This window comes from Piliocolobus tephrosceles, chromosome 18, assembly GCF_002776525.5.
Source record: "Piliocolobus tephrosceles isolate RC106 chromosome 18, ASM277652v3, whole genome shotgun sequence".
NCBI lineage: Eukaryota > Metazoa > Chordata > Mammalia > Primates > Cercopithecidae > Piliocolobus > Piliocolobus tephrosceles.
This window is the reverse complement of record NC_045451.1, coordinates 20,140,880-20,212,968: the sequence shown is the minus strand read 5'-3', so window position 1 is coordinate 20,212,968 and position 72,089 is coordinate 20,140,880. Positions and strand designations below refer to the sequence as shown.

The window sequence follows — 72,089 nt, the reverse complement described above, 5'->3', positions numbered from 1 at the left end:
TGAGGAGGATGACCAAATCCAGAATTAGGTAGGGGGAGGGAGATCATGGAAGGCCCTGGAAGAAGTGACACTAACCAGAGTCTTACAGAAAGGCCACAGGGAGCACGGAACGGAGCAGGAGGAAGTGCTAGTCCAGGCAGGGAGTAGTAGCAAGAGGTGAAGTTGGAGAGACGGGAGCCATAGCACAGCATACAGGACAAGGAGTTTGGATTTTATTCTAAAAGACATAGTGGCCTTAAAAAACAACCACCAAAAAAAAAAAAAAAACAAAAAAAAAACAGGGAAGAAACAGGATCAGATCTGCACTTCAGAAACCTCAGTGTTGAGAGGGACAAGACTCCAAGTAGAAAAGCTATGGTGAATTGAGAACTATTCAGGAGTGAATTAAGATGACTTGGCGATTTACTGGACATGCAGCTGGAGCAAGGAGGGAAGAGGCAGTGGTGACATCTGGTAGCCAGCCTGGGAGATGGGCTTGTCAGGAGAGTCACCCATGGAAGTGGAGCCTATAGGAGGAGCAGGTTTAGAGGGAGGATGAGCAAGTAAGTTTTGGATATGAGCTGGTTCTATCTGTGAAGTGCCCAAGTAAAGGTAGCTGCAGTTGGGAAATGTGGGGAGAAGATGTGGTCTGGAAGTACAGATTTGAGAATCATCAACATGTAGGTGGTAGCAGAAAGCAACGGCAAGGTGCAGCCCTCGTGGACACTGTGCAGGCTTGAGTGAGAAGAAGAGCCAGCCAAGGGGGCACCCTGGAATATCCCACAATTTGGAGGCAGACAGAGAAAGATAACTCATGAAGAAGAAGCAGTACAAGAACAAGAACCAGAGGGTGATATCTGCAAGCTGAGGAGAGAGAGGGCTTTAAGGAAGAAGCGATCACCAGTGCTAGAAGAAACAAAGAGGCCCCAAGAGAAATTAAGGGAACCACCTACTGTATTTAGACAGACACTGAACATCTGGAAGAAGAAGGTTTCAGCAGAGCAGTGAGAACTAGTCATTTAAGGGAAGATACCTAAAAAGCCATGTTTACTCAGAAAGTACTGTTTGCTTGTTTTAGATGGGAGAGATTTGACCTCTTTTATTAAGGAGAGGCCAATCAAGAAGGAGAAACTGAAGATACAGAGTCTGGAATAATTAGTGGTGTGCGATCCAAATCTAACGTAAGCATCATGGATGACTTTAGGCATTTTAAGTCCTCTGATGACCTATAATTTGACAACTAGAGGAAATCGACATAATCTGGATATGTATACATGAATATTATAATGACTGGTATAGATACATATACATATACGTACTGCAGATTACTGCAATTTGTTTACTGCACTTATTTAATTACTTATCTGATTACCGAAATTAACAATGGTCATCAAAAGACATTGGCATAGCAAATAGTATTGTCACTAACAATTAGTAAACTTGAGACCCAAGACCTTTTATTGTTTATCTAGAGGGCTATGGCTTATGTTGCTCCTTTTCAAAGAGTCTACATTTGCTTTTCCCTGTCAGCAATAGAGTGAAACTCTTTTTCGGAGGAAACACCAGCCAAATAATTTCTTTAGAAAATACAGTTCTAATTCCAAAATGTGACATAGTTATCCTCATTAGACCTGACAGCTCCTGGGAAGACATTTTCTCAGATCTGCTCCCTGTCGGGCCTTGGTCAGGGGAAGGGTCTAGAACTGAATCCTGCTGTTATGTAAGCGCTGTGGTGGTGACCCTGGGGAATTGTGAATGAGGTACCCAGGGGGTCATCCCTCATTAGCTGGAGGACGTGTTAAATTCGTCCAATTCCCTGTGGGCTGTTAATACTATTACTATGAATGATTACCCAATATGGGCTTTAGAAGATGGCACAGGCTAAGTATTCTGCAAACCTGGCAGGGAGGGGAAGGTTATTAGGAGCCCACTAGAGTCCCAGTGATCCCTGCTTTCTGTCCTGTGCCATTTTCTTTGTTAGACAGTGTGTTCAGTTCTAAAGTCTACCACCAGGAATCTGATGCCCAGTTTAAAGGGATATGAGGAGAAGGGGGGACGAAAAAGTAGTGGATGAAGAGTAAGGAGGCTTGAGTCTCCATTTGTCACAGCAAGCTTTGTGACCTTTGGCATGTCCCTAAATTTATATGATCCTTATGGCTATGTATTGAGCACACACATATGGCGCGTCCTTTTCCGGATGTAAAAAAGTAAGTCTATTGAAAAGACAAACATCACTCAGACACTGGTGTCAAGGAACCAAAGTATTGTGGTCATCCAGGAACCTGAACCTGTTCTAGGAAAAGAACTTAGAGGGTTGGAGGGAACTGATGGTTGGCATGTTCCTCAGATGACCTCGGAAGCCAAGCCTCATGGAGGTGACCCATAAGGACCTGGGAATCTGTTCCTCTGTTTCCCACCGAATACAGCAGTTCCTTTGGTTCAGCCGTCAGTCAGCCCTTCCCTGGCCGCAGTAAGAGGCAGCACTGGCAGGCCTCCCTCTCCTCTCCTTCCCTCCAGTTCTTTGGACAGAGCACCATGCCTTGGGCTTCTCAATTACATCTCCTAGTGACCCAGATGGGCACCGTCTGGCCTTCCAGGGCCTCCTTGCTCCTTAATGAAGCATCTAGGAGACAAAACCCTACACCTCGCATCCCCACTATGTTTTTCTGATGGCTTTTTATTTTATTTATTTATTTATTTATTTATTTATTTATTTATTTATTGAGATGGAGTCTTGCTCTATCGCCCAGGCTGGAGTGCAGTGGCCCAATCTCAGCTCACTGCAGCCTCTGCCTCCCAGGTTCCAGCAATTCTCCTGCCTCAGCCTCCTGGGTAGCTGGAATTACAGGGGCCCGCCACCACGCCCAGCTAATTTTTTTTTTTTTTTTTTTTTGTATGTTTAATAGAAACGGGATTTCACCATGTTGGCCAGGCTTGTTTTGAACTATTGACCTCAGGTGATCCGCCCGCCTCGGTCTCTTAAAGTGCTGGGATTACAGGCGTGAGCCACCGCGCCCTGCCTCTCTCTGAGGATGGCTCTCTAAAGGTTCCATTGCGGAGATTCCTCTGTATAATGAGACATCTTAGGTACCTATAGTTCAGTAACAACCAGCAGCCAAGCCACTGGGTAAGTTGGCTGAATTCAGCATTAAAATAAAAAGCATGGCACTGGAGGTCTGGGGCATGATTCTGCCCCCATAAGCTTCATTTATTCGGTCATCTCCTCTCAAGGCTGAAGATTCCAACTCCTTCAGCCCGCCCTCGACTGCGGAGACAGCGGAAACTCGGCTGTTTGCGAGCTCCCTCTCCCGTTACGCCATGGGAGGATAGGAAACGCACGACCAGGTCCTCAATAACAAAATAATAAGACTTTTCTTTTCTTTTCTTTTCTTTCTTTCTTGGTTGTTATTTTGTTTTTCCCCCATTCCATCCAATGATCTATCAATACTTTTTTTTGTTGTTTTTTAAGTCACCTCTAGAAATTGGCTTCTGCCCCGCCCTGGTCCTGCCACCAATCGCAGCCCTGGTTCCCCCTCCCGCGGGTGCCAGGGGCCGCGGAGCTAGGAACACCAGGGGGCGCCGGCGTCGAGGATTCGGGGCCCGCGCTGGCGGCCGCAGCGCCCTCCGCGCTCCAGCCAGGATCTGACTTGGAGGGGAGCGGCTGTTCTGCACAGCCTGGGCAGACGTTAGCGTGGGAAACGTGTCTGTCCCCCGGAGCCTCTTTTTCGCCACATGGGCCATCGAAGGGTCCCCGTACCCAGAGCCTAGTCGGTGGGGGGGACGCGGGCGGGAGGTTAACGTGTGACAAGTGACAGCGCGGGAGGCAGAGGAGGCTCCCAAGGGTGGGGCTGGTTTGCAAGCGCAAGGTATTGCACTGGGGTAGGGGAAGTTAGCCACAGCTGGTGATAACTGGACTGAGTGGAATACGATCCAGCTGATTTTTAAAAATATTTTAATTTTAGTTTTTAAACTGCTCCTTGCAGAGCAGGGCTAACTCATAGGCAGTGTGCCCAGAGTAGACGATTTTTCTTATCGTGTAGTTTTATTAGGTGCTGTTTTTATGGCCAGCTATACCGGATTAGAATTTCCATGTGGTTTACAAAAAGCAGACAATTGTACTATTGGTATTTGTAGTATCTTCCATACCATAGGCACATTTTTGAAACACTGTGTGTAGAATCCATTGTTACAAATGCAACCCAATATAAAAACGCCCCTTTCAGGTACACCAGTCAGACGTAGATGTGGTCTTTTCACATAGTCCCATATTCCTTGGAGGCTTTGTTCACTTATTTTTACTCTTTTTTCTCTAAACTTCTCTTCTCGCTTCATTTCATTCATTTGATCTTCAATCACTGATACCTTTGATCAGTGTTGATCCAGTCGGCTACTGAAGCTTGTGCATGTGTCATGTAGTTCTCATGCCATGGTTTTCAGCTCCATCAGGTCATTTAAGAGGTCTTCTCTACGCTGTTTATTCTAGTTAGCCATTCATCCAATCTTTTTTCAAGGTTTTTAGCTTCTTTGTGATGGGTTCGAACATCCTCCTTTAGCTCAGATTAAAGACTTAAATGTCACACCTAAAACCATAAAAACTCTAGAAGAAAACCTAGGCAATACCATTCAGGACATAGGCATGGACAAGGGCTTCATGTCTAAAACACCAAAAGCAACTGGCAACAAAAGCTGAAATTGACAAATGGGATCTAATTAAACTAAAGAGCTTCTGCACAGCAAAAGAAACTACCATCAGAGCGCACAGGCAACCTACAGAATGGGAGAAAATTTTTGCAATCTACTCATCTGACAAAAGGCTAATATCCAGAACCTACGAAGAACTTAAACAAATTTACAAGAAAAAAGCAAACAACTCCATCACAAAGTGGGCAAAGGATATGAACAGACACTTCTCAAAATAAGACATTTATGCAGCCAACAGACACATGAAAAAATGCTCATCATCTCTGGCCATCAGAGAAATGCAAATCAAAACCACAATGAGATGCTATCTCACACCAGTTAGAATGGCGATCATTAAAAAGTCAGGAAACGACAGGTGCTGGAGAGGATGTGGAGAAATAGGAACACTTTTACACGGTTGGTGGGACTGTAAACTAGTTCAACCATTGTGGAAGACAGTGTGGCGATTCCTCAAGGATCTAGAACTAGAAATACCATTTGACCCAGCCATCCCATTACTGGGTATATACCCAAAGGATTATAAATCATGCTGCTATAAAGACACATGCACATGTATGTTTATTGCGGCACTATTCACAACAGTAAAGACTTGGAACCAACCCAAATGTCCATCAATGATAGACTGGATTAAGAAAATATGGCACACATACACCATGGAATACTATACAGCCACAAAAAAGGATGAGTTCATGTCCTTTGTTGAACTTAGTTGCTCATTCTGAGCAAACTATCGCATGAACAGAAAACCAAACACCGCATGTTCCCACTCATAGGTGGGAACTGAACAATGAGAACACTTGGGCACAGGGTGGGGAACACCACACACTGGGGCCTGTCATGGAGTGGGGGAGGGGAGGAGGGATAGCATTGGGAGATATACCTAATGTAAATGACAAGTTAATGGGTGCAGCACACCAACATGGCACATGTATACATATGTAACAGATCTGCATGTTGCGCACATGTACCCTAGAACTTAAACAAACAAAAAACGCCTTTGGAGAAGGGAGTCCCCGCCTGGACGTAAACTGCAGTGAATGATGGTGTGTACAATGTTTTCAAGTGAAATCCTCATCTGTTTGTTTGGATTGTATTTGGAATTTAGACAGCTGCTTGCAGATCTAGGGTCAAACTGTTAGACAACACAGGAGAAAGAATATACTCCCATTTTTTTAAAGCCACGTGGAATTCAAAACTGCCCTAAAATTTTGGAGAACAGCTCAAATATTAAGTGTAGAAAGAGGCCAGGCGTGGTAGCTCACGCTTGTAATCCCAGCACTTTCGGAGGCTAAGGCAGGTGGATCACAAGGTCAGGAGATCGAGACCATCCTGGCTAACATGGTGAAACCCTGTCTCTACTAAAAATACAAAAAATTAGCCGGGCGTGATGGTGGGCACCTGTAGTCCCAGCTGCTCAGGAGGCTGAGGCAGGAGAATGGTGAGAACCTGGGAAGCGGAGTTTGCAGTGAGCCGAGATCGTGCCACTGCACTCCAGCCTGGGCGACAGAGTGAGACTCTGTCTCAAAAGAAAAAAAAAAAAAGAAGTAGAAAGAACAAATACCTTGAGACGGGGAGCTCTGTCAAAGTCCTGTTGTGAACAAACTGCTCTTTTTCTTATTTTTTATTTTTTTTGAGACGGAGTCTCGCTCTGTCACCCAGGCTGGAGTGCAGTGGCGCAATCTCAGCTCACTGCAAGTTCTCCCTCCCAGGTTTACGCCATTCTCCTGCCTCAGCCTCCCGAGTAGCTGAGACTACAGGCGCCCGCCACCTCGCCAGGCTAGTTTTTTGTATTTTTTAGTAGAGACGGGTTTCACCATGTTAGCCAGGATGGTCTCGATCTTCTGACCTTGTGATCCGCCCATCTCAGCCTCCCAAAGTGCTGGGATTACAGGCTTGAGCCACCGCGCCTGGACAACTGCTCTTTTTCATGGTTGTGGGGCCTGAGTTCCAATCCTGAGTCTGTCACAGAAGATGTAGCTTATTGCAAAGCTACTTAACCCTCTTGGGCTGCAGTTTCCCCAGGTATAAAATGATGCAGTGGTATGAGATTATTAGATGAGCTTTATGGTCTAGTTCATGGTCTATGAGAAAATCAAGTGGGGTCTCAAATGCATTATGCATTTGAAACAGCTATAGAAAAGGGGATATATGAACATCAGTAAGCCAGGCAATGAAAGACACTGGTAGGCTCTACTGTTCATTCATTAATGTCCTTCATGTCGGTCCCTCCCCCTAGCTGGCTTTAGGGAGCAGTAGCCTATGCAGGTATAGCCGTAATCATTCTCCAGGGAGGACCTGGATTTGTGCATTTCATGGCTATCATTTTTTCCTTTTTCCATAGTTTCTGTTGGAAAGGCTTTTGTTTCAAAGGATACCCTGGCACAGAGATTTGAGAATTATTTTTCTCGTAAGAGTACTTAAACCTTACTGCTAAGTCTAAGGGTGTTCACTCCTGAGGATCTGGAAGTCAGCAAGACTGCTGATTCACCATTAGTGGAGTAAAAGATAAAAGGCTTGGGGCCTTGAGGCTCAGGAACCTCCATTGTTGCATTGATTACACACCTAAGGACTGGCGGTCCTCAAGACCCCTGGTTGTTATTATCAGGAAATAAGACTTTTGTGTCCAGAGATCATAATGTCAACAAGAAGAGCTCTATTGTCAGGTGCTGTACTAGGTTCTTTATATTACATTATCTCAGACAAAGATCCTATGAAGTTAGGTACTTCAGCCCTGATTTTATAGATGAGGATACTGAGGCTCAGATTTTTTTTTCTATTCCTGCTGCATAAATTAAGAGACTCAGATATTTTTAAAAACCATGTGATACTGTGTCACAGAGCCACAACTGAACCCCAATTCTCCTTACATCCCTACAGAAGAATAACAGTTGTCAAAAATAAATCTTTAAAAAGCCCTACCATTCTGGACGATGCACACCCAGCCAATAGTGTGTGTTTGTGTTTGTGTGTGTGTGTGTGTGTGTGTGTGTGTGTGAAATTTCTGCTTCATCCCAACAAGATTGATGGTGCTTTAATCAGATGGCACAAGAGCAGAGGCCAGAGGCTTCAGTGAAGCAGCATGAATCTGAGTCAAGTTTCCTGCCTAGGGGGAGGCCACATTGCTAAAGAGAGCCAGTGACATCCAGGGAGTTTCAGGAAATTCACCAGACAATGAAAGTGGAAAGGACAGTGTTTAGAAGTGCTTCACTCTTCCAAAATGCAAGCACAGTGGGGAAAAGTTGTTAAACCTGAATGGAGGGTGGGATAGGAAAAGCAAGGCATTCTTTTACAAGCTCATTGGTTGTGGATGAAATAAGCTTACATTTTGTTGTGGGTTTTCCTTCCCTTATTAAGAACAGAACCCGGGTTCCTTGGGAACCTTAGGGATCAACCTCTACCATGTTTAAGTCTTTGGTGATTTCATCAGTGACCTTGAATAGACAGTGGACTCTCCCTTGTTTAATGCTTATAGTTTCTAAAACCAGCTTTTTTTGGGATCTGCTGGGGATCAATGGAAGGAGTTGGTTTAGCAGCACTTTCTAAACCACCCGGATTTGGAGGTGGCTGTCATACTTGGGATCATGCCCTTTGGAGGATCTTTTTCTTTGGCTTCTCCAGATGGAAGATGTTCTTTAAGGGATGGTGTATCTTTGGAATATGAAGTTGAATGATCAACCCAGAAGTTGAAGGTGGAGTCGTTTAGTCAGGTGGACAGGTAGTAAAGCTGGAGTCAGGTGGTATGAGTCAGAGTAGCAAAGTGACAGGCCCTCTGTCATTGCTGGATGCAAGCCCTGGAAGAGTACATCTAAGACACGTTCTACAACATGTCAAGGCATTCCCTTCCCACCAGGAGACCAACGACTCACTCGGCCACAGCCTACAGCAGTCATCCTCAGCCAGTGCTGAGATGCATAAGATGGTGCTGGGTGATGACTGTCTCTACTACATTATTCCCCAAACCAGCAATCGATGGTTCATTTTAAATAGAGGTGGAATATCATAGAAATCAGGACCATGGGCTCTTTCTTTCCTGGCTGTCTGGCCCATGGCAGGAGGGTACCCACTTTCTTCATGCCTGTGTTTCCTCTATGGTAAGACAAGGATGACAACAGAACCTAAATGAATTCATACACACAAAGCACAGTGCCTGGTACCTAGAAAGAGCTCAACCAATGTCAGCTATGATTATTGTCCCCATTGTGTATTTACATAGAGAAGTTCGAGAATCTTTAGATAAATTTATGTTAAAATGTCATTTATAGGTATTAACTCCATTTTTTTAAGCAACAGTGGAAGTTCATAGAAGTTAAAAAATGGAATCAAGATTTTATGAACTCCTCATTCAGTTCCCTTTTCACTATATCAAACATCTCAGTTACAATTAGGATATATTCAGCATGATCCCTTGTGGATAATCAAGTATGACTTCCCATTTTTTAGTCATTAAGAAATGATTAGATGTTTCCTGTGTTCAGAGTGTCTTACCTTTGGGAGCCTGTATTTTTCTCTGAGATGAACTCTGAGGCATGCCCTCTCAGCCTTTTTCTGTGTAAATGCAGCATCTCTTTCCATCCTAAAAGTTAAAGAATAAAGGATCAGAAGGATACAGAGAGCTAAAGACATTCCTGCCCGTGTTCAGAGGAGTCAGATATTGGGTTACACCTTGTGAGATGCCACTGCTGGCAGACACTTGGGAAATACGGGATTTTTTCCCTAGGTCCCCAAATGTCTGCCTGTCTGTCACTCTACTGTCATAACTTTCAGTATATACCCCTAAGTCCCAAAGACAATTTGGTCCTAGGAATCTCTTTATGATGTGAACCAGGAGAGGGGCAGGGTGATTATTCCTAACATGCAATTTTCCATGGACTGTTCAGCCAAGGACCATGAACCTCAGAATCACCTGGTGCACTTATGACGAATGCAGCTTCCTGGGCCTGATCCTAGCCCTGCTGCATCAGAATCTCGGGGTGCAGGGGAGGGGAAGCTACTTTTTTAGCAAGTTTCCCGAGTGGTTCTTATGCAAACTAAAATAGGGTCACAGTGTCCAGAACCAGGCAGTTCTTTGAAGACCATTGGCGTTGGGGGATGTAATATAAACCTGTCTTCCTTCGTTGTTTCTCTCTCCAGACCCCAATTTAGGCATGGTATTTTCTTCCTGGTTTGGAAGGAGGTGGCCCCAAACAAGGTAGGGTATGTTTCCAGAATGCCAGACTGGGATCCTGCTGTGTGAATGATCTAATTGGACTCATGGTTATGCTGGTTTGAAATGGACATTCTTGCTAATGATGATCCAGACAAAAGCAGACACCTTTGGGGATGTCTGCAAGCTCACAAGCACCACCACCCTTCCCTGCTGCCCACAGAAGTGCTTTCTTGGTAGCTGAATTTATATACACGGCCCTGCCCTCTGGCTATATGGGGTTAGACCAAGCTCAATAAATGAAATCTCTTCTTTGAAAATATGGGATTGGTGCTAAGAATGACACTGCAATGTGGCTGGCAAAATAACAGATGAAATTGGTAGCCATTGACTGTCATTTTCCACCAACCTTGTAGTCTGGATGCTGAGGAAGAATAAAGCAGCCACGTCCAGATAGAAGCAATGGCAAGAGATGAGGAAAGAGTGCTCGTGGCCTCTCAACAGCCTCCTGCTTCCTGGTTTAGGCCCATGTGAGGCCTAACGGGAATTCTACCCGTGGATCTCGTGAACTATCTTTGCGGAAAGCAGTATCTGCTTAAAACAAATCCCCTGTTTTTATTTTCAGGTGAAAACTGGTTTCTATGTCTTGACTCTGAGTTTGGAAATAATCTTCACCATTATGCAAACAGCTAAGTGTTAAGGAAGGATCTGTAGCAAACTATCAGGTTAAACTACTGATCACAGGCCCTGGGCTCAGGTGCTCTCTGAACTCATTTCCATCCACAGAAGGTCAGGTCTGGAACGGGCATGAGAAAGCATCGAGTTCAACCTTCTAGTTTTGGAGAGGGACATCGAATAAAGTGACCTGTCCAGGAGATTAGCGACCTGTGGCGTGGACAAGCAGCAGACCTTTTCTCCCCACGTTTTACTGTAAAAACTTCCAAACATACAGAAAAGTTGAAAGAATTTTAATATCAAATCCATCTAGATTCTACAATTTGCATCTCACGGTACGTTTTTATCAGTTCTATTCCTCCCTTTATCCACGTTTTACTTTTTTCATACATTTCAAAGTTACAGAAATCGGTAACATTTCCCCCAAACTCTTCAATATGCATGTCATTAACTAGCGTGAAGTGTTTGTTTATAGCTTCTCTTTTCTTCTTGTGAAGCAAAAGTTGTATGCATTGCAATGCACAAACCTCTTAAGCACACCATTCAAAGAGTCCCCAAAATGCCCACACCTGTGTAACCCAAAACTCTCTCAAGATAGAAAACATTACTCTCACCTGGGAAAATTTCCCCAACCCCATTCCTGATCAAGGCCTACCCCCCTAGCCCTAGAGGCAACCACCACACCTTTTCTACCATAGATTGGTTTTGTCTGTTCTAGAACTTCATAAAATGGAACCATACAGTTCATGTTTGTGTAAGGGCTCTTTCGCTCAGCGTAAAATACTTTTGAGATTTAACCTTGTTGTTTTATGTATTAGTAGCTGGTTCCTTTTTATTGCTGAGTAGTAAATATTCTATTGTTTGCACAGATACAATCACCATTTGTCTAGTCATTTTTCTGTTAATGAACACCGGAATCATTTCCCATTTGGAGCTACAGTGAGTAAAGCAGCTATGAATATTGTTGTTCTAGCTTTTATTGTGGACATCTGTTTTCATTTCTACTAGGTAAATAACTAGGCATGGAATTTACTGAGTTCTAGGGTGGCTTACTGGGATACATTTAGTTTTGTAAGAAACAGCAGGACCTTTCTCCAAAGTGGTCATACTAGTTTATGTCTCAACAATTGAAACAAGAGTTCTAGTGGTTTCACATTTTGGCAACATCAAATTTTTTTTTCTTTGTGATTTTAGTCGTACTGGTATTTATGGAGTGCTACTTTCCTGTGATTTACATTTTTTCCATTTCCAAGACAACTAATGATATTAGGCAGCTTTTCATGTACTTTCACGTAAGATTTTCATGTACTAATTGGTCATGTATCTATCTTTCTGAAGTATTTGTTCCAACTTTTCCCTTTTTTTTTTGCTTTTATTATTGAGTTGTAGGAGTTCTTCGTATTTCCTAGATCCCAGTCCTTTGTCAGATATATTTTCCAAATATATCCTCTCAGTCTGGCTTGCCCATTTATTTTCTTAATGGCATCTTTTAACGTATAAAAGTTTTCAACTTAGAGTTGAATTTATCATTTAATAATTTTACGGTCATTGATATGGTCATTGCCAATCTGGGTCATGACAAAGAAACCTTCATCTACTTTCAAGTTGCAAAGATATTCTCCTACTTTTTTTTTCGAAAAGCTTTATAATTTTGGCTTTTATGTTTATGTGTATGATGCATAACAAATTAATTTTTGTGTAGTGTTAAGTAGGGTTCAAAGTTCAATGTTTTTCAGTTGTTTAGCACCATTTGTTGAAAAGACTTTCCGTTCCTGGTCTGATTATTTTGGCACCTTTGTTGAAAATCAGATAACTATAAACCGCATTGATCCATTTGTTGATACTAATGCCAGACAGAGTTAGATTCCAGTCCTCTAGAGCCAGTCTACAAATCACACAGAAAAACTGGTTGCTCTGTTTATAGTCACATGCAGCTAGCTAGTCTCCCCGTAAAGTGTAAATGCCTGCAGAAGAAAACCCATCTGTTCCATTTCAGTACATTCCTCACAATGCTATGCTCATACTAGAGGTCCAAACAATTACTGAATAAAACAAAGGTCAGAGTCAAGTTACAAATGATATTGTAGAAACTGTTGAAGCATAAGTAAGGCAAAGAAACATTTTAATATAATTGAGAAAATGTAGGGATAAACAGACTATTGTTTTATTTCCTTTCCAGATAGTCTATTTATGTTTAGACCTCTTTCAGTACTAATGTTACCAGTGGTGTGCACATACACACACACACGCACATTGAACACAGAAGGAAAAGAAAAATGAATGTGCATTATTAGAGTGCATTGCTAAATGGTTTTTTATTTATAATTCATATAGTCAATCTCCCCACTTCCTAAAAGGAAGAGGATGGGTTTAGGAGGTTTTTATTTGCTAACATTCATTTTAATTATTATATATACTGTACTGTTTGTAGCTATCTCTGTGTTTATCTTGTGATGAATTATTTTTAATGTTTACTACATATTGCATTCTAGGTGGTGAAACTCTTGAAAATTCAAACAATAGACTGAAAGTCATCCCTCTGTATCATAGGGAAGCCGAATGCCCCATTGTCCTGACGCTATTTCTTAAACTGAGTGACTACATAAATATATAATATTCTCACACACACGTACGCAAAAAGCTGAGTAGCTGACAACTCAATCTACTGATTGACTGTATGATTTGGGCATTTTGAGCTTTGATCTGTCCAGATATAAAATTAAGGAAAATTAGGGCATGAGTTAATCAAATAGATGCCTTATCTGCAGTCGGATCTGCTGCTTGAACATATTAAATGATATTTTGTATGCTCACAACTGTAGTCTACATTTTTGTTTTCATTAGCCTACTTGATCTGAGAATGTTTGATGCTGATGTTAGTCTTCTATTCTCCATTACACAGTACTTATTTTGCGTTTACAGCTTTTTGTTGTTTTCCATGCCATAGGTAAAATCAGCCAATATTCAAGGAATGCTGCTTCTTTTGCCCAAGTCTTAGCACCAACATCATTTTTGCTAGTTGCATTGACTTTTTTTTAAAAAACCAACTTTAATTTACTGCAGAACCAAGCATAATGTATTCTAGGTAGTTTATAAGCCATGATTTCTTTCAGAAGAATACAATAGACAAGGTTTCCACTAAATGTAGTCTTTGTACTTTCTTTGTTTCCTCCAGGTCATTAACCTTTTCACCTATAATCATCTTAGCAATAGGACTTAGGCAACTATTATGTAATTGATCATTAGCAAAAGAGCCCGGGTGGCAAAAAAGAAATACTTTTCTTTTGAAACATATGATAAACACTTAACCTCTAGATTGATGTTTCATTTCTTAACTGGTTATTAAAAGAACCTTAATTCTACCTTAAACATTTAAAAATTACACAGAGATTACATTTATTTCAGAATCAGTCTTCAAGTGGCGAAAAGTTGTTGGTGATATTCACATTCTATAATACCCAACTAAAATGTTGCTTATATTTTATATTTGTTATATTTTATATAGCCAAGAGAATGTCTTTATTTTTTGGAGGAAGGTGGCTGAAGTATTTAGGGGTGAAATATATGACATCTGTAATTTACTTTAAACACTATTATCTACCACCTATCTATTTAATCTGTAAGCAAATGCAGCAAACTGTAAGCTGTTGATTTTATGTTATAGATATATATGGGTATTCATCCTACTATTCTACTTTTCTATATGTTTAGAATTTCCATATTAAACAGTCCACAAATCTATTCATAGTCTTTGGTAAGCCAAGTCTTATGACATAATTGTCATGTTATGCTTTCTGGGCTTTTTTTTTTTTTTTTTTTCTCACATGCAAGATCAAGGAAGCTACACTATGTTCTTTTAGGCCCTTTTCTAGATATAAGGTCTGAATTATTACAATTTGAAGACTTTCTACTTGCTAGGAGGGTGAAGTTTAGAAAGAATGTAAAGATAGTTAAACCCACCATTTTTCATCTAAATAATTAAATTGAGGTCAACCAAAACATGCCTAGACCAGAAAGTGTTAAGCTGCTTTAAGGACAACATATAGATTAATTTATTATTGTTCATTTCCATTCATACATGTAGAATATAGAACATAGAACATAGTAGCTGCTGATGTTAGGGAACTGTTTACTTTAGAAGAACAACCTTTCCTTGGTTTAGAGGTAGACGGCAAAAGGAAAGGCATCTTAAAAAGCAAAGAGAAATAAACTGGAGAGCTGAAGAAGGTATGGCCAGAATGAATTTCCTTTGCTTTTTAAGGGAAATGAAGTAGCATGTACTCACTTCTCCTCAATCATTTGCTTTTGATACTCCTCATACTCCTCTCTAGTCATCCCTTGAGCTGCTGCAGGATCAGATGCACCTCCTTCTTCTTTATTTTCTTCAGACCCACCACCAAATCCTAAATTCTTTACCTGGTTACTTATCATACTTTTCATAAGGAAAGCCATTTTCTCTGCTCCAGAAAAATAAAACCAAAATTAGACAAATGCTGAAAAAACAAAATCCAAACAAACCCAAGAGAAAACCTCCAAATATTCTCAATGACAGCAATACATTTAAGAGCAAAGGACTTTGCACAGCGTCATCTATTCAAGGGCATACTGACAGAGAAGAGTGGTTTGTCGGCCGTAAGCTGGATTAAAGTGGTGAACTCCTTAGTATATAGAGGCAGATGGTTCAGATTACTAAAGCATACAATCAGAGGCAACTGCCTACCTTCTGAATTAATACACTCTGCTAATTTCACAGGAAAAAGAAACCCCCACATCATTTACCCCTCTCCCTACCCGTTTCTAAATTTTTAATTATAAGCACAGCAGGGCTTCATAAAGAGTCCTGTTTCAATTAAATTAATCAGAGCTGACTGATTATATAGCTGTTGTGGAATTTCCAAATTCCAGCCCTTGAGCACAACATCCTGTTGAAAAATTGAGTCCAATGAGACTCAAAACCCAGAATGCTTCATTAAGCAAAAATAATCCTGTTGATCCATCATTTTATCTCATTGGACTTTAAGTACTATGCAAGGATTTGCTTTTTAGTTTGCTTGAATTCGATTTGCTTCAACAGTTACTGTGTCCCACACATAAATACACAACTGACAAATGCAAAGACCTAGACAGCAGGTCCTTGGTTTACATCTGGAAGATTATCTTAGCCTTCTCCTGCACGGAAATGTCACTTGTCTACATGGAAATGATGTGCTTGACACTTCAAGGCTCTGATTCAGAAGGTAAGATCATTATGTGAGTCAAATCATCAATATGTAAGGAGTCACCTTTTTTCTCTTGCGTAAAGAGTGCACCTCCTGGATGCTCTATTTAAGCTCACTGGTGTACTTGGATGAAACTGACAATGTTTTGTATCCCACCAGATTCTCGATGGCTGTGGTTTTCTTCAGGTCAAGGGAAGAATTGAGTATGGCTAAGACTTTAATCTACACTAGTGTCTTTCTAATTAAAGCACGCCGAAGGGGGTGGGGTGGGAAGGAAGAGATGTAATCCATTGTCATTTTATCTGAAGGCATGAGTCCTCTCAGAAAACAGGTGATTATCTCTCTGATCATATGGAATTATATAATCTGGACTCTTGCCTGAAATGCTTGCTTTACATATTTTATCGTCTGCTTTCCCTTTTAGTAATCTATTTTAAAATGCTGCTAAAATGGTCTCGATATGAAAGGCTAAAAAAGATAATTTAGAGTGAAATATAAGCTGTGCTCAGGGCTTCGAGGAGAATGTACAGCAATACTGAGCTCCACTTTCAGTTTTAGATGGGTTGCTTGGAACTTAATATGTTCACACCATTCTCTCTAAATTACCGTTTATAATAAACTACATTGCATGTCCATTGAGGAATGTTACTAATTAATGTTGTCTCGTAGAACTTTTCAAACCATAAAATAAAAGCCACAGCTTTATGTTTCTGTCTGTTCTGTCTACATTTTAAGTAATTATTTAGATTTATTATAAAATCTATTCTAAAAATTCCATTTTATGAGGAATTAGGAAATATTATTAATGGTGAGGTGTCAGTTCTAAACTCCAGCACCCATGTGTGAAGGAGTTTCTCCCTGTCCAGTCCTTTTCTGAATGTTTGTTTGTGTGGAGGGGGTAGGAGGAGGGGGTTTCACACATTATGGGGACTCTTAGGCGGTAGCTTCTGCAGGGTGGCCATGGTAGGCCTCCTGATAGTGCTTTATGAAATCAAATATCTTATTTTTCCTCAACAGGTAATTCCATTGAGAATGAGGTCACGACTTAAAAAACTTTTTACTCCTCAATTTATTACAATGGCCTTTGCCCTTGGACATCCAGGAACTACTAGCTGGTATGTATAGGATCCTTTCTTTTTTTCTTTTCTTTTCTTTTTTTTTTTTTTTTTTGGAGACAGCCTTGCTCTGTTGCCCACGCTGTAGTGCAGTGGCAGGATCTCAGCTCTCTGCAACCTCCGCCTCCCGGATTCAAGCGATTCTCCTGCCTCAGCCTTCCGAGTAGCTAGGACTACAGGCATGTGCCACCATGCCCGGCAAAGTTTTTGTATTTTTGGTAAAGACAGCGTTTTGCCATTTTGGCCAGGCTGGTCTTGAACTCCTGACCTCAAGACATCTGCCTGCCTCAGTTTCTCAAAGTGCTGGGATTATAAGTGTGAGCCACTGAGCCTGGCTGTAGAATCTTGTAGAAATGGTGGTAGAATCTTCCATTCCTTCAGAAAGGGGAAATAAATGCCCTGGATTCATGAATGGGACCTCTAGGTGTCACCATCCCATGGCTCCCTACTGTCCTTGCATAGAATCCCCGCTCCCCACTGCAAGATGGACCACTGCCTAGCTGCCAGCCTCCTCAGCCACACTCCCTTTGCTTATTCTACTCTAATCACATTCATGTCCTCATTGTCCTTTAAACCAAGATTGCTCCCACCTGTGTCCTCATGGAACCTCCTGGCCTGTATTGCTCTTACACATCTTTAGGTGACTCACCCTTGCTTAATTCAGGTTTCTGTTCACATTCACCTTCTTAGAGGGACTTCCCTGACCATCCTAAGGTACCCTGCCTCTACTACCCCACCTTTTAATACTCTATCCTACTCTCTTTTTCTTCATAGCACTCTACCTGAAAGTATGTTTTCATTGATTTAGTTGTTTCCTTTCCACCTACTCCATTGGAATGTATGCTCCATAAGACAGACCAGTGCAGTTTTGTTCACCTTTGCATCCCCATCTCTGAGAATCATGCTTGGCACATAGTAAGTGATCAATAAGAGTCTTGGGGGAAAACAATGAATGAATGATTGCCACTAGGTCTAATGGCTTATTTTTGAGCAATTCGCTTTTAATGGAAGTAATCAAGATACTACATGGGATGATGGAGGCACTTGGAGAGTTATCTTCAGGCAAAAGTGAGACAGGAGAATAGGGTCTGGGGCAGGGAACCTAAGGCCAATTCATGCTGACTTCCTGGAACTAAATTAAAAGGAAAACCCCAACTTTCCACACCTAAGTAACAAAAGGACTGGAAGCTACTTCCTTACACCCTTTGCAACTCCCCGTCCTCCACCCCCACCAACTTTTTCTGCATGGCAGATAGAACATTCAAAGTATTTGCATAGGAGTGTAACTTTTGTAACTTCACTTCAGCCTCTAATTGGTTGCTTTCCATGACCAATCAGATGCTTGCATAGGGTGTAACCTTTGTAACTTCACTTCAGTCTCCCATTGTTTGCTTTCTGCAACCAATCAGACTGATTGCAGGCCACTACTTCATTTACATAGGGTGTCCACCAAGTAACCAATGGGAAACCTTTAAAGGGTATTTAAACCCCAGAAAATTCTGTAAAGGGGCTCTTGAGCCTCCATGCTGGGGCCACTCCCATTCTGTGGAGTCTACTTTTGTTTTCCATAAATCTCTGCTTTTGTTGCTTTATTCTTTCCCTGCTTTGTGCATTTTGTCTAATTCTTTGTTCAAAATGCCAAGAACCTGGACACCCTCCACCAATAATAGAAATAACATCTTAGTGCTTACAAATCCACACCATAGTGCTTGCTGCCTTCTTTGCCAGCTCCCAGGATCAAGACTACTTGCCATAGTTTTTAAAATCATGCCTCATTCTGATTTAATGCATCACCTTTGTAAACACTGATTCGTTGTGGCCTAGTCAACTTGAAAAATTTGATGGTATATGACCCAAAGAATTTACTAGAGAAGGAATAATCCCATTAGTGGAATTATATTTTAGAAATATATCACATTCAAACAGCATAAATCCATTTCAGTTCTTCACCTGGGATTCCTCTTTTCACATCAAATGCCTAATTTTGCTCCTGTAATTAAAGTTGGCTAGTTTATCTTTCTTTTTGACCTTCCCCAAGGAAATCATGGTGATTAGGTTGTCCTGTCTCAGTTGTTATATCCTCTTAGCGGGTGACACAACAACATTTCAGGGGTAGCCATGCAGCTAAACCTCTGTGCTCATGAAGGTCAGCAGAACTGGAAGAAAAAAAAGGTCACCAAGTGCCAAGGCATGTGTCACCACACTTGGCTAATTGGCTGAGTGTAGAAATGACCTAAAGATGAGATTCACTGGGACTGATTTGCAACCTCTATTCTAACTGGGAAAAAAGAGGTAATATAAAAAGAGGAAAAGGTCTTGGGAAATAGGAGGACCATTATGGAAACCACAAAGGAAGTAAACACATAGTCCTAATCCTAATAACTGCCTACTGGAGGCATTTTAGTGGTTTGTGTTTTACCTAATAGAGTGTCATGTACATCATAGACACTTAATACATATTTAATGAACTGTATTGAAATGCCAGGCCAAGTAGCATGTTTCTTTTCATTTCTATAGGATTGGTTAATATTCTTGTGGATACAAACTCAAGGCTATATACCAGCTGTGCAAAGAAATTCCCCAGTCATGATAGTATGGTTTTCATTGAGCTACAGGACCAAAGAGTCTCTTCAGTACTACCTTGGACCGTTGTTATCTGATAGATTGTGAGACCCATTTGTGACTCTGTGCAGACTCAAAACATCTCAGTCCCTTGTCTCTCAAAGTGGCCATTTTAAGAAATGTATCCCAGGCTGATTCTTCTGTCTTCCAGAAATATTCAGCAATGTTATACTGAACGTTTCAAAATCTTTTGTGTGCGTGTGTGTGTGTGTGTGTGTGTGTGACAGGGTCTTACTCTGTCACCCAAGCTGGAGTGCGTTATCATGGCTCACTATAGCCTCGATTTCCTGGGCTCAAGTGATCCTCCTGCCTCAGCCTCCTGAATGGCTGAGACTACAGGCATGCACCATCACACCTGGCTAATTTTTTATTTTTTGTAGAGATAAGGTCTCGCTATGTTGCCCAGGCTGGTGTCAAACTCATGAGCTCAAGAGTTCCTCCCACCTTGGCCTCCCAAAGTGCTGGGGTTACAGGTGTAAGCCACCATGCCTGACCCCTAAAGTATTTCTTTTGCCATCACTATATGACTGGTCTATTTCAGTTCACAGACATCACTTTTTGGTGAGGTAATAACAGTATTCTATTGTGTATCCTCTCTACCACAGAACTTCCATGCTGGTAGAGTGCTGAGTTGGTAGGCAATTCAGTGGTTGTTATTTTCTAACAGGACATGCTGGCTTCCATGATCTGATTGAAAATTGCCATGCTGGTTCTACATGGAAGGGGAAGATGGACTGGGAACCAAAGATTAATTTACTAACTTACTGTTTACACAGTGGGCTGACCAATTTGAGGTGAGCTATGTTCCTGCTTGGAATTCAGGTATATTTGGCAAATTGTAACATTCATGGTATGGCTAGCAATAAGTCTATTTGCATTAAGTACTAAGGAGGCTCTTGGGAGAGACTATTTCAGAGCAGACACAGTAAGTGTGCCTCAGTTACAAAGTCTTAGTTCCCAGAGGGTTGAGAAATTCTGTAGTGTCTTTCACTCAGGTTCACGCTGGCCAAGGCTCATGAACCCATTAGGACTGTTTCCTAGAGATGGACCTTTAATTAACAGTAACAGCCATTCTCACCGAGAACTCTGACCCTGGGGCCCATGCATCACTGCTTTACTATTTTCTTAACAGAAAGTAACATGCAGGCGGGAGAGAGTCATTCTTCTCCACTTGGCACAAACTACCCATGATGGTTAATTTTACATGCCAACTTGACTGGGTCACTAGATGCCAGGATTATCTGGTTAAACATTATTTCTGGTGTGTCTGTGAGGCTGTTCATGGAAGAGATTTGCATTTGGTTTGGCTGACTGAGGAAAGCAGATGATCCTCCCCAGTGTGGATGGGCATCGTCCAATCTGTGAGAGCCTGAAGAGAAAAGCCAGAGGAAGGTTGGATTTGCTCTCTTCTTGAGCTGGGAACACTGATCTTCCTCTGCCCGGGGCACTCACAGTCCTCAGGCCTTCAGGCTCAGATGGACTCCACACCATTGGCTCTGGCTTTCAGGCCTTCCGGCTATACTACTGGCTTTTCTGGGTCTCCAGCTTGCAGATGGCAGATCGTGGGACTTCTCGGCCTCCATAATCATGTGAGCCATACCTGATTTTATATGTATGTATGTGTGTATATATGTGTATATATGTGTGTGTGTATTTAAAGGTTGTTTCTCCGAAGAACCTAATACACCACACCACGGACTGGCTTCTGGAAGCCTCCATTGCTTCTGTGGACAATGGCAGTCAGGAGGGTGCCTGGTCCAGATGGCAGAAGTGGCTGCTTGTCTGGCAGGAGAGTGAAATCCTCCCCTGAGTAGCAGTGGGGCCTGTATGATGGAACATGGCAGAAACGGTGCCACTGCTGGGCTGACATGGCAGAAATGGCAGATCCAGAAGAAAGAGCAGTTAAGGGCCAACACGGGGGATGATGCCATCAGGAGGAGCAGCACCCCGTGGACATCACGGGGGTTCAGAGAAGAGAAACAGTAAATGCTATGTGGCAGCTGATCGGGCAGCTTCTGGACTTATTTGTGAGGATCTGAGAAACGGAATGGGACTCCCAGCACTGCTGAGGACTGTTTCCCTTTTTTTTTACAACTCATGAGCAGGCAGAGAAAGAGCCGAAAATCCTGTGTTGTACTGTTCTGGGTCAGTTCTCTCTTCTGATTTTCAGATGCATAGAATAAGAATAGCTAACATTTACTGGGCACAAGCATCTTGTTCCTAAGCTCTATTTATGGTGCTCTGTTATCTCAATTATCACCCCATTTTAGAGATAAAAAATTGAGGTATGGTTCTGCCCTGAATCCAAACCTATATTGCTTTCTGGCCATTTTTACTTGGCTAGTTATGTCAAAATCTATGTTCCAAATGGAACTTAATCTCGTCTTCCCTCATCTTCAATTCCCATCCTTTTTCTCGTGTTCCGTTTTAGGACACCTTCCATCCAATTCCACAAGCCAGAAACGGAGTATCATCTTACATTCTTCCTTCTCATTCACTCTCCACTTCAAAGTCATTAGATGCTTGCCTGAATGTTTGCTTGTCCCAAAACTCCTATGTTGAAATCCTAATGCCCAATGTGTTACTACATTTGTAGGTGATTAGGTCGTGAGGGTAGAGTCTTGATCTTCACCTTCCCAGTCTTCCAGAACAGTGAGCAATAAATTTTTTTTTTTTTCTTTTTTTGAGACGGGGAGTCTCGCTCTGTGGCCCAGGCTGGAGTGCAGTGTTGCGATCTCAGCTCACTGCAAGCTCCGCCTCCCGGGTTCACGCCATTCTCCTGCCTCAGCCTCCCGTGTAGCTGGGACTACAGGCGCCCGCCACCACGCCCGGCTAATTTTTTTTTGTATTTTTAGTAGAGACGGGGTTTCACCGTGTTAGCCAGGATGGTCTCGATCTCCTGACCTCGTGATCCGCCCATCTCGGCCTCCCAAAGTGCTGGGATTACAGGCGTGAGCCACTGTGCCCGGCCTACAATAGATTTTTTTATAAGCCACTTCATTTATGGTATTTTGTTACAGTGGCCTAAACGAACTCTAATTGTTCAATACTACTATTTATAGATTTTTGGCCTTCTTTCAGGCCACCATTTTTCACTGGGTGCACTGTGACTGGTCTGTCTCAAGCCTCCTTCCTCCATGAAGCACTCAGAGATTGCAATGTTTGAAATGCAAGTATTGCCTTTCTGCTTGACTTTCATGACCTTCCATTACCCTCTGGATGAAGCCCAAGCTCCTTTACAGAGCCTTGGGATCTGGCCTCTGTATATCCCACCCAACCATCATTTTTCCCAGCATAGCAGAGTAAGCTTACAGGTTCTCACACAAACTACACTGCTTCTCAACAGCATGCTTTTGTTCATATTATTTTTTCTGATTGGAGTTAGTCCTCTTCCAGTCCCCCTTGCACTATATGCACAGATAACATCTTCTGTGGGAAACTTCTCCAACCTACAACCCTGCCTCAGACTCAAGATTCTTCAAATATGTGTGTGCATCAATTCTGAAAAGTTCTTAGCTATTACACCTTAGCACAGTTCTTCATCATGACTCTCCTGTTCCGTCTAGAACTACTGGTAGACGTATGTTGTACCTTCTCACCAACTGCCAATTTATTGCATTTTCCACCATTTTAGTATCTGTGTTGCACTCTTGGTAATTTGCTCAGATCTATCTTCTAACTCAAGAATTCTTTTGAGCTTTGTCCAATCTGGTATCCAAATTTGATCCCCACCTCCCATATCGAAGTTGTGTTTTGGGTGGTTCTTTGGAACTCCAACTGTCTTATTTTTCAGTGTTTCATTCCTTCCTCGTGATTTCCAGTCCTTTTATAAACTCTTCAGTATTTTTAAAGTCATTTCAAGTGTACCTATTTGTTGTCTTCTTCTGACTGTTCTATTATCTCAGATTCTTGGAGGTGCCAGGTTTCATTATTGTGTCTACTGTCACTCTTTCGTATTTTTCTGGTTTGGTTTATAATTTTTAGAGCTCATTTTAGTTAGGACTGGTTGTCCCTATGGTTGTCTAGTGCTGTCTAATGTACTTTTGCTGTGGAATTATTGCTAATGAGTGGTTTTGTTTTGCCTTCTGGATTTTCCCAGACAAGAACCAATTTATATATTGTTTTTGATGTAGAGAATTCCACACCACGTAAGTAAAGCATACACCTGGGCTTCAATTTCTTAACAAGAAATGTCCCCTTACCCAGAGTTCCAGGGAGAGAAGCTTCCTATGCCTTCTCGGAGCTGTTGGGGTAGAAGAGGTCCTTTCAGCCCATTTCCACTGAAAAAGCAGCTCTTCCAGGGTCTGCATTTTATTCTAGTATCTCAGTTCAAGCCTCCTGGGTTTTTCAGGCCTAAAGTCATGTCCTCAATGCCACAAATGAACATAACTTTTCAATGACAGTATCTAGGGCCTGTGTGTAGTCTAGTTTCTGCCACTCCCTACTACTACCAGTAGGCTCCCTGATCGGGTTTTAAGTTCTGCATTATTTTGAACCCATCTATGTATTCAAATCTTTTATTTTATCCACCATTTGTCTTTACCAATTAGTCTACCATTTTTTGAAGCCTCCTTATAAAGACACTCTTTTACTATGCTTATTAACCGTGCGAGATAAGTATTATGAGGAAACTGAAGGTCACCTCCAGTGAGAGTGCCAGGATTCAAACCTAGATTTGTCTAACCTCAAAGCCCCACTCTTTTATTTTTATACCACATTAACTCTCAGAATTGGAATTACTTGGTTAAATGGTACTTGCCAAAAAGATTAAAATATTTTTTAAACTACCACTAATTAGTAATGACTATGAGTTCCAGCTTAACTACACTTTTGCCATCATTTGGTTATTAGAGGTAAAAACATCAAATACATTGTTTTAATTAGTTTGTATTTTCATTACCAGCAAGGGTAAACAGTTATCCACGACCATTTCTATGTTCTCGTGCCATGCTTCCATGTACTGCCTCCGCATGCAGCAGGCTACCCTGGGCAGAGCCCAAAGCATGTGATAAATGAAATGCTATCACAATATAGGTCCTGTCTGAAAAACAAATGACAACTTATTATCCAAGATCAATGAAGGAAAAAGCAAATTTACTAAAATATTTCTTTATTTGAATAAGGTCAATGCCATTTCTCGAATTCCAGCTAGCATCAAATAACAATCAGAAAAAAAAAAAAAAAAAAAAAGACAAAATGTTATCCAATTTAAATTGACAGTGGATAGAAAACCCTTTTAAACTTTTAAGTAATGTCATAAAAGAAATGTATTAAACAAGCAACAGATAGATCTAAAAAGTTCCAAGTGTGGATTTCACATTAGATCTTATAAATTTAAAAAATCCTCAATATAATCATTTGTTCACTATCTTCTTTCAATAAGCACATGGATAGGGAAAGATAATCACATCTTAATATTCACAACTGCTATTTGTGTTCTTTACAAAAACTGTATCTCTGCAATGCAGTGAGGCAGGCAATCTTTTGTTCAAGTAATTTCTATTTTCCCTAAGTTATCAAAAAGTACAACTGTCTGAGATAAAATGTTACCATCATCACAATGAGGAAGGCAAAAAAGCTTTAGCAGGCAGGCTTGAAGATGGAAGTTTTCATGGCTTGACCATGAATGATCTTAAGATGATTTCGTAAGTTTAAAAGCCATCACGAAAATACTAAAAGCAACAGGTAATAATCTAGAGTCAGTCTGTAGTTGCTCATGAACCAAGAGCTTTAATAAAAAGGAACATTAATTGTAGGTATAAAAGAATCAGTGCACATCTGTTAATGTCATTGACAATAAAAATATATTATCCTCTCAGATCAGCTCTAAATTAACAAAACATCTATTTTTTTTCCACTCCTCATTTTAGTGGTTCTCAGACATCGGTGTGCTCAGAATCTCCTGAGGTGCCTCATATTGAACAATGACATCCCAAAGCCCCACCCCTAAGATTTGATTCAGGTGGTCTGAAACCAGGCACCATGACCTAGATTGTCTATGGATCATACTTTGAGAAACACTGCTATTCCCTTAATACATAACAAAACATTGTTTACTGTTTATGACTTCGTGGTAAAGTTTTAAGCTGAATAAAACATTCAAACAATTATTAGAACACAAATAGGTACACGAAATAAGGGTATTAGCCATTAAGCAACTGCATTTTCCTTTTAAAAGTGGCATCGTAAACACAATGACTTACATAAAAATTTTAAAATCAACTTTGTTTTAATCCAAGGCACCTGTAAAACACTTGCTGGTGTGAGAGAAGTGAACAAATTCAATTATACAAAATAGTACAGAAATGAAAGAATCCTGGCAGTGATTGATTTTTCCACAGAGCAAACCTTTTTGTTCAGAAATGAGCTCCTTACAAAAGTCAATGATTTTGAGAAAAACCAAACTTCAAATAATATGATACACATTCTGTGTGAACTACTTTACTGAGTGATTTTCAAGCAAAGTATATCACTAAAAGATGAAAGGTTCATGCTCGTGCTGTTTCATAATAGCCATCTCCATTTGTAGTAAGAATGATGAGAATGATTCCCCTTGAATTTCAGCCTGAAAAATGTATACTGCATAGATCTGGTATTCCTTTAACGCACAGGCACATATGACCATGGACTTTGTAATACTGGATTTGGCAGCCTTTTATCTCAGGAGGATTTCTCAAGTTTCATAGTCTACAACTTAAATATTCTTCTGAAGGTATATAATTTTTTTCATGGAGCAAGAGTAAATTCTGTGATGATGAAGCCTCTGAAACATGAATTTCAAAATGTTAACACTACAAAAGAAAAACGCTAGAGAAGCATTTTCTGTGTTGAAATGACTGAAGTAAAGTGAGTTATCACTGGCATATTCTCTTTCAGTGTTCCAGGATAAGTATCAACATAAAAAGCAATGCGAGACTGTTTGCACACACAGCACTCGTTCGGTACGGCTATAATACAGAGTTCTTCAGACAGTCTTTATACATAGATTTTAGGTCGTTAGCCCAATCTGTGAATGACATTTGAGAGCAAACCTAGGGAGGCTTGGAATAATTCAACAATACTATTTTATAAAATAGTATTGTTTGGAATTCTATGGCAAATGAAAGACAACCGCTCTAGCTAAAAGAGGTAAAACAGTATTTTGAAGGCAGCAAAAATCAGTATAAATCAGCTGTGAACAAAATTAAATTTGCATCTTAAACCGTCATTTACAGACTGTTTCTACGATACCTAGAGCTATGCACAAAGACTCTAAAAACTCCTTCCAGTCTGACATTTCAAGGTTAAGTTTACTAACAAATGCTTCACTTAGTTCTGGCACTAAAAGGAAACAATTACAAGTATTCACTGTTTTTCAAATTTGGCCTTCAAGAATCTTAAAATTGCTTCTACTACAGCCTCCTTGATTTAAAAGAGTATGCAAATGGTCACTAACCCCAGCTAGCATGAAGTAACTAATGTAAACCAGAATGTAGTGGCAGGTTTTGTAAATTTAAAATATCCTCAGATCATGCAATTTGAGCTGAATTTACACGCTGTAGTAAATGGGAGAAATGAATTCCTTAAGTTACAAATATAAATACAAAAATTATTTTCATAATATTGACCTGACACCATTGGAAAGAAGACATTCAAGAATATGGGCAATCATGAATGAATACATTACCAGGCAAAATACCTACAAAAGTCATTCTCAGAGGAATGTTTCCACCACAAGGTTTTTTAGGCAAAAAGCAGCTATTAATTTTCCTCTAAACTTTCCTTTAGAAGTGAAATATATCATTGATAAATAGAGGAAAAAAAATTTTCACTTAACATTTTGAAGACTATTATCCAGATCCTTAAAGCTCTCAGACAAAATATTCTTTGATTTCAAAGGAAGTTAAATTAAGATGAAAGGACTGCAGGCCCAGGTGTTTGATTAGAAGTCTGACCTCTAAAAAAGACTTTGGTTACAAAATAAACCTGATGGGACTTCTTAATTAGACCTCATATTCTGGGAGGCATGAGGGCAAGTGTGTCTATGTCACACAGGGAAACCTGCAATATTGGAGACTTAGGGGGTAACACTCATATCCAGGGGTTGCCCCCACTTTCTTATTTACCCTATTACTGGTCAATATTCTGCTCAGTGGCTGTATCATAGTGACCGGAATTCACTGAGATTTAGACAGATTTACATACTGTGAACAAATTAAAATGTGGTTGTCTTTGCTTTAAGGTTTATTCTTAACTGCAAATCAATGTTTAAACAGTTATTTTATTTAAAAAATTTAATAATTTAGACCATGAAGCAATTTAAATACTTAAATTCCCTCAAAACAACAACATTTTGTACACAAATAGATGATGTACACATGAAAATGGTAGTCAAAAGAATTTTTTGGCAGCTGCTTCTTGCTGAGACCTAGGGAAAAAAAGAAACACACAATGAAAGAAGGTCTATATACTTAACTTGAAACAGGATTGTTGAAAATTAAAATATCAATGCCTTTTGAATTATACAATGCGTAAAGATAAACATATATTGTATACATGCACTTTATGTGAACTGAAATGAACAGAAATCACAATAAACAATTTTATAGGTGGTGAAAATTGTATTATGAACACAGATAACTTAGTTGAATATTTCTAATTAAACAGATGCAGAAAAATATTGGGTCAAATTTTATCAAGAGACTTACCTATACATGATATAACCAATGAATAATACAGTTTGCACCACAACAAATATAATGAAGTGGACCGTAGACAAACATGATGGAAATGGTGGTAGTTCTGGGCATTTCGGCTTTTCATTTGACAGCTGTAAGGCAAATGACTTTCTATTACAGTTAGTCAAATTAGCAGTTTGGAAAAAGAAATAAATGTGAAATCTTTATAAAACTCAGTTTGCTATATAAACAAGTATTTTCATTTTTTCATCCCCCAGAAAACCTTCTATCCCCTTAACTTTTACTGACAACTGTTTTTGAAGGAGTAGGTGACACCGGAAGGCCTCCACCTTTTCACTACCCAGTCACTAACTCACTGCCACCTGGCTCCTGTCCACATTACGGTATATGATGATGTTACTGTTCCTGATGTCACTGAGACTAGGATCACCACAGACAACTCCTCTGGACACTCCCAGTTCACGCTTGCTGTAGTGGTGTGATTATTAACAGCACCCCCTTCACTCTCAAAAGCGTTCCAGGTCAGACAATAAACTACATGGTCACCCTACCAACAAACTACTTGACATATAGAATGGCTTTTTCTCAGTCCTCATTCTCTCCAACCTCACAGCATTCAACATTACTCACTGGTGTTCTGAAAAATATTTCTTCCCCTATTTCCCTGAGTATTCCTTCTATTTTAAGGAGGTAATTAAATATCAGAAACAAAGATTTCATCCAAGTATCCAGAGAGAATGGCTTCTAAGATTAGTTGTTCCCAATATAGTTATATTTGTGGGGCAAAGTTCTTCAGTAAATTGATATGCACAGTATCAATTTGGTCATTGCAACAAAGGCTAAAGTAGGAGAAAAATAACCTCAAACAGAACTAAGGGGATAGATAGTAATGCTTTGGATGACAGGTCATGATCAATAAGAAAACTATTAAGCCATGTTTGAAAAAAAAAGTATATTCAAGGCATATATACAGGAATATAGTTAAGAGAGTTGTCAAAAAATATAAAGGAGACAAGATTAGAAGCTGAAGACCTAAGTTATCCCCCTCTACTACTTACTAGTTACTGACCTTGGGAGAGTTAATGTAACATTATTACTAATATGTTAGCATATTTTCTAAAGGACATCAAATGTTTTAAAAAGCTTTTAAAAAGATAAAACATGACATAAAATATAAAGGATTGGGATTTCTGCTTCTGGTAAGGTACACTAGGAAATACAGGCCAATCATATCCCAAATATGTCTTACAGAAGACAACTAGCAGAGTCAAAAACAAATCCAATCCAATCCAAGCACACGAAACCCAGGTGAAGGTAAATGACGCTAAGAAGATAGCAAGAAATTGCCAGACTAGAACGTTGAGGAAAAAATAGGCCAAAGAAATACACCTTAAGCGATCCATGGATCAGAGCAGACATTAACATGGAAATCAGAAAATATTTTCATGAAATGATAATACAAATATTACATATAAAAAACCGTAACTGCTATGGGAGCTGTTGACACATGGAGATCTGCAATGTATGGGACAATTCTACCTTAAACATTAAAAATAAGCATCAGCATTAACTAAAGGGTTACAAGATTTTCAGTAGAGTGTGAGTTCTTCCTTTCCTAAAGATTATAATTATGAAAGGAAAAGGAAACAAAGTCACCATGTTTCGCTGCAGTAAGTTGTCTATGTCCCTCTTTACTGTGTGCAGGTGCTCTTTGATGTCAGCGAAGTGCTGTGTTGTCTCATAGACGCCTCCGGCAGAGCCAGGGTGCTGCATTCCGCTGACCAGTCTGACGGTTTCACTCATGGAATTTCTGAAACAGAAAGACTCTTGATACAATAAAATCACTATAGAGATTATTTTTTTCAGTCACAGATCTCCAATACTTATACCTTTTCAAGTTCAATATATTACATCATTAAAAAAAATGGTAAAGAAGTATTTTTAAAAATTGAGTTGTGTTCAAAATTGGAAAATAATTTATAAAACAACATTATGCCTTTATCTTTTACTAAAGGTCATCTAAAAATACCATGTAGAAAATACTACTAGGTAATTTGTGTTAAAACCAATAGTGTAAGTGGATATTGAATATAATGGATGATATTTTTAATGAAGTTGTAATAAATCTTTCTAGGTGTTCAGCTGTACAGTAAAGGACTAGTGCCAAATGCAATCATTTCCTATAGGCACATTCACACACACAGACTTGTCCGCTCTGTAGCTGCATATATAGATGATTTCACTCATACAGCATACAGATGGAGACACTAATGGCTTTGTGACCCTGAGGACAGGGGTCACAATTCAATTCTGATTTCCTACTAGTGCCTTCAACAGCTATGGTTCAATTTGGAGGAATAAATAAGTTATCTCATTGCAGTCAAACGTAGTGCAAAAAGTAAGAGCTTTACCAGAAGAAAAAAAAGAGAGACTCAAATTACTTAAAAATAACACTATATGTCAGACGGAATGTTAACTATAACGCTTAAAAAATTACATATGAGTTATGTGAGCAGTAAAGACTTAAAAGTAGTTACAAAATATCTCAAGTGCTTTTGAATCCATGTCATGTGTTGATTACAATTTCTTTCAATGGCACATATGCTCAAGAAAACTCGTGGGGCGCTAAGCTTTTCCACTGAAACTCAAATTAAGCATAACATTTTAATATAACTAAAATACTACCAAGACCAAAACCTCCCAGAGTATATAACGTTGTTACATATCTGCATTTAAGAATTCTGCTTCCCAGAAGCATGAACTTGCTTAGTATAAATGTCTTTTTAATATACCAAAGATTGAGTCACCTAACGCGCTCCTACTCAGTCATTCATTCATTTGCCTGTTCATTCTGCTAACATTTATTTCATAAGTGCTGTGAGCCAGGGAATATTTAGGGATATAAACTTTGCAAAAAAAAAAGAAATACTGTTCTGCAGAGATGCAATGTCTAGCAGGAAAGCAATGTGAAAGAAGTACAACTAGAGCTCTACAAAGAAAGATGCATTTAGCTGAGTGTCAAAAAATGAAGAGGAGTCTATGGGGATAGAATTGTGGTGGAAGGTGGTCATATTTGGTTTACGAAACAGGCCAAGTGAAAAGAGGGCTGGACAGAACCCTTGAAAAGAATACCTTTTAAGGGATGATGGAAGGAGAGCAAGTGAAGTTAACTAAATGGAAGCAGAGGCCAAAGAACACCAAGAGTAAATGGTATACCAGAAGTCTTGAAAGGGATTTTGAGATGGAGAAGTGGGAAGAGGCATCAGCTGCTACAGAAAAGCTACATGCTTTCTAAGATCTCTTTCTGCTAAAAAAAAAAAAATTTCTATGATTTCTTAAGGATATAAAAATCCACAAAGAAACAAACCACCCTTTCCATTAAAGGCAAATATTTCCTATATCTTTACATTTTTTCTGAAGCTAAATCCTAAAGAAAAAGGTCCAGAGGACTAGTTCAGAAACTTGAGCTCAGTTTTTATATTAACTTATTGTATGCATGACATTTGTTCTCAGTAAGTGGGAGTTTGCAAGGATTGTTAACTCCTCTAAGAAAGGGATTCTATGGATAATACAACTGGACAGCTAGGATGTCCTGACAACTAGTTACATCTTTAGATGTCCTAGTACTACTGTCAAGTTAAACATGCAAAGCACAAAAGAGTATCTAGAGTATGCTATCCTTCACAGAGGAAGGGTACTTCAGAAAATATGGGCGGAGTGCAGTGGCTAACACCTGTAATCCCAGCATTTTGGGAGGCCAAAGCGGGTGGATCACCTGAGGTCACAAGTTGGAGACCAGCCTGGCCAACATGGAGAAACCCCATCTGTACTAAAAATACAAAATTAGCCAGGCATGGTGGCAGGTGCCTATAATCCCAGCTACATGGGAGGCTAGGGCAGGAGAATCACTTGAACCCAGAAGGCAGAGGTTGCAGTGAGCCAAGATTGTACCACTGCACTCCAGCCTGGGCAACAAGAGCAAAACTCCATCTCAAAAACAAAACAAAACAAAAACAAAAACAAAAATAAAAACAAAGAAAGAAAAAGAAAACAGGTATATACAGAAGAAATAAAGGAAGAACAAACCAGAAGCTAACAGAATTGGTTACCAAGAGGGAATGGGTGGGAACGAGCTGGAAAGAAGGGGAGAATGGGAAAGTGGTAGCAAGGATGAAGCAGCGATACACACATGCTCTGCCCCTTAAAATCATAGTATTCACATACCCAAAATACAAACAATTTAAATCAACCAGGATATAGGAGGAATATAAACATTATCAAAGAATCTAATTGGATCCTAAATGAATAACATCAGCCATAATGAAAAGAGTACGGAGAAAAAGAACTACACTAAGAAACTATCTGGAAAATAGTATCTGGGCTGGATACTATAAAGCTAGAGATAAAAGGAACTTTACATAAACTTGTCAATAAATGTCTTTCTCACAGGGGTATGAGTTAACAATTTGAAACCACTTTGTGTGTACTTATGTGCATACTCAAGTGGAACCAATAAGTAAATATGTTATAGATACAGATAGTAAGAACCAAGTTTCTCCCTGATGGCGAAAGAATTTTCAAATAAGACAAGAGGGAAAGTTAAAAATGAACTCTGCAGTGTTCAGTCCAGCCAGAATCCAAAATATCTGCATAATCTCATGGTTTAACACGAAAACAGGTTGACAGACATGGAACTACAGACTCATGTACATGCATGGGTTAGTATACGTATGTATATTCCCTAGCTCTGTCCACGAAGAGGTCTAGAGGTAACGGCACTGTGGTAGTAATGAGCACACCTAGTGCCCAGAGGTTGGTTTTCTTTTTTATTTCCCATAGGTTATTGGGGTACAGGTGGTGTTTGGTTACATGAGTAAGTTATTTAGTGGAGTAAGTTATTTAGTGGTGATTTGTAAGATTTTGGTGCACCCATCACCCGAGCAATATACATTGCACCCTATTTGTAGTCTTTTATCCCTCAACCCCCCCCACCCTTCCCCCGAAGTCCCCAAAGTCCATTGTATTGTTCTTATGCCTCTGTGTCCTCATAGCTTAGCTCCCACGTATCAGTGAGAACATACAGTGTTTGGTTTTCCATTCCTGAGTCACTTCACTTAGAATAGTCTCCATTCTCATCCAGGTCACTGCAAATGCCATTAATCCATTCCTTTTTGTGGCTGAGCAGTATTCCATCATATCTCTCTCTCTCTCTCTCTCTCTGTTTCTTTATCCACTCGTTGATTGATGGGTATTTGGGTTGTTTCCGTGATTTTGCAATTGCAAACTGTGATGTTATAAACATGCGTGTGCAAATAACTTTTTTGTATAATGACTTCTTTTCCACTGGATAGATACCCAGTGGTGGGATTGCTAGATCAAATGACAGTTCTACTTTTGGTTCTTTTTTTCCTAGTATTTATTTATTATTATACTTTAAGTTCTAGGGTACATGTGCACAACGTGCACATATGCATACATGTGCCATGATGGTGTGCTGCACCCATTAACTCGTCTTTTACATTAGGTATATCTCCTAATGCTATCCCTCCCCTCTCCCCCACCCCACAACAGGCCCCAGTGTGTGATGTTCCCCTTCCTGTGTCCAAGTGTTCTCATTGTTCAATTCCCACCTATGAGTGAGAACATGCGGTGTTTGGTTTTCTGTCCTTGCGCTAGTTTGCTGAGAATGATGGTTTCCAGCTTCATCCATGTCCCTATAAAGGACATGAACTCATCCTTTTTTATGGCTGCATAGTATTCCATGGTGTATATGTGTCACATTTTCTTAATCCAGTCTATCACTGATGGACATCTGGGTTGATTCCAAGTCTTTCCTACTGTGAATAGTGCCACAATAAACACACATGTGCATGTGTCTTTATAGCAGCATGATTTATAATCCTTTGGGTATCCCTTCCTTACACCTTACACAAAAATTAATTCAAGATGGATTAAAGACTTAAATGTTAGACCTAAAACCATAAAAACCCTAGAAGAAAACCTAGGCAATACCATTCAGGACATACGCATGGGCAAGGACTTCATGTCTAAAACACCAAAAGCAATACAACAAAAGCCAAAATTGACAAATGGGATCTAATTAAACTAAAGAGATTCTGCACAGCAAAAGAAACTAACATCAGAGTGAATAGGTAACCTACAGAATGGGAGAAAATTTTTGCAATCTACTCATCTGACAAAGGGCTAATATCCAGAATCTACAAAGAACTCAAACAAACTTACAAGAAAAAAACAATCCCACCAAAAAGTGGGCGAAGGATATGAACAGACACTTCTAAAAGAAGCCATTTATGCAGCCAACAGACACATGAAAAAATGCTCATCATCACTGGCTATCAGAGAAATGCAAATCAAAACCACAATGAGATACCATCTCACACCAGTTAGAATGGCAATCATTGAAAAGTCAGGAAACAACAGGTGCTGGAGAGGATGTGGAGAAATAGGAACACTTTTACACTGCTGGTGGGACCGTAAACTAGTTCAACCATTGTGGAAGACAGTGTAGCGATTCCTCAGAGGTTGGTTTTCAAATACCTTTTTCAAGAAAAAGGAACCAGGGCTCACTGAGGGCAGAGAAAATACAAGATGACCCTAGAAGATAGTGCAGTATCATAAATTTTTTAAATGCTCAATAAAAGATTGGGGGCTTGTTGAGAGAACAAAGATGACAACATGAAGGAGCTCAGAATGACCATTCCTGAAACAATCTGAGCAGCAAAATAAGTAAGAGTGTTGGATTGTAACCTATGGAATAAACATCCATGAGTCTGTAGTGATCTAAATAAATAAATGGGAGAGAAAGGATGGTTGGTCCTGACAGCAGAATTCCAATGAACAAATATGGAGGGAATTATAGAAATATAAACATCAAGGCCAGGTGTAGTGGCTCACGCCTGTAATCCTTGGGAGGCAGAGGCAGAAGGACTGACTGAGCTCAGGAGTTTGAGATCAGCCTGGGCAACATGGCAAAATCCCAAATCCAAAAAAAATAGAAAAATTAGCTGGGTGTGGTGGCATATACCTGTAGTCCCAGCTACTCAGGAGGCTGAGGTGGGAGGATCATTTGAGCCCAGGAGGTTGAGGTTGCAGAGAGCTATGATTGCACTACTGCACTCCAGCCTGGACAACAGAGCTGGACCCTGTCTCAAAAAAATAAATAAGCAAATAAATAAAAAATGAAAAAATAAAGTCAGCATTTGGCAAAAACCACATTCTTGTTTCAGGCAAGAAACATCAATGGATGCTAAAATGAATGAGCAGAAGTTTGAAATGGATACTTACATAGTCTCAAAGTACCTTCTCCAAAATATTAACCACAAAGGGAAATACAGTAACTTTAAAGTAGAGATAGCGATAGGAAATCACCATAACCAAGTGATCACGGCCAACATCATCAGTAATATCTTATCAACCTTATATAATATATGCACTATATATTATATAACATATACTATATATAACATATTATATATAATATCTTATCAAAATGTGGAATTTCCATCCAACCAAACCCAAATCAAAAGGTATTAACTGACTAATGCTCTTGGAAAATGTCAAGGTCATGAAAGACAAGGAAAGATGGAACTACTGCAGACTGCAGAAGGCTAAAGAGAAAAAATCACTAAATGTAATGTGCGATTGTGGATAGGTTCCTGGAATAGAAAAAAGCCCTTGGTGGAGAAACTGATAAATTTTGAATAGGTCATTAATTTAGTTGATTGAACTGTATCAGTGTTAATTTCCTGGTTCTGACAATTATATCATGGTTATGTAAATTAGAGGAAGATGGGTGAAGGATGTACAGAAACTTCCCATACTATTTTTGTAGCTTCTGAGGTCTAAAATTAGATCAAAATAAAAAGATTTTTAAAAAGGTTGTGTTACATGATCCAGTCTATTTCTAAAAGGATTGTATTTATTAAACTATTTGAAGAGCTAAACTATTCATTTAGCATCATAAATATTTCAATGAGTTCACATTATGAAGATTTTTTTAAATACAAAGAGAAAAATTGAAGAAATATAAATTTGCAGTTGTAAGTGCCTTTAATCTCTAGATATCAGGTAGAATCACCACCTGTTTGATCTAACTCTGTTTAATTCTCCAGTCCTAAAGAACTCACCTTGACATTCTTGTTTGTCAAGGGTTATATCGGTTGGGACAGGGCTCTGAAACGTTAGGTTATGGAAACATGACGCTTTGGTTTGTTATCTGTGCTCCAGGCATTGAAAGCTGTTAATTATCTGCATAAGTCAATCATTCTCATTAGAAATTTACTGTTCAACATTCTAAGGACACAATTATCTCCTCTCTGCTCCAACTCTGTCCAGTCTCTCTGACAGTAAAAGACGGGAATGAAAAAGAGGTAGTCACACATATTACGTTCAAAATGGTTTCATTCCGTCAAAAAGAAGTTCCTGCATCGGTCTCCTTCTATTACAGTCTTACAATGCTACACATATTTATTCCCCTAGTACTTTTCATAAAATTGTTATATATTACTTCATATTCTTTTTATATTTTATAAATACAAGAACACACCTGGCTCTGTCAAGTAACTGACAAATCTCCTATTTTTTTAAAAGATGCTAAAACCATTTTTTGTTTTCCAGCTCTGAACAATTAAAAACTTTAGACATGTTTGCAGTTTTTAAATATTAAAAGTTGCTGGATTTATGGTCCCCTATTTGTAAAATGAATCTAGAACGGGATTCTTAACCTCATGCAGAAATCTTACAATATACAGTGCTTGCACACCTGAAGTCACAAATTTAGGATAAAAAAAATCACATAACACACAGACACTACTTTTACATACTTACTTCATTTCATTTACTTGTCTCAGAATCTCATGTTGAGTTTTTACAACAGTATCCAGTTCTTGTTGAGAGATCTGGAGGAAGAAACAATGACGAGCAAGCTGAATAATCCACATTCTGTGAGCACATAGTACAGTAGCCCTTCTTCTTTACTTCCCTTCCAGCAAAGGGTAAATGAGGCACATCTGCATATTCTGCAAGCCCACCTGCCCATGCTGCCCAGGCATTCCTGCTCCTCTTTTAGAGATTTCCTCTGTTAAGGAAGAAACATATCTTCTCTGTTCATCAAGAATCATATCTAACTGCCGGTTCAGCTGCTTGATTTCAAGATGAATACGATTTTGTCCTTCAAAGACTTGTCTTAGCTCTCGATCTCCTACACTCTCAAATATTTCCTCTGCTGAAAAGGAAATAAATAAAAATGATCAGCCACCTACACATACGTAATTTTCAAAATACCGTAAGTGACCAAAGTGCCAACATACAGCAAAATTAGAACATCATCATCAGAGTGGTACAATCTCCCAAACAGAAAACATGCGGATAATTGATTTAATAATGATTAAATTATTTGTTTTCTGCCATTTCAGGTGATTGAACACTTATTATAAATTGGGTTTAAATTATTTAAAAATAATTTTTCTTGGAAAATCTCAGGAGGGATCAAAATGGCTAACCAGATGCAGGTAGTATGTGCCTCCTCCATGGAGAAAAACCAGAGTAGTAAGTAGATACTTGCATTTCAAATAGATTGCCTAGGAGAGAATGCTAGGACTCATCAGAGAAGAAGTAGGAAGCGCCAAAATAAGTAAGGAGAGAGTTTGAGGCAGCTTGCCCAGCCAGGCAGGAGCTGACTGAGCACCAGAAGAGGCTCCTAGATGATGGGAAACAGTAAGAGAGAAAACCTCAGGGCCCTGCAGTCCAAAATGGGCTTTTATGATCCTGGCTACAGAAGAAACCCTTGACCCACTAAGGCCTTGGGCTGGACATATGGAACTGCCTAAATATGGCACAGAGATGTTGGTCCATAAAGGGAGACCACATGGAATCCCACAGGCATTCGAGCCTAGAACAGCTCCAGTTGGGCACTACTGCTGATAGCCTAGATACCAGGGATCTACAGACATGGCTGCAGCCACTGCAATGTTCCAAGGAGAAAAGGGGGAACACTGGTCACTCCTATGCACCGTAGGAAGGTCCCTACTGCCTTGCTGAAGTGTGCTGCTGATACTGAGACATGAGCAGACGGCACTTCCCACAGCTTCTTGTCCATGCTGCTTGCCTGGGAGGGACCCTACCCTCTCTGCTCCCAGACCCAAGGTGAAATATTGAGAGTTTAATGGAAGGTTGTGCCCCACCCTCAGGCTATGTTTGGGCTGACAGGGCTGTAGCTACCACCTGGCCAAGGAGAGAGAGGGAAACTAGGCTCTTCTATGCATATCTAGGACAATACCCACTGCCCTGCAATGGACTTTTGTGAAACAGATGTGGGCAGACTGCACTCCTTACAGTTTCTTGCTCATGACACCTGCCTAGGAGGGGCCCTGCTCTCCCTGGTCCCAGGCACAAAGCACAATTTTGAGAGTTTCATGCTGAGCTGTGCCCTGCCCTTAGTCCGAGTTCAAGTTGATATGGCTGCAGTTGTTGCCTGGCTAAGGAGAAAAACTAAGAAAATAATTGATGAAAGTTTCCTAAGTCTAGCAAAAAAGTTAGATGTCCAGATACAGGAGGCTCAGCAATCCCCAGAAAAATATATTACAAAAAGGATTTCACTACAGCATATTATATTCAGAATGTCTAAAGTCAATGTGAAATAATTCCAAAATTAGCAAGAGAAAAGTACTTAGTCACTTGTAATGGAAATTCCATCAGATTAACAGCAGACTTTTCAGCAGAAACCTTACAGGCCAGAAAGGAATAGGCATTCCCAAAGTGCTAATAAAAAGAAAACTGTCAGCCAAGAATTTTATATCCTGCCAGAAGCAGCTTCATAAATGAAGAAAAAGCAAAGCCTTTTCCGGACCAGCAAATGCTGGGGAAATTTGTCATTACTAGACCAGCATGACAGGAAATGCTCAAAGCGGTCTTAAACATGGAAACAAAAGGTCAATATTCACCATGATAAAAAGAGAAATATAAAATAAAAGTTCTTATAAAACAATCACACGGTAGGAAGATGTAGGAATCAAATGGCAACATGACAGAATTTCATTAAATGACAGAGATGGAAAAGAAGAAAGGAACAAAGATTTTATAAGACAATTTGAAAATAATGAACAATATGACAGGAACAAAGCCTCCTATATCAATATTAACCTTGAATGTAGATGGATTAAATGTTCCACTAAAAGATACAGACTGGCAGAATGGATTAAAATACATGGCACAACTATATACTGCCTACAAGAAACTTAACCTTATCCGTAAAAACACACATAGACTGAAAGTAAAGAGGCGGAAAAAGATAGTCCAAGCAAATAGAAACCAAAAGTGAGCAGGAGTAGCTATACTTACATGAGATAAAACAGACTTAAAAAAGAAAAGACAAAGAAGGTTATTATATAATGATAAAGGGATCAATTCAGCAAGAGAACATAACAATCCTAATTTATATGCACCTAACATTAGAGCATCAAAATTCAGAAAATTATTACTAGACCCAAAGAAAAAGAAAGACAGTAATACAATAATAGTGGGAGAATTTAACACCACACACACAACACTAGATAGATCGAGACAGAAAAATAACAAAGAAACACTGGGCTTAAATTGGACTTTAGACCAAATGGACTTAGACATTTACAGAACTTTCTACAATAACTATGGAATATACATTCTTTTCACCAGCACACATAAGACTCCCCGACACAGACTACATATTAGGCCACAAAATAGGTCTTAGCAAGTTTTGAAAATCAGAATCATATCAAGTGTCTTAGACCACAATGGAGCGAATCTAGAAATCAATACTAAGAGGAACTTCAGAAACTAAACAAACACATGGAAATTAAACAGCATGCTCCTGAATATTCACTTTGTCAATGAAGAAATTAAGACATAAATGTAAAAATGTCTTGAAATGAATGAAAATGGAAGAACAACACACCAAAACAGCAAAAAGCAGTGTGAAGAGGGCAGTTTACAGCATTAAATGCCTACATCAGAAAGTGGAAAGATCAAAACACTCTAACATTATACCTCAGGAAACTATAAAACCAAGAACAAACTAAACCCAAAGTTAGCAGAAGAAAATAAATAACAAAGATAAGGGCAAAGCTAAATGAAAGAGACAAAGAAATTAATAAAGGATCAACAAAACAAAAAGTTGGTTCCTTGAAAACACAGACAAAATTGATAAACCACTAGCTAGACTAAGCAAGAAAAGGGAGACGATCCAAATAAACACAATCAGAAGAAAAGGAGGCATTACAACAGATTCCACAAATATACAAAAGACCATCAGAAACTATTTGAACAACTATACGCTCACAAACTAGAAAACCTAGAGGAAATGGGTAAGTTCCTGGAAACATACAACTTTCTGAGATCGAAACAAGAAGAAACAGAACTCCTGAACAGACCAATAATGAGTAGCAAGACTGAATCAGTAGTTAAAAAAAACAAAAACAAAAACAAAAACTTAACAGCCAGGACTAGATGGATTTATAGCTGAATTCTATCATACATATCAAGAAAAACCAATTCTCCTGAAATTATTCCAAAACTTTGAGAAGAGAATTCTCCCTAACTCATTCTACGAAGGCGGTATCACCCTGATACCAAAACCAGGTAAGGACAGAAAAAATGGAAAACTACAGACCAATATCCCTGATGAACAACGATGCAAAAATCCTCAACAGAATACCAGCAAAATGAATCCTACAGCACATCAAAAAGATAATACAGCATGATCAGGTGAGATTTATCCCAGGGATGCAAGGAGGGTTCAACAATACAAAAAATCTATATATATGATACACCGCATAAACAGAATTAAGAACAAAAAACATGATCATTTCAACAGACTCAGAAAGGGCATTCAATAAAAGTCATCATCCCTTCATGATAAAAATCCCCAATGAACATACCTCAACATAATAAAACCCACAGCCAACATCACACTTAACAGGGAAAAGTTGAAAACATTCCCTTTAAGAACTGGAACAAGATAAGGATGCCCACTTTTATCACTTTTATGTGTAAAAACATAATACTAGAAGTCTTCACCAGAGCAATCAGGGAAGAGAAGAAAATAAAAGGCATTCAAACTGGAAATGAGAAAGTAACATTATCCCTGTTCGCTAATGATATGATCTTTTATCTAAAAAACCCTAATGACTTCACCAAAAAAACTCTTAGATTTGATAAAGGAATTCAGTAATGTTTTAAGATAAAAAAATTAATGTATAGAAATCAGTAACATTTTCATATACTGATAATGATCTAGCCAAGGACAAAATCAGGAAGGCAATTCCATCTACAACAGCTGAAAGAAAAATAAAAGACCTAGAAATATATTTAACCAAGGAGGGGAAAGCTCTCTACAAGCAGAACTTCAAAACAACAATGAGAGAAATGGTAGATGACACAAACAAATGGAAAAGCACCCCATGCTCATGAATTGGAAGAAATCAATATTGTTAAAAGGACCATAATGCCCAAAGCCATCTACTAGTTCTAGACACTCCCTATCAAATTATTAATGTCATTTTTCACAGAATTAGAAAAAAATTCCTAAAATTCATATGGAACAAAAAGGAGCCCAAATAGCCAAAGCAATGCTAAGCAAAAGGCATAAACCTGGAGGCGTCATATTACCTGACTTCAAATTACACTACAAGGCTAAAGTAACCAAACCAGCACAATACTGGTATGAAAACAGACACATAAGTCAATGGAACAGAACAGAGGACCAAGAAATAAACCCACACACCTACAACCAACTGATCTTCAACAAAGTCAACAAAAATATACACTGGGGGAAAGACACCCTATTCAATAAACAGTGCTGAAAAAATTGAATAGCTATATATAGAAGAATGCAAGTGGACCCATACTTCTCACCATATGCAAAAATTAACTCAAGATGGATTAAAGATCTAAACACAACACCTGAAACCATACAAATCCTAAAAGAAAACTGAGGAAAGACTCTTCTGCATATTGGCCTAGGTAAAGAATTTAGACCAAGTCCTCAAACACAAGAAAAACAAAAATAGACAAATGGGACTTAAAACTAAAAAGCTTCTACACAGCAAAAGAAACAATCAACACAGTAATCTAACCTACAGAATGGGATAAAATATTTGCAAACTATGCATCCAACGAAGGGCTAATATCCAGAATCTTCAAGGAACTCAAACAACTCAAGAGAAAAACAAAAAGCCCATTAAAAAACTGGGCAAGAGCATGAACAGACATTTTTCAAAAGAAGACACACAAGTGGCCAATAAATAAATGAAAAAATGCTCAACATCACTAATCATCAAAAAAACCCAAATTAAAACCACAACGAGATACTATCTTACATAAATCACAATGGCCATTACTAAAAAGTTAAAAGACAACAGATGTTGTCAAGGATGTGGAGAAAAGGGAATGCTTGTATGCTGTTGGTTGGAATGTAAATTAGTACAACCTTCACAGAAAACAGTATGGAGAATTCTCAAAGAACTAAAATTAGAATTACCGTTTGATCCAGCAATTCCACTACTCTACTGGGTATTTACCCAAAGGGAAAGAAATCATTATATCAAAAAGATACCTGCACTCATTCATTTATCGCAGCCCTATTTACAAAAGCAAAGATATGGAATCAACCTAAGTGTCCATCAACAGAGAACCTGATAAAGAAAATGTGGCATGTGTGCATATATATGTGTGTATATACTATAGACTACTACTCAGCCATAAAATAAGAATGAAATCATGTCTTTTGCAGCAACACAGATGGAACTGGAAGCCATTATCCCAAGTGAAATGACTTAGAAAGTCAAATACCATATATTCTCACTTATAAGTGAAAGCTAAACAATGGGTACAAATGGACATATGCAGTAGAATAACGGACACCAGAAACTACAAAATGTGGGAAGGGAATGAAGGTTGAAAATTACCCACTGAGTACCATGTTCATTAGGGTAAGAGGTACACTAAATCCCCAAACTTCACCACTATGTGACACAAGCATATAAGAAATCTGCACTTGTACCCCCTAAATACATAAAAAGTTAAATAAAATAAAAATGGAAAAATATTTCTCTTTCATATGCACTGTGTGATTCTACTTATAGGAATAGGCAGAACTAATCTACAGTGATAACAATAAAAATAGTGATGGGCGCTGTGGAGGAGGTGGCTGACTTCAAGGAGGCATGAGGGAACTTTCTGGGATGATAAAAATGTTCCGTATACTGATCTGGGTGATGGTTAAATGGGTATACACATTTGTCAAAATTTACCAAACCATACTTTTCAAACACTACAGTCAGCTTCAGGATATACTCACAAATTGTATGTGATGATGTTTAAAACAAATTCAAAGTAAGAATGACCTTTATGATTCATTTTTAAATTCATTAAGTCTGACTCATACTGTTGATCATTAAGAGAACTGCACACTACATAGAGTTCAAATGCTAGCCATAGCCTTTATTAAGTACACCTTTGATCCCTTATGCTGCCGGGGAACAATTCAGATAAAAAGCTAGCAGATAACATAAAGTCCCTCAATTTGGCCTTAAAATGTTTTCTTTTTGACATTAGCACACTCAAGTTCTTAATAACATTGGCTTAGACTAGTATTTTATAATTTTCAACTATACAGTCCAGGATTCTATTGAGTAGAATGGGGAGGAGAAGCAGGTATCATGTCACATTACTTTCATAACAGTTTTCATAGATTTTAAGGATTATCTCCACACTATAAGGTAAATATGTGTCACTAAAAGCAAAAACATAAACTTTTGATGATTTCATTCAAAAAATATTTACTGAACTTGAACTACTAGGTTAGCATTGTTCTGGACTTCTTTTTAGGCTTCGTGGACATAGCAGTGAATACAGCAAACAAAATCCCTGTCGTCAGGGAGCTTTGACTCTAGTGGTTCCATTCATCCAAATAACCATGGTACTCTCTATTTCATACATGACTAAGCCACATTCTCACTGGTAAAAATGCCAGTCTCCCAACTCTTAAAGACTACAGATGTGCTCAGAAATCACGTGGAATGTGCCCGTTCAGAGAGCAGGGATGAGCCAGGCAACAGGGCCTCAAGCGTCCATGATCGTCAGCCCCCAGCCCTGCTGCGGCACCCATGTCAGCTTCGCTACAACTCACCGGGCTGCCCTTGGAGGTCGGGATGGCCCTTCTGGAATTCCTCTTTCTTTTTATCCAATTCTTGTTGAAAGTGCTCAAATTCCTCCTGATACTTTTCTTTTTCCTTTTCTGAAATTTCTTTATCTGGTGTGGGCTTTTTTTTGGAGTTTTGGAATAGATCATAAAAAAGATAAGAAAATCATTCAGATACCTCTATATATGTTATTTTTCTCATTTTAACTATTCTACCACTAGCTGAAAGGTTAACATAAAAATGTATTCCTTCTTGACTTAAATGATAGCAAATTTACTCTTTCTTTCTTTCTTTCTTTTTGAGACAGAGTCTCACTCTATCACCCAGGCTGGAGTGCAGAAGCGTGATCTCGGCTTGCTGCAACCTCTGCCTCCCAGGTTCAAGCAATTCTCCTTCCTCAGCTTCCCGAGTAGCTGGGACAACAGGTGCCTGCCGCCAGGCCCGGCTAATTTTTTTGTATATTTTAGTAGAGACGGGGTTTCACTGTGTCATCCAGGCTGGTTTTGAACCCCTCAGTTCAAGAAATCCGCCCACCTCGGTCTCCCAAAGTGTTAGGATTATAGGCATAAGCCACTGCACTGGGTCCCCCCTTTTTTTTCTTTTTTGAGATGGAGTCCTACTCTGTCGCCCAGGCTGAAGTGCAGTGTCTTCACCTCAGCTTACTGCAACCTCTCCCTCCCAGGTTCAAGCGATTTTCCAGCCTCAGCCTCCTGAGCAGCTGGAACTACAGGTGTGTACCACCACGCCCGGCTAATTTTGTATTTTTTAGTAGAGACGGGGGTTTCACCATGTTGGTCAGGCTGGTCTCAAACTCCTGACCTCAGGTGATCTGCCCATCTCAGCCTCCCAAAGTGCTAGGATTACAGGCATGGGCCACTGCACCCAGCCTACTCTTGCCTCTAATAATAACCACTACCATTTACTGAGCACTTGCTGTAAGTACACTGTCTCAATCCTTCAGTATCCTGAGGTGGCCAGTACACACATCTCTGTTTTAGCAATTAAGAAATGAAGAGTTACAGAGGTTCAGTCACTTGCACAAGACCATATAGCAGTAACTGGCAGAAACGATCCAAACCGAAGTTAGTCTTCCCAAACATTCAACTAAAAGGCAAAACCACTAAACTGATAAAGTTTTTGAAAAAATGTGTAAAATTACCGGCTCTTTTCCAGGTTCAGTCAACTGGAAAGTCAAAAAAGAAAGGACATCATGGTCATCTACAAATTAAAAAAAAAAAAAGTCTGAAAAAGTTTCACAGGAGATTACTTTTATCATTGTAAATGTATTTTATCAATATTTATTGCTTTAAATAACAATAACCAGGGAGAGAATTAACAAAAATTAGCTCTAATTTGGTAAGCGCAATGGCACTCTGTGAGCTTAGAGACAAAAATTCACCTGATTTATATTAGAAATAATCCAAGACTCACTTTCTTAAACCCTAAATCAGAACATTTAGCAATGCTTAACATAAAACAGATGTTTAATCAATGTCTGATAAGAAATGAACAAACAAATGAAGGGTCAAAAGAAGTCCAAACTCCTTATTCTGGTACCAAGATCCTCCATGGTTTCCCACATATCTCCTTCATGGACAATGTCCCAGACAAATGAGACAAAATCCTGGTCTCCACATACTGCCAGTACCTATATGTCTCTGAACCTTTCTTAGAGTGCATACCACTTTTTGTCTTACTTTCTTATTTGTTTCTCTCACATGGAAGATATTAATAATTTTATCTTAACTAAAATCATATCAAAAAATCAAATTCAAGCTGTTTAAGCCAAAAGCACCAGCTCAGCAAATCAAACCTCCTAACTCTTAACTAAAATACCAATCCTGGCTAGTCGCATCCACCAATCAAGAGCAATTAATATCAAGTGTACAGCAATCTTTATGCTTTGTACTGTTTTTATGGAACCTAGAGATGTAGACAGATTAAAAAGAAAACTACAATACTGTAGTGTAGATTAAGAAACTGTGTTATGTAATAGGGCACTGAACCTGGAGTCAGAAATCTAGGCCGAGTCCTGCCTGGGGCTGACCACTAATTGGCCATACTATCTTCAGAAATTTCTTTCACCTAAAATTTGGCAAGTTCTTCTAAAAATATGGAAAACATGATCTTCCCTCCCTTCTTCTCTGGGTTGTCTGGAACAATCCATGTATTTGAAAATATTTAAAACTACAATGTATCATATAAACATAAAATGGCATTGACATTGAATGGTAATTTGTCACCATATGTGGAAAAAAATGGTAACTATGTTTTTGTTTAAAGTTTAAGCACCAAATAACCTTCCTTAGGTTGCCAAATTCATTTATATGTGATGTGACCATGATCAGGATCCTAAAACACTTGGCAATTAACCTTTTTGTGGATGTGACTAGCCAAGATTGCCATTTTAGTTAATTGTCATGTGGTTTGATCTGCAGCCTTTAAGCCTGCTGACTTTGATAGCCTTTACTTTAAATATATCTCCTTCACTATAAAATAGCACCCAAACTGATGCTCTAATTTACATACTTGTATACAGCCCCAGTTAACTGTACATCTACGAACAATATAAGTAGAAAATAAGCAATCTCAACAGACCAAAAGACTGGCACAGCAGGCAATGGGAAGGTTCCAAACAGTCTTAAAAAGTTATTAGTATAAACAAGTCTACATAACCCTGATACACTATTCCCTATAAAACACAATTCACAAACTTTTAATATTATCAGACTGCAAGATTTACCTGCAAGACCTCCAGTTGCAGCAGATATTCCAAAATGCCCTTGTGCAGGGATAATCATATTTTCCACTTTGGCACAAAATTCATAATCATTTTTATCTGGTGTAAAGCCATTATTGATCATTACCTAGAAAGATATATCATAGCTACAGCTTTTACAAAAGACATTAGAAAATAAATTTCAATTAATCCATTTTATGACTAATACGATTCAATTTTATTTCATTCATTACAAAGGGTAATTTTAAATAATGTTTTTTACTTGGTGTCAATATATAATACATTTTACTTAAAAAAATTTTTGCCCCACTATGTGTCAAAAGTTAAAAGAGAGAAAAATCTGATAACTTTCTATGAAAACCTTTCTAAAATGGGGTATGGTTCGCCTTCTCTCAAGAAGACCTAGGGAGTCACCATTACTCTCTTGGAATGGTTCATGCAGTAGAGGGATCAGACTTGTTTTCAGATCCCAGTGACAGCTAAAACCAAGAGGTTAAATTTACAATTTTATCTGCTGCTGGTTGAAAATTAAACCGATTGTCTCAACAAGTAGTGAGCTCCTCTGAATTAAATTAGTGAGGTAACTGGACTGTCACAGGTTAGCAGAGAGCAAAAGTGACAGAAGTCACACTGACAAGGCAGAGAAGGAAAAAACTAAAAAGATGTATGTTTCTACTCTGCAAAATGTACATTTGAAGGAATGACCCTAAATTTCTTGGCAGAATCTTAGAATCCTAGGCAAGCACTGGACCACCTGACACATGAATGCTTTTCTCATTATCCCAGTCAAGCAGTGGTTCAGCTTCTTCAATACATTTCACTTCTAATAACCCTCTCACGAGTCCCACCCTAAACAACAGTCACTGAGGTTCAGGGTGGATGCAGAAGGAGTAGGCCCATGGCACCAGAGTAAGGTCACTTGTGTCATTACTTCTAGAGTCAAAATTTTGTCAGAGACTTAAGATTCAGTCACAGAGGCAAAATATTATTCTGATCAAATTTTCAGCAAGAGAATAAAATCTGTCAATATGAAGAGTTACTCTCTATATACTGTAGGATGGAAATGTGAACTAAAAAGTAGTTTAACATAACTAATTTTAAAAGATCATTTAGAATTTGGTTCATATTAATATTTGTTTCCTCTGTTTAGTAATATTCCTATTTCATTTTACATCATTTACAACTGGTCCTCCACCACAGAGCCTTTTAAATTAGAATCAACAATCAGGAAGTTATTTATCTTTGAGTCTTAAAAAGACTGTGGGTTATTACATTCAAATTACAATATTAAAATCCTCCAATTGTTCAGTATTTTTCTCCTTGATTTCTAACAAACTGAAAATCCATCAGAAGTCTTCATTGTCTAGTTCCAGTTCCAATTTTTGTTTTAAAGGACGTAACACATTTCATTCTACTCTTGAGTTAGCAGGAATGTTAGGAAGGACTGTAACTGAAAGCCATACAAACTGCTGATTAATACTACTTTATGAATCATCAATAACCTTCCTTATTCACCTTATGGTTTCAAACCATTGTTAAAGACTATACTTGCAATATTGAAGATCTCTTGCTTTGACTGTGTTTCCCCCACCAACAGCACTTACTGCTTCCAACCTCCTCTTACTTTGTTTTCCTCTCCAATGTGAAAACAACTGGGACAAGCTAGGGTGAAAGTACTCATTAAAATAAACACTTCTTGAGTACTTAACATGGGTACAATATTAGGAACTAGAAGAAATATAGGATATAATGCCTATTGTGAGAAGTTTACAATCATATCGATAAGAAGAGACACACATATAGTTAATAAGCAAGTCAATACAACACATCTCAAGGCCAAATAAGCATTAGAGAAAAAAAATAAGAGTTTAGGAGAGACAGATCATTATGAGCTGTTTAGGAAATCTGATGGAAAAGGGATCCGAATTTGTGTGCTCAAAGCTGAGTATGACTTTACCAAGTAGAAAGAAAAGGAATTATTACCAGACTGAGCAAATGCACAGAGGCGAGAACCAATAAGTAGCAGTCAGGTGTCCAGCCAGTCTCTTCAAAACGTGCACTTGAAAACACTAGCTCCATGATCACTCATAGATATTAGATGAAAACACTAGCTCCAAGATCACTCATAGATATTAGGTGAAAACACCAGCTCCATGATCACTCATAGATATTAGGTGAAAACACTAGCCCCATGATCACTCATAGATACTAGGTGAAAACACTAGCTCCATGACCACTCATAGATATTAGGTGAAAAAGAATTCCATAGTTAAGTCAGTCTGGGAAACGTGAGGTTTAATAAAGGTTTATTTATCCTTTCTTTATAAAGGATCCCTCATAAAGAAATCTTTAATGTGCTAATATGCAGAGTAGTGCCCAATCTCATCCAATTGTGGAACCCTTTTTGGTGAGCACATTTTGCAAGGTTATTGTTCTGGAGTGCTGCCAGGGCTCACAGCCTCACGGTGTTGGGTCACATAGGCAGTCTGCACCCACCATGCTTGATGTCTGGGCTTTGCCACATGCAGGTAAGCAAGACTTACTGATGACTCTAATGAAACTGTATAGGGTGAATAATTACAGTGGAATTAAAACCCAAGTTAATCATAAAAGACTGAATACCTGCTCTATTCTAAGATCTCCAAATTAGCTTGGAATTAAGACTGAGCCAATACAGTTTTCCAAAGAACTAATCTCAGAGTTTTAGACCCAGGAGTGTAAGGCTAAGCTCATGATTTAGGTGAAAGAAAAATTCATACACTATATTTTTTTGCTTTTAAGTATTATATAACCAGGTATTGATGGCATCTTTAAAAAGCAAAGTTTACAAGGCATAGTGATCTTAGTTATCATAATTGCCAGTCAGATATATCCACCTATATATTAACCTAACCTCAATTTATCTACAACTAAACTCATTAACAACCCTCTGATTTCCCATTCCTCCCCCAAAGAGATAAAACACAAACAAATGTGCTGCTTCTTTGCTAGTAAATAGTACCAATTAGCTGTCCAACTGGCTAGATTCAGGAACTATCCTTGACTCAACAACTGTGTTCACCCCCAACCCCAAGAAAACAGGTACTAAGAATACTGGGACCTAAGTCATCTTTCTAAATCGCAAATCTGATCATTTCACTTCCTGCTTAAAACCCTTTAAACGTTTTTAAAAGTTTCTTATAGGCTAAACTACAGGAAGTTGTGCAAGGCCTGTTACTGCCAATCTTTCAACCTCACCGCTCACTGATCTCTTCTATCTCCCAGCCATACCAAACTACATGCCTTTCCAAAATATTTCAAGTTCTCTCAAGTGCCTATGCCTGCTTTCTATCCTTTGAGTACACCCACTCACTTGCGCGCGCGCGCACACACACCCCCTCTTCCCCCTACCCAGGAACTTCCTGATCTCCTTGTATGGCACAGCTCAACTCTGAGAAAATGTTCCTGCCCTTCCCCACCTCCACCTGGCGGTTACAGGATTCTAACCATAAGAACCGCCTGACAGTGTCTGCAACGTAGCATTTATCACACAGCATAGGAATGCTACATATGTGTGTCCTGTTAGGCTATAAGCTCTCTGGGGAGAAAGTCTGTCTTACTCATATTTACATCCTGAAGGCTTGGAGATGATCTATCTATCGATCGATCGATAGATATATGTATCTCTCACATGTGCTATACAGTAGGGTGCTTAAACATTTACTGACTAAATGGAAACCTACCATCAGGGGTTTACAACAGATGACCACTCTTCTGCTCTCTTAGAGTAACAATGATGAGTATGTAAGCAATATCCAAATTTAAGTGCATTTAATTTCTATCAAAAATTCAACATGGAAAGTCATACTATAACACTGTTTATTTGATTCTCTCTAAATAAATGCTACTTACTGTCAATGTTTTTTGGTAATAGATAATCTTTGCTCGGACAGGATACGGTTTATTACGAAAGTCCCTCTGGCAACTTGCTAAAGCTTGACTAGCACCATCACTATAGTATAAGAGAAAGGAAAACGAAGAAGACACTCAGCTTTTCAATATTTAAAAATTCAGGAAGATTAAAATAATATCAAGTTATGAAAAAGTCTTGAGTTATTTTATTTACTCAAAAGACTACATGAGACTACATGAGACTAAGGCAGTGAATCTCTACCCTAGGGCAAAAACATGAATCACCCACTGGGCTTTTAACACGTAGATTCCACTCCAAATCAACGGAAGCAGAATCAAAAGGAGGTGGCCTAGGCACCTCCATTTTAAATAGTTCCAGAGGGAGTTATGATGAACTACCAGGGCTGAAACTCACTAAGGCAGAAAAACAGTATGGATAAGTCATCTTTCTTACAGTTCGCTGGCTAAAAGCTATTTCCTATACAACAAACACGTGAAAATAAAAAATGTACATACCTAATTTATATACATTATAAATATACAGTCATCCTTCAGCATCCACAGGGCATTGGTTCCAGGACCCCTGTGGATACCAAAATCCTCAGATGCTGAAGTCCCTTATATAAAATGGCATAGTATATACATATAACTTGCGCACATCCTCGTGTATACTTTAAATCATCTCTAGATTACTTATCACACCTAATACGATGTAAATGCTCTGTAAATAGTTGTTATATTGTATTTTAAAATTTGTAATCTTGTTGCATATACAAAATAATTTGTATTATTTTTGATCTGCAGTTGGTTGAATCCACAGATACGGAACACATAAATACAGAGGGTTGACTTAGAACACTTAGAATCTCTGCAAACCACTGAGTCTTTAAATGATGCAATATTGAAGTTAAATAAGATGGTATAAATTGCTTAATCATCAGCCTTAATAATCAAGACTCAACTTTATTTTTTAAAGATCCCTTTTAATGAAGACAAAAATGCATGATCAGTGGCATCAATGAGAGCCAGGAACAGTCTATACACTTTCAAAAGTATAATATCAAATAAGTTTCAAAGGTACAATATTAAATAATTTGAGGTGAAATTAAAAGCATATACTATATTTGAATCTGAGATGGTCCACAGATAGAACTTTAGAACACAACCAAATAAAATAAAACCTTTCTACCAAGTTACAAAATATGTCTCAAGAAAAAGAACAGTATTTTTTTCATTTGGAAAGTGTTCAGATTTGAAACAATATATTTCATAAGGATTCCAAAGAGAAGCTGAAATCAAGAGCAATGTAAAAAATACACACTCACTTTTGATGGTCATAATGGATTTGTCCATTGTTGCCTATAATTACTATAGCAGGATTATTTTTCTAAAAATAAAGAAAACATTTTTAAAAATGTCTTTAATCAAAGCATTCTACATCATTCTTGATGTACTATGAAGTGACTTACATATCTAAGATTCTAGGACTCAAATTTTTAAAATAACCTGGCCTTGGCACTCAAGGAATTACTAAAGTTCTTTAAATTGCTAACAATCACCCCTGAAAATTAATAGAGAAACAACCAGCTGATGGGAAGATCATCAACCTTAAGGCTGCTAAGCCACAAGCTAATGTTTCCAATATGTAAGTACATTTTGATCTTAACTGTTTTAGGAGAGATCATCAGAAAAATAGGCCCAATCAAAAACAATGATTAGGCCGGGTGTGGTGGCTCAAGCCTGTAATCCCAGCACTTTGGGAGGCCGAGACGGGCGGATCACGAGGTCAGGAGATCGAGACCATCCTGGCTAACATGGTGAAACCCCGTGTCTACTAAAAAAAAAAAAAAAATACAAAAAACTAGCTGGGCGCGGTGGCGGGCGCCTGTAGTCCCAGCTACTCGGGAGGCTGAGGCAGGAGAATGGCGTGAACCTGGGAGGCGGAGCTTGCAGTGAGCTGAGATCCGGCCACTGCACTCCAGCCTGGGCGACAGAGCAAGACTCTGTCTCAAAAAAAAAAAAAAAAAACAATGATTAACGTATGACCAGATATGAATATGTGAGCTAGCAATAGTCATGCATTTGGATGTTCTTATGTAAATAAACTGGTAAGAGTCTTCTAAGCACTACTGTTTTCCCCACCTACGTCTAAAGATTTGTATTCATCCATTAAATAGGGCCATGGGAGCAGGGGTCACTGCAAAGTTGAGACTGAGGGCTCTAGTATGCCCTCAAGCTGATGTACAAAAAATCATGCACATGTAAATTAAACTGATAAATTTCCAGCTATATAAAGACTAATTATCATATTTACCATATAGCTTGGGGAGTTCTGTACTATGAAACTGATGAAAGCATTAAATAAGCTATTATTTCTCACAGCCTAACTCTGTTGGTAGACATATTAAAGTGGGTAACAGTCCTGACAATAAATGTACCTTTCCATCATTGTCAAAAGAATCAAAAAATACTCCAACACCATTCCACAGATCAGCTGATCCAAACACAGGGCCCTCCAAGCCTTGATTTTCTGTATACCAAATTGCCTGAAAGTATATAATAGGGAACAGTTAGAGGCTAGTGGTATACGCATTTATATATATTTTCTAAGTTAAAGAAATGATCATACTAGGCCATCAGCTCCAATTCGACCTCTTCCGGTCACTCGAAATGTCACCTCAACTTCCCAGTTCTCAAAGGCTGCTTTTGCCTTTGTCCACACTGAGCCTCTTTGGCTTTTTAAAGATGGTGCCACTCGAATTTGATCTGAACTTGGAATAGCATCTAGAACAGAAATCAGGGAAGAAAAGCTATAAGTTATAATTAGGTAAAACTCAATGAATCATTTCCAAACTGCTAAATATACCTACAGAGACTTAGTAACCTGTACAATAATTATTAGGAAAAAATTTCATGTTAACAGCTTCAACTTTAAAAGTTTAGGGCTAACACCTCCCTTATAAAAATAAATAAATAAAGCTACACTCATACACTACAAATTCCAGGGACAGTGGGTGGGAGAAAGGGAATTATGACTTTAAGGCAAACTATCTGATTCTCATGTTCTTTTTTAAACCTTAAAAATATGTACTTTTAAAAAAGCTGCAATGTATTTTACTAGTTTACAAAGGTTAGAAAGCTCAAACAGTGTGAAGAGAACATACCACTAGGAATCAAAAGACTTGTTCCTAGTCTCAGTTCAGCTGTGTGACTTTGGGCAAATAATTCTCTTACTCTCTTGGGTTCACCATATGTTTACCTGTAAAACGAAGGAGCTAGGCTCAATCACTTCCATAAACACCCTAAAAGTTATATGCAAAATACTGTACTTATATACATTCTTCCATGGAGAGGGTCAACTGAACTTCAATAAGCAATTCTTCAGCAGATTCTCAGAGAAAACAGTGATCCCTAAAACGGTGGTTTACCTCTCCAGGCTAGGTTCAAGCCCCAGCTCTACTACTTACTAGCTGTTTGATCTGTAGGCAAGTTACTCCATTTCTTGAGCAGCCTCATAAGTATTTAAGTGCCTATGTAAGTAGCTTTAAATGTTTCAATAAATGTTAGCTATTTCTCCTATTATTAGACTAGGTAATTACTAAAGGCCTATCAGACTTAAAATTTGAACAATTCTAGCTCTCAGATATTAACTAATTCTGAAACTCATGCTGGGAAATACAACAACTGTAACTGTAATATCACTTTACAGGTAGAAAAAAATTGACCAGAAGGAAAGCTGAGATACTTTAGTAGGATCAGTCACTGTTTCTCACTGTTACTTTCAAACATTCAAAGGATGGGGGTGTGGCCATGATGGAAAGAGACTGAACACAGAATCAGAAGACCTAGATTTGAGTTCAACTTCACTGACACTTACTACTTATGTATCCTTTTTCAAAAACCTTAACCTTTCTGAATATCAGTTTTTCATCTATAAAACAGATTAACACCCACCTTGCCTACTAAGGATCAAATCAGAGAATGAAAGTGAAAGAGCTCTGAGAGCTATAAAGGGTTACAAATTATCATTTTTTGCCCTTATGGGCCTAAGGATGTGTACTAAAGGAACATTCGAGGTAAGAAAGAGAAACACCATAGATTTGGTCTTAATTTGGGGTTGAAGGTAAAGGGCCGTGTTTAAACTAGATCTTAAATTTCTCTTTTAAGCTTTTTGAAGTAACGAATTGCAGAGCAAAATTAAAAGAACAAAATGATCAATGTAGTTACAGTGAGGCTTATGTAAAAACTACAGTGACAGTGAAAGCAAAGGATGTCCATAGCAGGGATTCCCAAAGCCAGTAGCCAGATATATCATGGCTAAAATACTAATACTTTGTTTCAAATTCATTCTAGCCACACGGCTTTAATTTACTGGTACATTATCTTGACATTTCTGCAGCAGAATAGATTAGCTGGTTATGACTCTGTAAAGGAAGTCAAGGTAACTCATTTGACTAATTGATTAACATTCCTAATTGGCTAATGTAGTGTATGTGAGAGAAAAAGCAAAGGGATAGAACAGGCAGGCAATGGAGACGTGTAGAAGTGAAAATCTGTGAACAAATCTATCAACACTACTGAATAATTCATCATCATTCCACAAATAGAAACAAAAACTCCAAAAACTTGTGTTTGATAACATTTGCATCACCTTTGTGTATCAAGAATAGAGATACCTTGATAACAAATGCCCAGTAATACACCCTTGCTGCATGGGCACATAATAAATGACTGCTGAGTAACAAAATAACTGCACTCTACTTAAACTACTTAATGACTTGGTCATTAAGTCAAATTGAAATCTATACCTTTTAATTATACATTAATTTGAGAGAAACAGCCCTTCCTAAAAGGATGCTTCCTATTCAGTAATTACTTTCTAGAAATGAAACATTTTGTTTCAAGCACCGGATAATCTAAAATGATGTATAGAAACCTTATTATACAAAAGATTACTTAATCACACACAAAGATAGAATTCAAACTGCCAGAGCTCCTCATCTCATATAAAGGTATTTGCCATTTGTTCAAAGGGTATATCTCATGGTCATTGAACAGAGCTTATGTCATGCCAAGTGCTACGATTGACTCCTTAGTCAGCAGTGACACATCAGCACTAAAAAGTGCAGATATGTTTCCTTCCACATAAGTCAATGATCTAGCAAGGCTCTCTTAGCTACAAGAGTGCCAAACATTGACAGTGAATAAAATATGAACCCAAGAGATTATTTCAATGTTTCCAGTTTTTTTTAAAGGGCTGAAAATGTAATGCTATTCTTAGGCTCAGGTTCAGAAACAATCAATCCCTAAAAATACATCCCTTCTCCTAAAAAGTTACATAATGTGTTACTACAAGAGAAAAGATCAAAGACCACACCAAGTCACTGAGAGGAAAATGTGTAGTTCCAACAGTGTAAGAATGTCTTCTGACATACAAAGACTTAAAAATTACTCTAATACCAATATATGCCATCTCAGGAGCCGTCAGTGGGCATGGGGCTCAAGCGAAGCATTAACCCTTGCTAACACCGGAGAAAAGAGCGGATGGGGGGGGGGGGGGGGGAGCGGGAAAGGAAGTAAGGGGGCTTCTAGAACATGTCTCAGGTTAGGATGACCGGGGGTAGGGCACATTTCTCCTAGAGACGTGGCGTTGTGAAACCTGATACCTAGAAGCGAGTTTGAGTGCTAGGAAGTGTAAGAGGTAACCAAACACCTCTAGATCAAACGGAAAGTACCGACGAGATCAAAGAAGGGAAGACAGCAGGCGGGTGGGAGAGAACAGAATGGGTGAGGGAAAGACTCGGGGAAAAGCGGAGGGAACCGTGCGAACCAGGAGGGACCCGGCGGAGGGGATGCCAAGAGGGTCCCTTCCACAGCGCATATGGTGTGCAGCGGCTGGAACGGGAACCTCAGCACACCAGTGTCGCCGCGGATGAAAGGCGAAGAGGCGGTGGAAGGCGGGGAGGAACCCGGCCCCCATCCCTCTGCCTCGGCTTACTCCCCGCGTGGGCCCAGAAGGGCACGGTCCCGTCGCTCTGCACCAGGTGCGGCCCCTTGAAGCTGTATTTGTACTCGAATCGGCGATGTGGCAGCCCGGCCGCGGGGTCTCCTCCCATGCCGTCGCCCCCGACGAAGCGACTGAGTGACAGCAGCAAGGCGCAGAACAGCGGCCGAACTCTGGCCTGGAGACCCCTTCGCCTGGATCCCGCCATCTTGGATTCTGGGACGCGGAGGAGGGCGGGAGAGGGAGGGGCGCGGATGGCCGCGGATGGCCAACAGGGCGCTCGCTGATTGGTGGAGCCCGGGGGACCCCCCAAGGGCAAGGGGTGAGCTCCGCCCCCGGCCTCCGGTTTCCGCGCGGCCGCCAGGCCAGGAGAGCAACTGTGGGCGGGACCACGCGCAGGGGGTGGGTCTGGGGCGGTGCGGTCCTTAGTCCCCGCCTACCTTCCCCGGGCGCGGGGAAAGGACTCCAACCTTCCCTTCCAGCGCGGCAGTGTGTGCGGGAGGCGCCGATGGGTCTTTACCTGCAGGGAGCTTTCTCTGGCTTCTTAGACTATCTGGGAGCAGGAATTGGCTACCCGTAAGACTTGCGGACCCAGCCTGTACAAAACCTTTTCAGTATATTAGAAGAAAGGCGTTCCTTTTGATGCGACATCAGTTTTTCAGTGGCAGAATCCCGAATGCTTATGGTCCCAGCCTACTGAGCTCCACCAACCTGTGTTAGAGCATTTCAAACTAGGACCCACGGGGGTTGTAGGATGCCTTAGGATTTATGAGTTGGTGTCGGAAAGAGGGTTTCTGTGAATTTGTCAGCTAACCTTTACATCTCAAAATTTAATTCCAAGAGCTTTCCAAATTTTGAAACCATGGCCATAGTGCATTCAAATGAAACTGAGTTTGGTTTGGTTTTGGTGAGAGGGATAATGTGCTATGGACCCAGGCATCTGTAGAACCTGGACATTTGAGATAGGATCGGTCTTCCACTCAGTGAATACGTTCTGTATTTTAAAGGGGACCCTTCTTTCCCTTGCTTAGGAAAATACATCGTCAAAATATTCATGGTCAAAGTTTTGTTTTTCAAAAATGTGTCATGGTGAGTTTTTCAAGTCCAAGAAACAGCAGTATGATTTATATTGTTTTTACACATGGCTCTTTATTTCACTAGCTCTGTTCGTGTGGGCTACATGAACGCCATAATGGGACTAAATACCCACATTACTTAAACTTATTTTTCATTAACTTCCCAGTTTTCCATCTTCAGACTTATGGACCATTACTGTTAAATCTCTTTCTAGTGCTCAAATAAAACCTTCAAGTTGAATATGGATTTAAGGCTTTCCACCTGCTAGTCTCGAGATGTAATTTAAATGAAAGTACAATACTTACTGCTATCTCAGCAGCAGTAACAAATATTTATCCACTGTATATTGTATGTGGGTCATTGCCCTGGACTCTCCAGGGTTTTAAACCCATAGGATTTAATCATTTTCTTTTCTTTGGTTCTCTCATTGCTCTGTCAACCAGCTCTATGCCTTGCACAGAGTAAAGAATCCGTGAGTATTTGTTAAACAAACATAAATGTTAATAAAAATGGCAAACACTGAGTGCTTTCTGTGTGTCAGTAATTGCACTAAGCTTTCAACATAAGTTAACTTACGGAATGCTGACAGCAGCCCTCTAAGGTAGATGCCATTAATATTTCCATTTACAGATGAGGAAACAAGCATAGAAAGATTAAATAATTTGCCCAGTGTCACACAGTAAGTGGCAGAGATAGGTTTCAATTCCAGCCATTCTATCATTAAAACCTTCCATCTTAAGAACCATTTTATGTTAAACATTATGTATATTAAGTATTTTCAATTCATTACTCATGGTTTGGACTCACGAGGGACTTGAATTTCAAGCATAATACAGTAAATATTTGTAATTTTTGTTAAACCATAAATGTAACTATGTTCTGTGAAGCTTTTGTTTTTTTTGTTTTTTTTTTTTTTTTTGATGCGGAGTCTCGCTCTGTCACCAGGCTGGGGGGCAGTGGCGTCATCTCGGCTCACTACAAGCTCCGCCTCACGCCATTCTCCTACCTCAGCCTCCCGAGTAGCTGGGACTACAGGCGCCCGCCACCACACCTGGCTAAATTTTTTTGTATTTTTAGTAGAGACGGAGTTTCACCGTGTTAGCCAAGATGGTCTGGAGCTCCTGACCTCGTGATCCACCCACCTCGGCCTCCCAAAGTGCTGGGATTACAGACGTGAGCCAGTGCGCCTGGTGAAGCTGTTTCTTTTTTTAAAAAAAAAACAAAAAAACTTTTTTTTATTGAAGCATATTATATAAAGAAAACTATGCAAGCCCTAAGAATGTAACTCAGTGATTTTTTCCCAAAATGAATACATCCCATGCAACCAGCACCCAGATGTTCTTTTTTTAAAAACCACACATTTCTGTTGGGTATATACCTAGGAGTAGAGTTGCTGGGTCATAGCAGATGCTGCCAATTTCTTGGTGGTTGTGCTCATTTATACTCCCATGAGCAGCATGTGAGGGTTTCAGCTGTCTTTTTTTTTGTTAACTTGTAGAAACTCTTTATTCTGAATACCTGTCCCTGCTTGGATATATACATATAGTGAATATTTGCACCCACTTAGTGGGATGACTTTTCACTCTCTTAATGTTGTCTTTTAATGAATAGATACTTATAATTTTAATATAGCTCAATGTACTATTTTCCCCCGTAAGGGTTTTTTGTGTGTCATGTTTGGGAATCTTGCTTGTTGTTTTGTCTAAGTTGTTAAACTTTAAATTTCATAGCATTTTTCCTTCAGAACTGAGAGCTTTCCGGTTTGAGTTAGATAAGACGGTTTTACAAATGGTGAAATTGAGAAACTGGGCCTGTCAAACTGAAGTTTCAAGGATCAGAATGCTTTTACTCTAGGTCCCAGGAACTCTGGGCCAGTGAATTTTAAAATCTGTGTTTTTGAAGTAACCCATGGAGGGGAAATTCTTTAACAATTAAGTGATGTTTTACCTTCAGGGCAATACCATATTGCAAATTTTGTACAACACAATGAGGGGGGATTTCTTACTACCCCTCCAGTGCCTGAGGCAATTTCCAAAAATTAAGCTCAGAGTTTTGAGTTGGGAGGGGAATAAAAATTATGAGGGTCCCTCAACACACCACTGGGCCCTGCACAGAGCTGGAGAGATGCAGTGGCAGCAGCAGGGCTCGGTTTGGTGCCCGATTCCTTCTAACTATCTTCTGGCAATATCCGTGACTCATTGCCAGCTTCTTCTGTGCCAGCAGAAAGTATCCCAAATACCGGAAGATTGACAGGCTTGTCCCATTTATAAAACCCATGGATGTCTTCTAGCACATAGCACAGAATGGTGTTTTGCTCTTGAGTGAACAAGAAGCCCAAAAGCAGATTGGGAGATTTCTTTCTGGTCTTCCTGCTCACAGGGAGCCCTGTGGATTAATGGGTTGTTTTTTCATAATTGGTGATCAATTTCAATTTTCTTTGACCCAGATACACTCCCCTCATCAATGGTTGGAGTTGGGGTAAAATCCACGGTTTGTGAGCCACTCTGGTAGTCTTATAATAGACCTTCATTTTGCTTAAGCTAGCTGGAAAGAATTTCACTTAGTTACAGCAAAAATAGTGTGAAAACTAAGGTTACCATGCTAATTCATTGTTTGCATTAGTGGATTAACTATTTTTGGAACCTCCTAATGACTTTGAATAAATTGTATTTGATAAGAGTAATGAAAATGATATTGTCGGCCTGCTCCTTCAATGCGTGATCATTCATTCATTCACATGTGTTTGTTCTTATTCACATCATCAGACAATTAAGTGTTAAAACCACTATACTAGAGGCAAGGCAATAGGAATACAACTTGCTTAGAGAATTCGGATTTAACCTTGAACAGTTAGAAAATTGTCTGTATTTTAATAAATTGAATGCTTTAGGCTGCCAGAGCAAAACAGTCCCAATTCAAAGTGACTGAAACAATAAAGAAATCTATTATGTCACAGAACTGTAAGTTAGACTAGGACTGGGCCCAGGAAGTTACAGCCAGGGTCTCTCCATCTTTGAAATGTTCTGTTTCTACCTCACTTTGACTTTGTCCTCAGGCTAGCTTCTCTCAAGGTTCTAAGATGTCAGACCTTCTTTAGGTTCAATGGGAAAGACAGAAAATCTCTTTTATCCTTGGATAAAATTTCTGCCTTTCATTCTGATTAGGTCAATTTAGGTTACACGTCCATCTTTGGAACATTAACCGTAGCCAGGGGAAGACCAAGCACTGAGTCAATTGCTTGTAAAGAGTACAAGATTACCAGCCTTGGTTGAGAACAGTGGTCCTAACTTTAATGTCATTCAGAATCACTTCTGGAGTTTGTTAAAACACACATTTCTGAGACCCACATTTCTAGTTTTAGTAGGTTGAGAATAGGGACGAATAATTTATATTGCTAACAAGCTCCAGGTGATACTAATGCTGCTTATCTGAGGACCGCACTATGAGAATCAGTAGTTAGACAAATCCTGATCTACCCTGGGACCTGGGGATGGAATTAGCTTCCCCTGAGTCATAAGGGCTATGTGTGTGTGGTGGGGAGTGAATGTATGAACTCAAACCGGGCTCAGTTCAGAAGGAGGAAGGCAGAAATGAAAGACCCAAAGATAACCAACAGTGTGTCCTGCACAGTTAATCAAGAACACGATCGTGCCTTATAGATTATCTATTAGGATTACAAAATGCAGTTGTGATCCAAGTTAGAAGGATATAATTATATAAGAACAAAGACTTTTCAGTTCAAGGTTATGCCATAGATCAAATAATCAGTTTTCAACCAACAGGGATACAATATATAAGGTTTCTAAGGAAGATGAACACAGAGCTGTACTGAACCACTATGTAGAACAGCCACCCCACTCATCTCTTTTGATGACTTTATGAAGTCATTATTTTCTCTGCAAGTATAGTGCATAACTGCAAGGCACAGTTACAAAGTGAAGAGTTAAAATTCTTTTCACTGATGAGTTTAATTAAGGTCCCGTTTATAATTTTTACCAATAAAATTTAAAATATATTACAATCACAAATGCAAAAATGTTAATATAAAAATTAAAATCGTGGAGAACTGTATAAAGTAAAAACAATTCCTCTCCCCCTCCCCAACTCCAACCCCACTTCTTGGAGTCAATCAATGATTAGTAGTGTGACATCCAATGTTCCAGAGAATTTCTATTCTGTGCATTTAAAATATACACACTTTGATTTTTAAAAATAGGATCAGATGATATAAATTTATGGCATATACGTATTTCATTCCATAACGTAAAGTGGTCATCTTTCTATAAGGTAAGCATAGATCTACCCAGTACTACCAGTAGGATTGTGTCTGGAGCAGGGATGCCCGTCCAAGGTGACAAGAGGAGGTGGAAATCTGCCCTCAGTCTGTGAGTCTGCCAGGCTACATTCATCAGGAGGAAGTCCCTTTTTCTAACTTTTAGACAGGTGCCATATTAGCAGCCCTAGAAGTGCTTAACTATTTTTAGTACTTCATTGTACAAAACATATCATAATCATAATTTAGTATCATACAGACATTTGAATTGTTTTCAAGTTTTTGCTATTATGAGTAACACTTCCCAAATACCTTTAATCAGCCGGGCGCAGTGGCTCAAGCCTATAATCCCAGCACTTTGGGAGGCCGAGACAGGTGGATCACGAGGTCAGGAGATCGAGACCATCCTGGCGAACACGGTGAAACCCCGTCTCTACTAAAAAATACAAAAAACTAGCCGGGCGAGGTGGCGGGCGCCTGTAGTCCCAGCTACTTGGGAAGCTGAGGCAGGAGAATGGCGTAAACCCAGGAGGCGGAGCTTGCAGTGAGCTGAGATCCGGCCACTGCACTCCAGCCTGGGTGACAGAGCGAGACTCCGTCTCAAAAACAAACAAACAAACAAACAAACAAAATACCTTTAATCACTTGGGTCAAAGAAAATTGGGATAACCAATTATTAAAAAAACAAGTCATTGATCCTCAGACCTCCCTCAGTAAGCAGGGGTTACAAAGAAGAAAAGGTGTCTCCCAATCTCCCAATCTGCTGTATCCTTCTGCTCTCCCAAGACAGTATCAGCATGTGCTATGAGATGTCTATTTGTTTTAGAAATGAGATAGTTCTATTAATCTTCTGGCAGCCTAGACACCTTTTGCCAGCATAGAAGAGAGGAGCAAAGAGTTAATCATATTATTACAAATTTTAGAAGGTTTGATCCCAACCAAGCTGTCATTTTTCTTAGTGTCTTTCTGCCTCTTAAAACACTTCTGGACAGGTGTGGCTCACACCTCTAATCCCAGCACTTTGGGAGGCTGAGGCAGGCAGATTGCTTGAGCTCATGAGTTCAAGACCAGCCTGGGCAACATGGAAAAACCTCATCTCTACTAAAAATACAAAAAATTAGCTGAGTGTGATGGTGCGCACCTGTAGTCCCAGCTACTCTAGAAGCTGAGGTGGGAGGATGGCTTGAGCCCAGGAGGTGGAAGTTGCAGTGAGTCAAGATTGTGCCACTGCACTCTAGCCTGGGTGATAGAGCCAGATCTTGTCTCTAAATAAATAAATAAATAACTTTGTAAGCATCAAAGACACCCTTTTCAGTAGGGCATCACCTAAATGCTGAAAGCAAGACTCCTGTTTTTTGTTTTTGTTTTTTAAATTTTACAATGTTTTCAACTTAAAGGAAACTACAGAGATAATGAAACACAATCCTATTTCAAACATTTTAGCAGCTTTCCATATTAACTTCAGATATTTAAAAGTAAACATATTAAACTATTGAACCCAGTTGAAGCCCCTTGGCAGGGTTCAATTAAAAATGGCTACAAAGAAAGAACACAATCTCATTGTGAATATTTACCTGTGTAATATGGTAAAGCAACTGGATATTGTTGATAGATAAGAGTCAGTAAGTCTACTAGTTTTTATTATCTGTTGCTGTAGAAACCCAGAACCCTAAAGCATTCTTCTTCATCCCATGAAAGGCCAGAAACCTAATCCATGGTGAGCTGTTAATGACAGAAAAGTATTTTTCTCCTCTGTGATTTTGAGTTCCTATATAACATTTCATTCATAGAGCTGGGATCCAAGCATCCCTGAGGTCTATGCAACATTTCTCCTTTTTTAAAATTTATTTTACTTTAAGTTCTGGGATACATGTGCAGAATGAGCAGGATTGTAACACAGGTATACACGTGCCATGGTGGTTTATTGCACCTATCAACCCGTTGTCTAGGTTTTAAGCCCCGCATGCATTAGGTATTTGTCCTAAGGCTCTCCCTCCCCTTCCCCCTCACCCCCGCCGACAGGCCCCAGTGTGTGATGTTCCCCTCCCTGTGTCCATGTGTTCTCATTGTTCAATTCCTATTTATGAGTGAGAACATGCAGTGTTTGGTTTTCTGTTTCTGTGTTAGTTTGCTGAGAATGATGGTTTCCAGCTTCATTCATGTCCCTGCAAAGGACATGAACTCATTCTTTTTCATGGCTGCATAGTATTCCATGGTGTATATGTGCCACATTTTCTTTATCCAGTCTATCATTGATGGGCATTTGAGTTGGTTCCAAGTCTTTGCTATTATAAATAGTGCTGCAATAAACATACGTGTGTATGTATCTTTATAGTAGAATAATTTATAATCCTTTGGGTATATACCCAGTAATGAGATGGCTGGGTCAAATGGTATTTCTGGTTCTAGATCCTTGAGGAATTGCCACATTGTCTTCCACAATGGTTGAACTAATTTACACTCCCACCAACAGTGTAAAAGCATTCCTATTTCTCCACAGCCTCGCCAGCATCTGTTGTTTCCTAACTTTTTAATGATTGCCATTCTAACTGGAGTGAGATGGTATCTCGTTCTGGTTTTGATTTGCATCTCTCTAATGACCAGTGATAATGAGCTTTTTTCATATGTTTGTTGGCCACATAAATGTCTTCTTTAGAGAAGTGTCTATTCATATCCTTTGCCCACTTTTTGATGGGTTTTTTTTTTTCTCGTAAATTTGTTTTAAGTCCTTATAGATTCTGGATATTAGACCTTTGTCAGATAGATTGCAAAAAATTTCCCCCATTCTGTAGGTTGCCTGTTCACTCTGATGATAGTTTCTTTTGCTGTGCAGAAGCTCTTTAGTTTAATTAGATCTCATTTGTCAGTTTTAGCTTTTGTTAAGTGTCTGTTCATATCCTTCGCCCACTTTTTGATGGTTTTTTTTTTTTTTTTTTTTTTACATTTGTTTAAGTCCTTGTAGATTCTGGATATTAGACCTTTGTCAGAGGCATAGACTGCAAAAATTTTCTCCCATGCTGTAGGTTTCCTGTTCACTCTAATGATAGTTTCTTTTGCTGTGCAGAAGCTCTTTAGTTTAATTCGGTCCCATTTGTCAAACTGTGGCTTTTTTGTAATTGCTTTTGGTGTTTTAGTCATGAAGTCTTTGCCCATGCCTATATACTGAATGGTATTGCCTAGGTTTTCTTCTACGGTTTTTATGGTTTCAGGTCTTGTTTAAGTCTTTCTTTCTCCCCTTTCCCTTTCCCTTTCCCTTTCCCTTTTCCTTTCCTTTCCTCCGTCTTTTCTTTCTTTCTTTCTTTCTTTCTTTCTTTCTTTCTTTCTTTCTTTCTTTCTTTCTTTCTTTCTTTCTTTCTTTCTTTCTTTCTTTCATTTTTTGAGACAGAGTCTTGCTCTGTCACCCAGGCTGGAGTGTAGTGGCATGATCTTGGCTCACTGCAAGCTCTGCCTCCCGGGTTCATGCCATTCTCCTGCCTCAGCCTCCCGAGTAGCTGGGACTACAGGCGCCCGCCACTGCACCCGGCTATTTTTTTTTTTTTTTTGTATTTTTAGTAGAGACGGGGTTTCACCGTGTTAGCCAGGATGGTCTCGATCTCCTGACTTCGTGATCTGCCCGCCTCAGCCTCCCAAAGTGCTGAGATTACAGGTGTGAGCCACCATACCCAGCTTGTTTAAGTCTTTAACCCATCTTGAGTTAATTTTTGTATAAGGTGTAAGGAAGGGGTCCAGTTTCTGTTTTCTGCATATGGCTAGCCAGTTTTCCTAGCACCATATATTAAATAGGGAATCCTTTCCCCATTGTTCGTTTTTGTCAGGTTTGTCAAAGATTAGATAGTTGCAGATGTGTGCCATTATTTCTGAGGCCTCTGCTGTGTTCCATTAGTCTATATATCTGTTTTGGTACCAATACCATGCTATTTTGGTTACTCTAGCCTTGTAGTATAGTTTGAAGTCAGGTAGTGTGCTGCTCCAGGTTTGTTCTTTTTGCTTAGGATTGTCTTGGCTATACAGGCTCTTTTTTGGTTCCATATGAAATTTAAAGTTTTTTTTTCAAATTCTCTGAAGAAAGTCATGGTAGCTTGATGGGAATAGGATTGAATTTAAGCAAATTACTTTGGGCAGTATGGCCATTTTCATTATATTGATTTTTTCTATCCATGAGGATGGAATGCTTTTCCATTTTTTTGTGTCCTCTCTTATTTTGTTGAGCAGTGGTTTGTAGTTCTCCTTGAAGAGGTCTTTCATGTCTCTTGTAAGTTGTATCTGTAGTTCTGTAGGTATTTCATTCAGCAATTGTGAATGGGAGTTCACTCATGATTTGGCTCTCTGCTTGTCTATTATCGGTGTATAGGAATGCTTGTGATTTTTGCACATTGATTTTGTATCCTGAGACTTTGCTGAAGTTGCTTATCAGCTTAAGGAGTTTTTGGGCTGACAAGATGGGATTTTCTAAATACACAATTATGTCATCTGCAAACAGACAATCCGACTTCCTCGCTTCCTATCTGAATACACTTTATTTCTTTCTCTTGCCTGATTGCCCCAGCCAGAACTTCCAATACTACGTTGAATAGGAGTGGTGAGAGAGGGCATCCTTGTCTTGTGCCAGTTTTCAAAGGGAATGCTTCCAGCTTTTGCCCATTCAGTATAATATTGGCTATGGGTTTGTCATAAATAGCTCTTATTATTTTGAGATATGTTCCATCAATATCTATTTTATTGAGAGTTTTTAGTATGAATGGGGTGTTGAATTTTATCAAAGGCCTTATCTGCATCTATTGAGATAATCATGTGGTTTTGTCATCGGTTTTATGCGATGGTTTAGGTTTATTGATTTGCATATGTTGAACCAGCCTTGCATCCCAGGGATGAAGCTGACTTGATCGTGGTGGACAAGTTTTTTGATGTGCTGCTGGATTTGGTTTGCCAGTATTTTATTAAGGATTTTCGCATTGATGTTAATCAGGGATATTGGCCTGAAATTTTCTTTTTGGTTGTGTCTCTGCTAGGTTTGGTATCAGGATGATGCTGGCCTCATAAAATGAGTTAGGGAGGAGTCCCTGTTTTTCTAGTGTTTGGAATAGTTTCAGAAGGAATGATACCAGCTCCTCTTTGTACCTCTGGTAGAATTCAGCTGTGAATCTGTCTGGTCCTGGGCTTTTTTGATTGGTAGGCTATTAATTACTGCCTCAATTTCAGAACTTGTTATTGGTCTATTCAGGGATTCGACTTTTTCCTAGCTTAGTCTTGGGAGGGTGTATGTGTAAAGGAATTTATCCATTTCTTCTAGGTTTTCTAGTTTATTTGGTTTATTTGCGTAGAGGTGTTTATAGTATTCTCTGACGATAGCTTGTATTTCTGTGAGATCAGTGGTGATACCTCCTTATCATTTTTTATTGTGCCTATTTGATTCTTCCCTCTTTTCTTCTTTATTAGTCTGGCTAGCAGTCTATTTTGTTAATCTTTTTTAAAAATCAGCTCCTGGATTCACTCAGTTGGAAATGCAGAAATCACCCACCTTCTGCATTGGTCTCACTAGGAGCTGCAGATCAGAGCTATTCCTATTCAGCCATCTTGCCAGATCTCCTGTGTAACATTTCTTGCTTTGAGGAGTTTACCTGATCTGACAGCATCCTGTTTTAAACAAAGTTCCAATGGGAGGGATAAGGCCTATACCAATTTGGGTGATTGTAGTGGCAATATAGAGAACGCAAATCAAATTGGCTTGAGCAATAAAGGGTATTGGCTCATATAAGTAAAAAAGACCTGAGATGGGGTCAGCGTCAGGTACAGTTGGATCAGAGTTTCAGCCTCTGCTTTCCTCCATATGTCAGCTTCATCTCCAGGCACACTCTGATGATAGCAAAATGACTGTAGCACTTACAGACTTCGCATCTCTACATTGCAACATCTAACCAAGAAAGAGCAGATTGACTTATCACTCCCTAAAACGTTCTGAATTTCACTCTTCATGGAGTGCTTAGATCATGTGTCTTTCCCTGAAATAATCACGAAGGCAGGGGAATAGACTGTGATGACTGCCTTGGCCAAGATCACTTGCTCCCTCCCTTTGTATGAGGTTAATGATAGCCTTTCTTAACTTCACGGATCTCCAAACACAAACTGGAGGACTACTGGGAAGGAGGATGAGATAGGCCTGCCTTAGGCCCAATTATGCCTTGAGAAACAGAACAGGAAAGCAGGTAACTTAAGTATAGCAGGACATATTTTCTGTGTTGGTATGTAAATCCTGGAGAGCTGGAGTAGTCCTTCCCCAGCCTGAAACTCTTGTGACTCTCTGCCCTCGTGAGACCCTCTGGCTAGTGCCATCTTCATTCCCAAAGGGCTGCAGATTGCTGATCTTCATGTATATATGCATGAGGAGCTTGGGGAGAACTGGGAAGCTGCATTCATTTGAGTTCTTATGTCCTGTATTCTTGGTAAAACCTGTTTGTTGGGTTGGTAGTGAAAGCAACATCAGCAAAGTCCAAGTGTTCATGTTCACCCATCTCTAACCAGCATACCCTTTGTGGCCTGGCCTCACTCTGCAGGGAGGTAACTACAAGCAACCACTACACTGATGCAATCTCAGTGTGGTCCCGTCAAAATGAAAACTGATTCCTTACAGAAACATTCTCTGTTATGAAAATCATTCCTTATCTTTACTGCTTAGGTGCTGAATGAGATAAGTAGTTTAAAACTTCAGGATTAAGTTCAGGTAAAGAAAGCATCACCTATTTTAAAAAATGGTGGCAAAATACTGGAATGGGTTATTAAGGGAGCTCATACACTGTGCTTCTCTGGGGAAAAGTGAAAAACAGAAGAGCTTGTTGACAATGATAGTCTGTTTATATATGAAAAAATACACCTGATTCCTAGGGGTGTCAGTTATATTGTGCTTTATTTCAGTGTGTTCTGCTTACAAAAGAGCAATTATCTTTCTGTTGATCCTTGACAGTATGAAAGTTTTCAATTTGACAAATTGTGTATTTCACTTAACTTTTACTGAGCCTTTACCATGAGCCAATCTAGGGGCTTTGGCTGCACAAGACTTGGTTTCTGCTTGCAGGACACAGTCTAGTAGATGTAGACAGGTATGCAAACCAAAGTGTGCCAAAGGTGCTGTTGGTGCTCCAATGACAGTGCTTCTCTAGGTAGTGTCCTTGGACCAGACTGATTCAGATCACACGGGATTGCTTACTTAAAACCCAGGTTCCTGGTCCCTCACCCCAGACCCCGCTGAACCATACTGGAGTAAGTCAAGGTACGCAGGGATCTCAACAACAAGCTCCCAGGTAAAGCTTTGCACCCAAAAATTTGGAAATTGGTACAGGGTACAGTGAGGGCATAAAAAGGGAGCGAATGATCAATGCTACCTTGGCAGGGGTGGTGATCAAAAATGTTTTTATCATAGAGGTGATATTTCAGTTGAGCTTTAAAAAGACGAGGGCAAGTTTTAAAGACAGACAGGGTCAGGATGGGGCTTCCAGCCAGAGGAACAGCATGAGTGAAGATAATGAGGCAGGAAAAGCATTATCTATTCCTCAGAAGGAGCATCACTCTCTCCCTCATTCCTGGGAAGGAGCTGAATGGGGAACAGGAAGTGGTGGCTTACAAACACAAGGCTATGCTTCTCATACATGTGACATGTTGATTGCAAGCCAGTGAGGCTTTGTTCCACATCTTCCTCCTGGGACACAGGTAAAGAAGCAGCCAGATGAAGTGGAAGGGCTGCTCAGGCAGAAGAAAGAACATGGCAGAGCTACACCATGACTGCTGAACTTGTGCTCAGAGGCAGCGCATGTCATTTTTATGCACAGTCTGTTGGCCCAAAAGGTCACATGACATCAATGGGGCAGGGACACCAATCACAGGGAGAGGCAGCAAATATTTGGAGTAATTATACAATCTCCTATAGGTGGGAGTTAGTAGAAATCACTGAATTAAAGGAAAGACATAAACTATCAAAAGAATTGAACAGGCCAGTCACGGTGGCTCATGCCTGTAATCCCAGCACTTTGGGAGGCTGAGGTGGGTGGATCACAAGGTCAGGAGTTCAAGATCAGCCTGGTCAAAATGGTGAAACCCCGTCTCTACTAAAAATACAAAAAACTTAGCTGGGCATGGTGGCAGGCGCCTGTAATCCCAGCCACTCAGGAGACTGAGGCAGAGAATTGCTTGAACCTGGGAGGTGGAGGTTGCAGTGAGCCGAGATCGCGCCACTGCACTCCAGCCTGGGTGACAGAGTGAGACTCATCTCAAAAAAAAAAAAAAAAGGAATTGAACAAGAAGTTCAACAATCTTTTTGAAGTTACGTTTTGAGGGTGTGATAATGGGATGTTGGATCATCAATTTTTTTATTGGTTGTATCTGCACCTATTAGCCAAAGCAGGCTAAGAAATATATATAAAGGTGTTTCCAAGAGTGTGCTCCTTAGAACTCGCTGCTTCCAGGAGATGCTATGGGTACTACGATAACGGGAATTCTGTAAGTAAATACATTTAGGAGACTTGACTTTTCATAATGCACATTTAAGTGTTAAAAGCTCCTGGAAGTTCTTCAGTGCTAACAATTAATTAAGTTTTTAAAAAAGTAACTTAGTTTTAACACAACAATTCCCTAGTTTATTTAATCACAGAATCCTTTTTGCATAACACTTTTTAATATGCTGCAGGACTTCTATCCTGAGAATCATACTTCAGAAAATGCTGAATGAAACTACTTTAAAACCATATCAGAGAGAATCTCAGTTTTCCTCCGTAACCACTCCAGGATTTACCAAAATTTCTTCTAAAAGAAATGTACTCTGATGCTAATTTAAGTACATTACAGGCAGAGTCAATTTTGTGGTGGTACACATATGTAATTATAGATGTGACCAAGTGTCACAAAGCAATTTTCATAGGACTTCTCTGCTAATTTCTACTTAGATGACTACAGTTCAACAAAATGGGGGCTATGTGACACCTTATACACCATAGATGCTTAAATATTTCTAAAGGTGGCACACAGCTGAATATAACCACAAACACTCAAAGCTTTATATGTACTCAGTCAAGCCTCCGGATTGAATAGGTTTGTAGCAATCTGCCAACAACTCCTTTGGAAATGTGAATGAATGATTTGAGGTGTTGAATCACCTATGATGTTTATTTCTAACACAAGTCCATTCAGGTTTGTTTCCTAAACACTTTTTGGAAGGATCTGTGAGATTCCAGGCTGCATACCATTATTAGTTTGATACTTTAATGTTGAAATCTATCCATAATATTTTAAATTTTAGGACAGTGGTTTTTTTGTTGTTGCTTTTTTTTTTTTTTTAACTTCTGGAACTCAGTAGCTTCATTATAGTCTAGATAACTAAACATCTTAAGTAAAGCTACATTTATGATTGCTAATCATAATTCTCATTCAATATCTGCATTATTTATATAGAACTTACTTCCAAAAAGCATTTGAAGAGGCAGCTCATTAGGGGCATTCTAAGAGTCCTCCTTTCTGCTAATCTCCCTTTGAGGCCTATCAAATGTTAGGAAGGACACTCTAGTGCTCAAACTCTTTTACCCACAGTGTCTACTTTCTGTTTTTTAATAGTTTCTTCAGTTCCCTTGCCTGTCCCACATGGGTACATGAAGCCTTGTAATTGTGTAAATAAAGAGTAAAAACCTGCAATTACGATACAAATATGTACTCAAATTTAAAGCAGCTAGTTATCAAAGACAAATGGATACAGGATCCTGCACCAGAATGAATCTGCTCAATATTGACATAGTGAA

The 72,089-nt window shown here is 39.3% G+C and overlaps 2 protein-coding genes across 3 annotated transcripts in view; both read right to left on the bottom strand.

The window, feature by feature from the left end:
- CPLX4 (complexin 4) overlaps positions 1 to 15,137 on the bottom strand; it is a 24,801-nt gene extending 9,664 nt beyond the window's left edge. The window contains exons 1-2 of the mRNA XM_023218312.1: positions 14,784 to 15,137; positions 9,166 to 9,253 (exon numbers count right to left, since the gene is read on the bottom strand). Coding sequence (XP_023074080.1) covers positions 9,166 to 9,253; positions 14,784 to 14,950 — 255 coding nt within the window. The 5' untranslated portion in view covers positions 14,951 to 15,137. The remainder of the gene's footprint in view (positions 1 to 9,165; positions 9,254 to 14,783) is intronic.
- Positions 15,138 to 24,547: 9,410 nt separating this feature from the next.
- On the bottom strand, positions 24,548 to 57,338 carry LMAN1 (lectin, mannose binding 1). Of its 2 annotated transcripts, none has more exons than XM_023218325.2 (13): positions 56,958 to 57,338; positions 53,589 to 53,743; positions 53,398 to 53,505; positions 52,285 to 52,346; positions 50,960 to 51,059; positions 47,072 to 47,195; positions 45,488 to 45,546; positions 44,316 to 44,448; positions 37,183 to 37,376; positions 36,980 to 37,050; positions 29,789 to 29,942; positions 28,142 to 28,263; positions 24,548 to 27,861 (listed from the first exon to the last, which is right to left on the bottom strand). In XM_023218325.2, exons 1-13 carry the CDS (start codon positions 57,169 to 57,171, stop codon positions 27,825 to 27,827), a joined length of 1,533 nt encoding a protein of 510 aa, XP_023074093.1. In that variant the 5' UTR covers positions 57,172 to 57,338; the 3' UTR covers positions 24,548 to 27,824. The 2 variants fall into 2 exon arrangements, with proteins under 2 accessions (XP_023074093.1, XP_023074094.1); XM_023218326.2 differs by having other exon boundaries at positions 37,183 to 37,373.
- Positions 57,339 to 72,089: the final 14,751 nt, after the last annotated feature.

Bases quoted from the DNA above. Each gene is read 5' to 3' on its own strand.
- LMAN1 (XM_023218325.2), bottom strand. From the start codon at position 57,171: ATGGCGGGATCCAGGCGAAGGGGTCTCCAGGCCAGAGTTCGGCCGCTG. The intron at 47,196-50,959 runs GTAAGTAGCATT...ATATCTTTCTAG, and splicing joins ATTACCAAAAAACATTGACA to GTAATGATCAATAATGGCTT. The intron at 27,862-28,141 runs GTAAGTCTCTTG...TTTTTTCCCTAG, and splicing joins ATTGGTTATATCATGTATAG to GTCTCAGCAAGAAGCAGCTG.